Raw genomic sequence first — 62,500 nt, 5'->3', positions numbered from 1 at the left:
AACACTATCAAATTAACCGGTACGGACACTTGGGTCCATCTCAACAGCAACAAACTCGTCAGTATTGAAGTCAACGCGATCTCGGGTAAGTTCTACCAATTCCATATGGAGATCTCATATGGTTTAAAAATCTTAAATTCACAGACATAGCGCTCTCATCAATGAAGGCAGAACAAGGTCAGAATTATCCTCTACATGTCAGCATATACTATCAAGCAGAAGTCAACAACGTAGCAATTCTTTTTAATACTCTTAATCTTTATTTTTTTCTTAATTTACTTTTTAATTGGCAAATTTAAAAACTTGATAGTTTCTGGTCTGTTTAATTTCTTTGTCTTCTTTTCATGAACAAAATATGTTAAAGTTATGCATCAGGGTAGAAAATACGACATGGCATCGCTTGGCATGGCACGACATGACCCTTCACCTCAGGTAGAAGACAGCCTGACTGAAAACTTGTCAGGGTAATTTAAACTCTCCATCAGCATTTTTTTTTTTTCCATTCTTATTCTTTTATTGAGTATTTTTCAAATAGTCATGACTTCCCTTGAGAGACTTTCATGTGGCTACAGTGCCACCAGGATTTCTATTGTATTGAGTGTTGATACTGGTTGGTCTAGTGTAGATACACGTAACGTACTGAATGTTAAAGATTTTAAAAGCGATGAACTCAGCTTTCACAAGTATCGTCTGCCCTGGTGATAGCTAGAAACAAATGTAATATCAAGCTTTTCTAGACAACCACACGTGATACGCAAGTTAACTTAAAGAAACTACGTAGATGTCATAATGTTTGTATATGCGTTGTCCCTCAACCTTAACAGCGCAATCAAGGATTACGTAGGACTTCATCAATTATCTCTTGCACAGGTGTGATAAAAGAAGTGTGGATCAACGACAATCAACTGACAGAGCTGAATGAAGACGTCTGGCGCCAAATGTTTGATGACGATATACAACTGTATGCAAAAGGTGAATAAATCTGTTCACTTTTTTTTATGAGCAATTAGTGATTTTTTTTTTTTTATTTGTCTGTATTTTCAATGTACACCTGCTGTCTGTCTGCCTGTCTCTGTCTATCTGTCTCTTTGTCTGTCTGTCTCTGTCTATCTCTTTGTCTGTCTGTCTCTGTCTATCTGTCTCTTTGTCTGTCTGTCTCTGTCTATCTCTTTGTCTTTCTCTGTTTATCTATTTTTCTCCTTCTCTTTGTTCTCTTTCTCTATTACGTACTATGTCTATATATCAAATATTACTTGGTACGTGTATGAGAAAAAATTATATATTAACATCATAACTTTCTCACTGCAGATAATCCGTTCACCTGTGGCTGTGACATAGCCTGGATAGTTCTCAATGTCAACTACCTGAACAACCTGATAGATGACCCAACTTGCGAAAGTAAGACTCCTATTTCTGATCTTGACCCGGTTATCTTCAATGAACTCTGCACCTAGTAGCTTCAGTCTCGGCCAGGCGGCCACTACTCCACACATCTTGGAGCCTCAAAGCAGGCCAACTCCACGCACCATCTCCTCTTCATGTATTTGTTTGTTAACTTAAAAAGTTTTTCCCCCATCTATCTATCTATCTATCTGTTATTATTATTATTATTATTATTATTATTATTATTATTATTATTATTATTACTATTATTATTATTATTATTATTATTACTAATATTTTTTTTATTATCATTGTTTTGCTGCTGCTGCTGCTGTTATTATTATTATTATTATTATTATTATTATTATTATTATTATTATTATTATTATTATCATTATTTATTATTTTATCATTATTATTATTATTATTATTATTATTATTATTATTATTATCATTATTATTATTTTTATTATTATCATTATTATTATTATTATTATTATTATTATTATTATTATTATTATTATTATTATTAATATAGTTATCATTATTATTATCCTTATCATTATTATTGTTATTGTTATTACTATTATTTCTATTATTAACATTACTATTATTATTATTATTATTATTATTATTATTATTATTATTGTTGTTGCTATAATAATAATAATAATAATAATAATAATAATAATAATAATAATCATTACTATTATTATTATTATTATTGTTACTATTATTATTGTTATTGTTATTAGCATCACACACAACAAATACATGAATCAATTATGTTAATCAAACTTAGTATCTTATATCCTATATATAACACACACACACACACACACACACACACACACACACACACACACACACACACACACACACACACACACACACACACACACACACACACATTTATTTAGTTCACGAGTCAGTATTCATATGACACAGAATAAAAAAAAAATAATAATAATAATAAAAGCATGAATCCATTCGGTGTCTTCACATGGAAACGCTCCTGCTCTTTGTCGCATCTCGTCACACAGCCACTCACCATCGCTACTGCAATGACTTTCTGCGGTGCCTCTCTTTGCGCCGAGTAAAGCAGAATAAAAAATAATAATATCTGTTATCTCGATATTAGTGTTAAGTAGCTCACGATAATAAAGGCCTCCGAAGTGCACGCATATGGCAAGCTTTAGTAACATCAAAGGCTGCAGTGGTGAATCCAGAAGCTTGCTTTCTGAAGTCGAACTTAATTTGTCTACAAGAGACGAGACAGCAAAATCAGCCTAATTGCACGGTGCTTAAACACTGCCATCCGTATAGAAGATAAGGGAGACACGGCGTTGCCATATACATACACAAAACACTGATGAGGCTAGAAGTGACGTTGAATGCTTGGAGACAAGATTAGGGGAGAGGCTGTCGCTTAAACCGCTCTTCAGTAGAGGGTGAAGCAAGTGGGCGGAGGGAGTTATGCCAGGCAATCCAAAACATTAGGGAGAGTCATGTGGAAATCCTCCGTAAAAGTTTTTGTTTTTTCCCTTAATTCATCCATATATGTGATTAGTAAGTATTGATATAACAGAAAGGATATAGCATGAATTGCATTGATAGGTTTGAGAGAAAAAAACAAAAAATTCCCATCTTTTATCCATTAATATTGTGAAAAAGTAAATGTTTATTCACTCCTCCTTAATAAACCTAATCTGCAAATCACATTTATCATCTATACTGAGCACCTACTGAACTCTGACACCGATATAACATTATATGTAGTGTCTATGATTTACCAAGAAACTAAATTTACACAGAAGAGGTAGCTACTTTGCAGAAAAAAAGATAAAAAAAAAAAATATGTGGACGGCGAGAGACAGCTCGTAGTATGTTGTCTTAGGGAGGGTTTACATGTGCCAATTTGCGACTGAAATTTTACGTGAATAGAGTTTCCGACTCAAAATTGGTGCCTAGCGACTGGAGAAACTTTATTTACGTCGTGACATCACGGAGTAAGCTTTGAAAATGTGGTCTCCAGGTATAGAAGATGTTATAAGGGAGGCGGTGGCGTAGACCGCGTACGTAGTGAGCGTGGGATCGGGCAGACGAGACGTCCATGCGTAAAGGCGGCGTCACATTAGCACTTTTCCGTCTTCTTTTTCCGTCAATTTTCTGACGACTGTCAACTTTTGCAGACGGTGGCCGTAACACACAAGCTTGCTTCCGCCTTTGCCGCGCTTGTCTATTGTAAACAAACATGGCTCCTCATTCACCCCAGCAAGCCGCGGCTTTTTTGCACCTTATAATGTAATCGGCTGTTCTGTGATCCCAAAGGCAACGGTGACCTCTAATGCTCTCTATGAGAAATTCGTCAGTGTGTTTTGTCCACTGCTCATCTTGGCCAGCTACTTGGAAGTTGTCTTGGAAATATTCAAAAGCATCGCACATTCGCACTCCCCTGGAAATGTACACAAACAACTGAAGAACTTTTCATTGCTAGGCTAGAAGAAAAAAAAAAATATGTATACAAACATATATTCACCAACTCATTTAAATTTCATGCCATGATAATAGCATTCTTCCGTTTAACAAAAAATACTTTTTTTAATAAAAGTGTTGATTAGAAACCATAGTTCTTATTTTGACTAAAAATTGGCGCTAGACGAAAACGTCTGACTCAAGACGACGGAGAGTTGACGGAAGAGTAAAAAGACGACGGAAATCGCCTGAGACGACGGAAAAAGTGCTAGTGTGACGCCGCCTTAAGTTCGAATCCCACCACATACCGCTTTGAAACTATATCATAATGTCGAGTTACCTACGTTTCACCATGATACCCAGGTTCTAGGTGGTTACACCAAAGATGCGCTTGAGTGGTGATATGGGCCCTAATATGGGTACCACTGTAAATAAAATTGCCTGCGCCACTAATGGGTGAATGCTGAACAGCCTTTCTCATACTCTTTAAGGCGCTATATGCCAGAACAAAAAATAAATAAATAAATAGTTGGTGAGGGAAAAAGAACACATCTGGGACTCCAAAAATTAATTATGCATTAAAAAAAAAAAGTTTGTGCAAATCGTCGTTCTACGAAATAGCTGCCACTCTACAAGAACTGTTTCCCTCAATGCAGGGTGTTGTTGGAGGTGAGGAGTGAAGACTTGTCAGGATTTAATTTGATCGCAATTGTGCATAGTCCTCTTAAGATAGACAATTTTCTTTTGACAAATGTAGGCTAATTTAGAGTATGGTAGACACTCCTTTCTTTCCTTCTACTTAGCCAGGGACGTATCCACAGGCATTTTCTTCTCTGTTGACTCTTCCGGTACGCCAAAAGAAGAACAACCACCGCTTCAACATTGGTACTGGAGGAAGACATCTTGGCGGTTAGCTGTTTGTTTACATTCGCTTCCCGCCAAAGCGCCAACTAGTCGATACCTTCCAGTCACTAAGTGTGACACTCTCCGACTAGAAGGGATGAGTCGCAAATTGGCACACATGTAAATCCGCCTTTAACATACACAATAATTTCAGTTATGCAATATTACTATCATTAAGGCCCCCGACACACGAAGCGATTTTAGAAACGCGATTCTGGGTTGACCCCATACACACAGCGACTGGTGTAGCGACAGCATACCCCCTCCCCCGCCATACTGCAGAATATATCCACTAATTCCTCCCAGCATCTCTTTCTGACTACCCTATCCTTGTAATCAGCACATGCCATATCTCAAATGGCTGGACGTTTTTCTATTTCATCTATTTAATAATTCGGTATCAAAGCGGTCAGCAGATCCCTGGTCACTCATCTTGCTATGCGTGGTTGTGATGCACTCCTCCAAGCCGGATGTTACCAGTTACCCCGCACTCCCCCTCCCAACTGCCCCGCGGGCCCGCGGTCGGAGACTCCACGTGGAGGAAAACTGCTTGATCGCTCATTGGCTCTAATCTCACCCCGACCAGCCAATGAGATGCAAGTAGTGATGAAATCGCGGGAAGCTGTCGCCTCGTATGTGGGGCTTCATAGTAACATATGTTACTCGAGTCGCTCGGGAATCGCGCTTCACCAAGGGATATCTCGAGTCGCGCTTCCAACCCACCGAGTCGCGACCACGTCTGAAGGCTCCAGTAGACTTGCATTGACTTTGGAGTCGCGCTTCTCAAGTCGCGCTTCTAAAATCGCTTCGTGTGTGAGGGGCCTTGAAAAAGAGTTAGCACAGGCAGAAGAACAGAGCTCAAGAAACAGTTTTAAATTTCAAGTGGCACAAGTAGACAATGATATGCCTAACAAATACTTCAAATGGCCTCAAAATGTCTGAAATTAGCAAATTTCGCTCACTATGCTCACCCACTCGGAGTAAATTCCTCTAAGCTCGCCCCCTCCCTCATGTTTCTCCCATTATTATAAAAGAATCAACGCCTATGCAATAACCAAACAATCATGCAGATGCAAGCATCACAAATATCACTACCACAGGCAAACATTTTTTACAAACACAAACGATGGATACCACACAGTAAATCACAAAATGCTTATATAATATGTTAATATGCTACTATAGCAGCTAATAGTGTAATTCACCTCCTCGGTCGCCTGCTGGTCACACAGCCAGTCTTTCCCCATTACGGAGCGAGCTCAGAGCTCATAGACCGATCTTCGGGTAAGACTGAGACCACAACACACTCCACACACCGGGAAAGCGAGGCCACAGCCCCTCGAGTTACATCCCGTACCTATTTACTGTTAGGTGAACAGGGGCCACACATTAAGAGGCTTGCCCATTTGCCTCGTCGCGCCGGGACTCGAACCCGGGCCTCTCGATTGAGTCGAGCATATATATATATATATATATATATATATATATATATATATATATATATATATATATATATATATATATTTATTTATAGCAATGGTAGGACTGATTTCTTAGGGAGAAAATAGCAAATAAAGATGGCCAGCACGAGTGTGACGCATGGTGCCGCCCCTAGTGGTCGCCACTACCTCACTGCACTGCCTTAGTGATGCCATTACTGATTTATTGATGCCATCTCGTATAAGCTTTAAATTCATTGATTGGGTGTCTGAATTTTTCTATTTTGGTAGTAAGCATACGCTGCAATAGATGGAGAAGTATGCTGATGGGCTACCCTCTCCTGTGAGAAAACAAATATATAATACAGTCATCGGAAACTGTCCTGGAGTTTGTCCCTTCTTACCGACATTACTCCTTATCAGACTAGTACGTCTCTGGTCACTCTAGAGTTTGTGCTATTTGTTTTCAGAAGAGGGAGAATTTGATTGCCTAGCGCTTGAGGATGTTATTGAGAGGCATGAATATCCACTTATTTAAAGGAAATATACAGAACTGGATTTTGCTTCGAAATGCGTGTGTGCCGACGCAACGTAACAGGCTAATCAGGTGAGAAAGCCTATAAAGCAATTGCTACGCTGATGTTGATTCTCTTTAATAGACTATGTAGTATTTTGTTTAGATCTATGAAGAAGAACAACCATTAGCTGCATATATCTGTGAGTGAAGATATCATCACCGCCCGTCCGGCAAGCATTTACGTAATCATGAGATTACCAAAACTTTTCAGTATGTGTTGAAGGAAAGGTCAAAACTCAAGTGTATGTAGATATGTCACCGTTCCAGTTATTTTTTAAGCCTCGCATGTAATTAATGCCCTTCTCTTTGTTCTATGCACACATCTCTTTACAGGTAGTCTATACCTTTCCCCTATCTGGTAAAATCTAGAACTACCTGCCTGTTTTTTGTATTTTCATCTTCCTATGGCCTGAACCCATTTAAGAGGGAGGTTTCAAGACATTTATCCCACCCTTTTTTGGCTAACTCTCTCGAACCTGCTAGAGGATTGGCATATATATATATATATATATATATATATATATATATATATATATATATATATATATATATTTTTTTTTTTTTTTTTTTTTTTTTTACATTACAAGGGCACTGGCCAAGGGAAAACAAAGTGTTGGAAAAAAAAATCCCGCTGGTTGCCAGGCCCTGTTGAGAGGAAAGTAGGAGAAAGAAAAACAAAAAATCTAAAAGGAGGGTCCAGTTAACGTAAGAGGTGTCTTGACACTCCTCTTTTGAAAGAGTTTAAGTCATAGGCAGGTGGAAATACAGACACAGGTAGAGAGTTCCAGAGTTTACCAGTGTAGGGAATGAAGGAGTGAAGATACTGGTTAACTCTTGCATTAGGAAGATGGACAGAATAGGGATGAGAAGAAGTAGAGAGTCTTGTGCAGCGAGGCCGCAGGAGGGGAAGGCATGCAGTTAGCAAGTTCAGAAGAGCAGACAGCATGAAAACAGCGGTAGAAGACAGATAAAGATGCAACATTGCGGCGGTGACTTAAAGAATCAAGACAGTCAGTTAGAGGAGAAGAGTTGATAAGACGAAAAGCTTTAGATTCCACCTTGTTTAGTAAAGCTGTGTGTGGATCCCCAGACATGAGAGCCATACTCCATACACGGGCGGATAAGGCCCTGTACAGAGCAAGCAGCTGGGAGGAGAGAAAAATGGACGAAGACGCCACAGGACACCTAACTTCTTGGAAGCTGATTTAGCAAGAGTAGAGATGTGAAATTTCCAGTTTAGATTTTTAGTGAAGGATAGACCGAGTGTGTTTAATGTAGAGGAGAGGGAAGTTGAGTGTTATTGAAGAAGAGAGGATAGTTGTCTGGAAGGTTATGTCGAGTAGATAGTTGTAGAAATTGAGTTTTGAGGCATTGAACAAAACCAGGTTTTCTCTGCCCCAATCAGAAACAAGTGAAAGATCAGAAGTTAGGCGTCCTATAGCATCTCGCCTTGAGTCATTTAATTGTTGTTGGGTTGGGCGTCTGTTGAACGCTGTTGAATAATGCAAGGTGGTATCATCAGCATAGGAGTGGATAGGGCATTGAGTCAGATTTAGGAGATCATTGATGAATAATAGAAAGAGAGTGGGTGATAGGACAGAACCCTGTGGAACACCACTGTTGATAGTTTTAGGGAAGAACAGTGACCGTCTACTACAGCAGCAATAGAACGATCGGAAAGGAAACTGGAGATGAAGGTACAGAGAGAAGGATAGAATCCGTAGGAGGGTAGTTTAGAAATTAAAGATTTGTGCCAGACTCTATCGAAGGCTTTCGATATGTCAAGGCCGACAGCAAAGGTTTCACCGAAGTCCCTAAAGAGGATGACCAAGATTCAGTTAGGAAAGTAAGAAGATCACCAGTAGATCTGCCTTTACGGAAACCATACTGGCAATCAGAGAGAAGGTTGTGAGCTGATAGATGCCTCATTATCTTCCTATTAAGGATAGACTCAAAGGCTTTAGAAAGGCAGGAAATCAAAGCTATAGGGCGGTAGTTAGAAGGATTGGAGTGGTCACCTTTTTAGGGACAGGTTGAATGTGAGCAAACTTCCAGCAAGAAGGATAAATAGAAGTAGAGACACAGATGAAAGAGTTTGACCAGGCAGTGAGCGAGTTCGGAAGCACAGTTTTGAGAACAACAGGAGGGACTCCATCCGGACCGTAAGCCTTCCGAGAATCAAGGCCAGAGAGGGCCAGGAAAACGTCTTTATAAAGAATTTTAATTTTAGGGATGAAGTAGTCAGAGGGTGGAGGAGTAGGAGGAATATGCCCAGAATCATCCAAAGTTGAGTTGGTAGCAAAGGTTTGAGCGAAGAGTTCAGCTTTAGAAAAGAAGAGACAGCTGTAGAGCCATCTGGATGAAGTAAAGGAGGGAAAGACGAAGAAGTAAAGTTGTTAGAGATATTATTGGCTAGATGCCAGAAATCTCGAGAGGAGTTAGAATTGGAAAGACTTTGACATTTTCTATTGATGAAAGAGTTTTTAGTAAGTTGGAGAATAGATTTGGCATGATTACGGGCAGAAATATATAGGGCATGAGTTTCAGCAGTTGGATGGCTACGGAACCGTTTGTGAGCCGCCTCTCTATCATTGACAGCACGAGAACAAGCAGAGTTAAACCAAGGCTTTTTAGCTTTAGGGTTAGAGAAAGTATGAGGAATGTATAGCTCCATGCCAGAGATAATCACCTCTGTTATGCGCTCGGCACAAAGAGAAGGATCTCTGACATGAAAACAATAATCATCCCAAGGAAATCAGAATAGTACTGCCTTAGTTCCTCCCACTTAGCAGAGTTAAAATGCCAGAAGCACCTCCGCTTAGGCGGGTCCTGAGGCTGCACTGGAGTGATAGAACAGGTAACGGAAATTAGATTGTGGTCGGAGGAGCCCAACGGAGAGGAAAGTTTAACAGAGTAAGCAGAAGGGTTGGAGGTTAGGAAAAGATCAAGAATGTTGGGCGTGTCTCCAAGGCGGTCAGGAATACGGGTAGGGAACTGCACTAGCTGCTCTAGGTCATGAAGGATAGCAAAGTTGAAGGTTTGTTCACCAGGTTGGTCAGTGAAAGAAGATGAAAGCCAAAGCTGGTGGTGAACATTGAAATCCCTAAAATGGAGATCTCAGCAAAAGGAAAGTGAGATAAGATGTGCTCCACCTTGGAAGTCAAATAGTCAAAGAATTTTACATAGTCAGAGGAATTAGGTGAGAGGTATACAGCACAGATGAATTTAGTTAGAGAGTGACATTGAAGTCTTAGCCAGATGGTAGAAAATTCTGAAGATTCAAGATTGTGGGCACGAGAGCAAGTGGTGTCGTTACGCACGTATGCGCAACATCCAGCTTTGGATTGAAAATGAGGATAGAGCAAGTAGGAGGGAACAGAAAAGGGGCTGCTGTCAGTAGTCACAGACAACTGTGTTTCAGTTAGGAAGAGAAGATGAGGTTTAGTAGAGGAGAGGTGGTGTTCCACAGATTGAAAATTAGAACGAAGGCCACGAATGTTGCAGAAATTGATAGTGAAAGTATTAGATGAAGTGTCAAGACACCCAAGGTCGACAGCAGAGGGCAGTCCGACCTGGGGACATTTATGGTCCCCTCCCAGAGGGGACTCCGAGGCAGGGCGTGGTGAAGCCATTATTAAATTTTGATTTGAAGAGAGTGTAAAAGTGTAAGGTGTTGTAGTGTAGTGTAGGAAGTAGTAGAAGTTGTCTTTAGAGGGCAGGCTGCAGCTGCTCAATTGTATAAATGAGACCACAAAGGGAACCGGGAAGAGAGGACACGGGAATCACTCAGTCTGCAGCACTGCCTACATCCCCGTATATATATATATATATATATATATATATATATATATATATATATATATATATATATATATATATATATATATATATATATATATATTTATTTATTTATTTATTTATTTATATAAATTTTATTACATTTAAGCTGTGTGTGTGTATAACCAAACGTTATATATATATATATATATATATATATATATATATATATATATATATATATATATATATATATATATATATATATATATATATATATATATAACGTTTGGTTATACACACACACAGCTCAAAATGTAATGGAAATTTTAGTAGTAGTAGTAGTAGTAGTAGTAGTAGTAGTAGTAGTAGTAGTAGTAGTAGTAGTAGTAGTAGTAGTAGCAGCAGCAGCAGCAGCAGCAGCAGCAGCAGCAGCAGCAGCAGCAGCAGCAGCAGCAGCAGCAGCAGCAGCAACAAACAACTAGAACAGTTGCAACAACAACAACAAACAGTAGCCGCAGCAACAATAACAGAATTAACAATAATAGTAACAACAGTAACAACAACAACAACAACAGCAGTAGCAAGAACAACAATAACAACAGCAGCAAGAACAACAGTAGCAACAAAAACAGTAACAATAGCAACAGTAGTAGTAGCAGGAACAACAACAACAACAACAACAACAGTTCTATCAATAGTACAATAGCAGTAGTAGTGCGTAGTGGTTGTGGTGGTGGAGGTGGTGGTGGTGATGATATTGACGGTAAGATAAAAAGCGAAGCCAGTAGCCGATCATTGAACGTGGTGAGGATGATAGCCCCCCCCCCCTCTCTCTCTCTCTCTCTCTCTCTCTCTCTCTCTCTCTCTCTCTCTCTCTCTCTCTCTCTCTCTCTCTCAATGTTCTTATTTGACAGACTCTAAGCTTTAAGTCACTTACATTAGGTTCGGCCACAATGGATCTGATTCTGTTGGACACTTGCGCGCACGCACACACCGTGCACGTAGTATAGTGGTTAGCACGCTCGGCTCAGGGTGCGAATCCCGGGCGTGGCGAGGCACATGGGCGAGCCTCTTAATGAGTAGCCCCTGTTCACCTAGCAGCAGCAAGTAGGTACGGAATGTAATTCGAGGGGTTGTGGCCTCGCTGTCCTAGTGTGTGGAGCGTGTTGTGGTCTCAATCCTACCCGAAGATCGGTCTGTGAGGTCTGAGCTCGCTCAGTAATGGGGAAGGCTGGCTGGGTGACCTGTAAACGACTGCGAACACACACACACACACACACACACACACACACACACACACACACACACACGTCGATAACATCAGCAAATGGGTTAGTATCTCCCGTCAATTGATGATGACTATTCTTGGGTTATCTGTGAAGCTTGAGGATAGTGTACTGATAATCCTTACAACTCAACTTTGGATGATTCTGGGCATATTCCTCCTACTCCTCCACCCTCTGACTACTTCATCCCTAAAATTAAAATTCTTTATAAAGACGTTTTCCTGGCCCTCTCTGGCCTTGATTCTCGGAAGGCTTACGGTCCGGATGGAGTCCCTCCTGTTGTTCTCAAAAACTGTGCTTCCGAACTCGCTCACTGCCTGGTCAAACTCTTTCATCTGTGTCTCTCTACTTCTATTTATCCTTCTTGCTGGAAGTTTGCTCACATTCAACCTGTCCCTAAAAAAGGTGACCACTCCAATCCTTCTAACTACCGCCCTATAGCTTTGATTTCCTGCCTTTCTAAAGCCTTTGAGTCTATCCTTAATAGGAAGATAATGAGGCATCTATCAGCTCACAACCTTCTCTCTGATTGCCAGTATGGTTTCCGTAAAGGCAGATCTACTGGTGATCTTCTTACTTTCCTAACTGAATCTTGGTCATCCTCTTTAGGGACTTCGGTGAAACCTTTGCTGTCGGCCTTGACATATCGAAAGCCTTCGATAGAGTCTGGCACAAATCTTTAATTTCTAAACTACCCTCCTACGGATTCTATCCTTCTCTCTGTACCTTCATCTCCAGTTTCCTTTCCGATCGTTCTATTGCTGCTGTAGTAGACGGTCACTGTTCTTCCCTAAAACTATCAACAGTGGTGTTCCACAGGGTTCTGTCCTATCACCCACTCTCTTTCTATTATTCATCAATGATCTCCTAAATCTGACTCAATGCCCTATCCACTCCTATGCTGATGATACCACCCTGCATTATTCAACAGCGTTCAACAGACGCCCAACCCAACAACAATTAAATGACTCAAGGCGAGATGCTATAGGACGCCTAACTTCTGATCTTTCACTTGTTTCTGATTGGGGCAGAGAAAACCTGGTTTTGTTCAATGCCTCAAAAACTCAATTTCTACAACTATCTACTCGACATAACCTTCCAGACAACTATCCTCTCTTCTTCAATAACACTCAACTTCCCTCTCCTCTACATTAAACACACTCGGTCTATCCTTCACTAAAAATCTAAACTGGAAATTTCACATCTCTACTCTTGCTAAATCAGCTTCCAAGAAGTTAGGTGTCCTATGGCGTCTTCGTCCATTTTCTCTCCTCCCAGCTGCTTGCTCTGTACAAGGGCCTTATCCGCCCGTGTATGGAGTATGGCTCTCATGTCTGGGGGGGATCCACACACACAGCTTTACTAAACAAGGTGGAATCTAAAGCTTTTCGTCTTATCAACTCTTCTCCTCTAACTGACTGTCTTGATTCTTTAAGTCACCGCCGCAATGTTGCATCTTTATCTGTCTTCTACCGCTGTTTTCATGCTGTCTGCTCTTCTGAACTTGCTAACTGCATGCCTTCCCCCTCCTGCGGCCTCGCTGCACAAGACTCTCTACTTCTTCTCATCCCTATTCTGTCCATCTTCCTAATGCAAGAGTTAACCAGTATCTTCACTCCTTCATTCCCTACACTGGTAAACTCTGGAACTCTCTACCTGTGTCTGTATTTCCACCTGCCTATGACTTAAACTCTTTCAAAAGAGGAGTGTCAAGACACCTCTTACGTTAACTGGACCCTCCTTTTAGATTTTTTTGTTTTTTCTCTTTCTACTTTCCTTTTAACAGGGCCTGGCAACCAGCGGGATTTTTTTTTCCAACACTGTTTTCCCTTGGCCAGTGCCCTTGTAATGTAAAAAAAAAAAAAAAAAAAAAATATATAGGAATTAACATGATCATAAACAACAACCTCCAATGTACGATACTTCACTTAAAAGTGCTGGAAAAGAGAAGCGTCTGCACACGGAACTATCTCGTTCAAAGATAAAATGGAACGGATACTGAAATTATGTTTCGTATTATGACTCACAATAAAATGACGGAAAGCCGAGGAGCAATTATTGTGTTTTGTATCAAAATTCGATGTTCATTGCATGAAACATAAACTATAGAGCGGCAGTAATGCACTCACCGGGGTAATATTCTCCTTTTTTTCGTGTAAGAATGGAGAACTGGCCAAGGGCAACAGAAACGATCGAACAAAAAGGCCCACATGGGTGCAGATCTCGAACGGGATCGAGTTAGTCAAAAGAATGGGATGAATGTCTTGAAACCTCCCTCTTAAATAAGTTCGAGTCATAGATAGATGAAAATACAGAAGCAGGCAAGGAATTCTAGAGTTTACCACAGAAAAGGATGAATGATTGAATCTGGTTAACTCTTGCGTGTGGACAGAATAGGGATGAGAGAAAGAAGAAAGCCTTGTTCAGCGAGACTGCCGGAGGACGATCGAGAAGCAAGGAGTCAGCAAGATCAGAAAAGCAGTTGACATGAAGATATCGGCAGAAGATAGTAAGAGATGCAGCAATGTGGCGGTGAAAAAGAGGCTGAAGACAGTCAGAGGAAAGCATTTGATAAGACGAAAATCTTTTGATTTCTCCTTATCTACTCCATACAAGGACGGATTATGATCTACTCCATACAAGGACGGATTATGGCCTTGTACAGAGTTAGCAGTTGGAAGGGCGAGAAAAGCTGGCGGAGACGCCTCAGAACGCTTAACTTCATAGAAGCTGTTTTAGTAAGACATGAGATATGAAGTTTCCAGTTTAGATTATGAGTAAAGAACAGACCGAGGATATTCAGTGTAGAAGATGGTGGCAGCTGTCATTGAAGAAGAGTGGATAGTTGTCTGGAAGGTTGTGTCGAGTTGATTGGTGGAGGAATTGAGTTTTTGAGGCACTGAACACTACTAAGTTTTCTCTGCCCCAATCAGAAATCTTTGAAAGATCAGAAGTCCGGCGTACTGAGGCGTCTCTGCGTGATCTGTTGACAGTGCTTCAATTTTAGGGTAAAATACCCTAAACTAGGGTAATTGGACCCTTCTTAGGATAGTGTTTAGGGTAATGCATAAACTAGGGTAATCTGCCGTTCTTTTTATGAGGGGTCCACACTACTCCTGCATATTCCAATCTGGGTCTTATTATAGTATTTATCAATTTCTTTATCATTTCTTTGTCCATGTAGTGAAATGCTACTCCAATATTTCTTAGCAAATTATATGTTTCTCTAAAAATTCTATCAATATGGCTTACTGGTTGATTGTTTTCTTCCATCGTCACTCCTAAGTCCTTTTCCTTTTTGACTTTCTCCAGTTCTACTCCATCTCCCATCTTATAGATTCCCACAGGTCGTCTTTCACTCTTTCCCATTTCCATGACATGGCTTTTGTTCACATTGAATTCCATTTCCCACTTCTTACTCCATTCCCAGATCTTATTTAGGTCTTCTTGCAGTATTTCACAATCCTCCTTTTGCTTTATAACTCTGCACAGTTTCGTATCATCCGCAAACAAATTTATGTAGCTGTTCACTCCTTCTGGCATGTCGTTAATATAAATGAGGAAAAGTACTGGTGCCAATACTGACCCCTGTGGCATTCTGTGTGTGTGTGTGTGTGTGTGTGTGTGTGTGTGTGTGTGTGTGTGTGTGTGTGTGTGTGCGCGCGCGCGTGTGCGTGTGTGTAGCCATGCAGTCTCTTCCGTCAGCCTGCTCTGTTGTCTTAAGGCGGCTCTCCAGTTTCCCTGTAGTGTATCTTTATACCTCCTCTTCTTTCATTTCTCTTTCCATTTTCATCTCTGTTTATATTCAGATCACCGCTCTCTCTCTCTCTCTCTCTCTCTCTCTCTCTCTCTCTCTCTCTCTCTCTCTCTCTCTCTCTCTCTCTCAGGATAATCAAGAAAGCACAAACAGTTACGCAAATATTCCAATACATTCCAAAAATAAGAGTCAGAGTCAATACAAATAAAAATAATGAAGAAAACAAATTATTAAACACAAAAAGACATTGAGAGCCTGCACGCGCATACACAACAAAAAGAACAACAACTAAAACAATAGGAAACCAAGTGAAAAGGACCTTAAAAATCATCCGTATCCTTAAAATCTCATAGAATCTTAGTTAGGGGCTCCGTACAGCTGTGTGGAGGCCTGTAAACCACCAGCAACATCCCCTACATCCCTTTCAACCCCAGCAACACACCCAATCGTCTCATTTACGCTATAAAACCTCTCCGTCCGAAGCTTCGCAATCCACATCATACCAAAAACCAACAAATACTGTTGACTGAAAATTGCTACAATAGGGCATAGAAAACTGACCCCGCTGTATACATGACTCAGCACTGATGAGTCATGTATACAGCAAGTTGACGTGATAGAGGCGCAAAGCTAGAGGGGTAGAATCAACGACTCACAAATTTGTAACTGTAGCAAACATAGATATGGCGATTTGACATCATAAAAGACGGGTTATAATACTGTCTGGAATCACCTGCTGAAGTATGGGTGTGTGGGTTGGTTAGATATAGTACATCACAGTGCACAGCCTGACTGCCTGAGACTAATAATATTGGGTGTACTTAACTGGGATGTACACGAAAAGGGGAGAGTGAGTAGTGATGAGCGTGCACGCGTCTGTCTTGAAGTGCCATCTGCAGTCACTAGTGTTACGTGAAGAGTCGAAGACTGACATTCCGAACACCTCGAGGATCTTGCTCGAACTATCTTTGCTCACTAAACTCATTTAAATAAATAAATTAGTTAAATTAAATTAAATTAAATTAAATAAATAAATAAATAAATAAACTTTTCTCGGCTTATCAGTTATATTTATTGTGATCTACAATATCTTTAGATTTTAGTAGCAATAATAGTAAGTGATTGTGGTACGCAGTAGTTCTGACTGACTAGCCGATGTGAAGAATGTAACAGATTGGTTCGAGAATTATAGTAATAATAGTAGTAATAGTAATAGTGGTAGTAGTAGTAGTAGTAGTAGTAGTAGTAGTAGTAGTAGTAGTAGTAATAGGAGTAATCTCAATAAATTATCTGTACATATTAGGTATCCATCTGCAGCAGACGTGGGCAAACTACTGCCCACAAGCTGCATGCGACCCGCCAAAGGAATTCGTGTGGCCTGAGAAAAGTTAGTAGATTTAATTAAAAGAGAAACTTTAAAAAATTTTCAAATAATATTGTAAGCATTTCGTTTTCTTCTCGCAGGTGTGCATATACGTGGGAGAGTGGCTTTTCTCTAAAAGCCTTTTTATTTTGTATTTTGAATATTAATAATTTTGGGTTAATATAGTGTGCAGCCCAAAAAGATTATGGGTCTTTTTAACGTAGCCCTAGCACTGAAAAGTTTGCCCATCCCTGATCTACAGTATCTTCAAGCTTTAATAATTGTAATAGTAGTAGTAATTCTGAATGACTAGCTGATCTGAGGGAATGAAACAGAGTGCTTCGAGAATACTACTACTACTACTACTACTACTACTACTGTAGTAGTAGTAGTAGTAGTAGTAGTAGTAGTAACCTAGTAGTAGTAGTAGTAGTAGTAGTAATAGTAGTAGTAGTAGTAGTAGTAGTAGTAGTATATAGTACCTATCACCATTATATCATCACAGCAATAGTAATAGTAGTAGTAGCAGTGGTAACAACAGTAGTGTCAAGAAGACCAAGAGATGTAGAAATTCGTAAGAAAATATACTTAGAGAAATAGTGAAAGGAAAGTCAAATATTGTAATTTAACCTAATTTAATGTTTGTTTATATATATATATATATATATATATATATATATATATATATATATATATATATATATATATATATATATATATATATATATATATATGAGGAAATGTAGAAATAGGTAAGGAGAAATTAACTTAAAGAAATGATAAGGCAAGTTGTATATTGAATGTTAATCTGAACTAATGAACTTTTAGAGGCAAAAATATGAAAAAAACAAGTAGAGTTATATATTGTCATAGGGCGAAAGTTACTGTTTATCACGCAGTCTGTGTCTCAACTCTTATGTGCATGTGAAAGCGTCTCCATACAGGAGTCAAGTCAAAGCACTGGAGACTTTCCACATACGCTGCCTTCAGAGAATCTTGAGGATCACATGGCAAGATAAGAAAACACACAATGATCCTGGAAAGAACATGTGAGAGCATTGAGGCACAAAGTATCTAAAAGATCCTTAAGATGAGTAGGTCACGTTATTAGGATGCAAAACAACCAGCTCCCTAAAAAACTCCTCCTTGCTGAACTTGCTCAAGGCACACGTGCAGCAGAACAGAAAAAAAACAAAGGATTCTCTGTAAATTCCTTTGAAAAAACGGTACAAGGAGTCAAGGACCACCTCAAAACGAAATTTTAGGTATGCAACATTGACCCAGGCCAGCTTGAAACCCTGACAGAGGACAGACCAGCTTGGTGCATGTCTGTCAAAACAGGCATTCAAAACTTTGAGACTGCTAGGCGTAACCATCGAGAGCAAATCCGTGCAGCAAGACACTGCAGGCGCCAAAACCAAATAGAAAATAGAGATACACCTTACATCTGCAACATCTGCCACAGGGGATTCATGACACGAACTGGACTGCTCAGCCACGTCAAAGCACATGAGAGGCGTCATGGGAGAGGTCGTCGTCGTGTCCTCGACGCAAGTAAGCAATCAAGCATAGGGTAGGGTTGCCAAACGTCCGGATTTTCCCGGACATGTCCGGAATTCAGCAGATAACGAAATCTGCGTCCAAGGGGATTTTTTAAAATCCCTCAAATGTCCGGAATTTCACCTTCCATCAGTGACTGGTAAAAAATCACATTTATTAAATTTCCTTGGGTTGAAATGAAGAGAGAGAGAGAGAGAGAGGAGGATTCACCGAGTGGCAGCTGCTTTGGTTTGGTTTCGGTCAAGACTCTGACGTGTATGGGTCCTGTATGAAGTAGATGTTTCCCAACGCCGCCTCATGTTTTCCAGTATCATATCAGGACTATAATCAGGTGTTAGTGAAAGTGTCCGGAATTTTGATAGTTCTTATATGGCAACCCTAGCATAGGGCGAAACTTGGTCTTACTTAATCCAACTTAAAGAAAGATGAGAAAACCGTGGGTATTAATAGAAAAATTAAGAGAGAGTTATGTATTGTCTTGAAGTGCGACTTAACCTAACCTAACTTGGAAGAAGGAGAGGAGTGAGGCTTAGAGGCATAATAGAAAAATAAATAGATAATAGAAGAGAAAGCGGAGAAAATGAAGAAAAAAAAGATTTCCAACACAGCTAAACTAAAACTTTCTTCCAGCCAGCAGCCCACAGCCCTCGGCCACCATCTTTTCTTACATGACAATTAATGGGCTTCCCAATCTAAGACAATTTCCTAAAAAAGTGAGAGCTCTGTTCACCAGATTCCCCTCACTGTACTGAGTGTTGTGTGTATATGTTTATGTGAGCAGCTGAATATTACAGAGCCTTCTTTGCCCTTCCTTCAAGTGTTATTATTCATTTGCACCTTCTTCATGATTATATTCTGATAGTTTATATTAATTAGCCTATGTGGTGTTTCTATCATTTTTAGCATATGCATTGTTACAATTGGAGGACTGAATTTAAAATTATAATGATAAAGTAAAGAGCACTTGTTAGTAAAAAGCAGCACATGCTCATAGCTTTGGGTTTCCTCTGCTTGTATTCACCCAGCTTTTTCTAATATTCCAGATCTTACAGCAACACAAGCAACAACAATAGTAACACACTTACCACAAGCTATGTGTCCAACCCTGGCAAGTGGCCTCTCATGGGAATCACTCTTGGTCAGGTGGTGGACAGGGCTGAGCGGCTGTATGGGGAGCGGGAGGCTGTGGTATCAGTGTTCCAGGGCATCAGGAAAAATTATGCACAGCTGAAAGAAGAAGTGAGTGATGCCATGACAATTACCTCAACAGTCCCCTCAGGCTGACTTCACATGGCTGGTGTGCCTTGTCGTGCATAACATTCACTTGACTACGGAAAATATGAAATAGCGTAGTACATACAATAAGGCCTCGCACTTGGCAAATCTCAGCTTGAGGAAATTCACTTTTGGCGGTACGGTGGCGACGGACCACCTAGTGCATGCTTGGTGATTTGAATTCAAACTTGGTAGCCACACGGCGAACCGCGCAGCTCCCCGCAGTATGAAAGTCCCCTTCAGCCAATTTGTTTGTGCTACCCTCTGTTCTACTAGCGTGGGAATGAATTCTGGCAATGTACCACCAACATATGGCCTCTATCAGCGCAACAGATGGTACTGGTGGGGGTAAGGACAATGGTGGTGGTGGCAAGGATGAAACTGGGAGAGGGAAACGGGTGGAGAAACGGGAGTTACAGCCTTTATATCATGTCTTATTAACTTTATTTATTGTTTTTTGGTCTGTTTTGTACATGTGTTCTAATATGTGAAGACAAAAGATTTTATTTCAGCTCGAAAGATGGTATTTTAGGGGTTAAAAGAGGGACTTTGGCAATGACCAAAGACTGATTGAGGCATTTTTTTTGGCAGTAGTTTTGCCAGACTAATTAATTTGCCAAGTGTAGGGCTTACGGTACTTGTATCTTCCAACAAGTATATGTAACAAAAATTCTGCACATGCACAGTCAGAGACCATAAAAGGCCTCTCACAAATCTTTCACCTTGATTGTGCTTTTATTATTGTTGTTGAGTGATTATGTTAGCCTTTTATTAATTTGTGATGTCTTTTTTACTCTTTTTTTTCATCAATTTTTAATCTGGTATATTAAATTTTTTTTTTTTTATACATTTTAAGTCTTGTAGTTGGCACATGCCAAGTTTCTACTATGCTTTCTGAGCCAAATCCGTAATCTATAACTTTTCATTGTTGCTTTCATATATTTACCATGAAACTGTAGGTGAATATTCATCATTGTTTTTGTTTTTGTTTTTCTTTATTAGATGTTTATTCTCTTCTTTATAGATTTCATAGAATTTCAAATACATTGGTTATTGGCAATATCATAGTTAAGTCCATAAAGTTGCATTTTACTTAAATGTAGCTTTCTTTGGATATTTATTGGTTCACTTGATTTGCAAAATATAGTTTACTGCAGGCAAACTGATCATAACTGTACCAACTAGATGCTTCACAAACATACATTACAAAAAGAAATATTTAACATGGTCTAGAGTTATATCATACTAATCTAATATCCAGACTCTATTGCAGTATATAAAAAGTTCAAAATGCTTCTTATTTTTATGTAAGAAGACCACTGGCTCAGGGAAAAGAAAACTCACTGAAGTCCTTATCCCTAAAGAAAAATCATTGCCAAGTTGCTGCTGAAGGTCACTTTATTACAAATTTGGTTTCTTAAGTGCCAAAACATTATGTTTGGATGCCTTGTTAATCAGAGGGACTTGCCAAAACTTTAATAACATTCAAAATTGTTCATTATTTATGCAAGCATGCTATTGCTCTAGGATCCTCCTAGAGTCTAGGAGGATCAAACAAAGAAAAGAATTAGGAGCTACAGCTAGCTGATCTGTCTGAGAAAATGTTTAGAGGCCAGAAATAAAGCAAGTCAGTCATTAAGATTAAAAATAGAAATCTCAAGTGGTATTAATTAAAGTTATATTTGGCGCTAGATTATGCTATGCATTTCTGATCATTATAGTGCAAGAAAGATATATAAGCCTAAATCCATTAGAAGAGAGGTTAAAATTTCCCAGTATCAACACTTCCTTTGAAGGACAAAAATTAAGAAGAAATTGGACAAGCTTGACATTGTTAGTTTGGGTGTAGGAAGGAGGACTGTAAATCATGACTACATACAGGTTGAAATCAAGCAGATGTGGAATTCAAACATTACTGCAATTACCTAAAACATGAAATTCATGTGTGGTTTTTTTTACATACGTGCAAACATGCTTGTGAATGCCTCCTGGAGAGTCAGATCGAACTCCATCTACATTGTTGGGACAAATGAATCTGGTGTTTTTAGTAATAACCAGTTCTCTTGCTACTCCAAACTTAACCAACTTGGCTCAGTTAAAGATCTGATAAGATATTTCCACTACAGTAAATACTGTATGAAGCTGCATTATCCCACATCTCTATTTAGCAGTAATAACTTAATATTCACCCCCCATGTCATTTTGAGCACATTAGCTGAGAAATTCTGTACCATCAAAATATTGAAATAGGGTGACAGCAATTAGTTAATTACCAAAAATTGCCAGATAAGCTAAGAAACTTGCAAGAAATAAGTAAAGCTGTGATCTCTGCCATTGGCATGCACTTTTGTTCTTGATGCAACATTTTATATTTTACAAGAAGCTATGATGATTATTTGTTGCTACATTTGTAGTAGTAATTTTTTACTTGAAAAAAATTGCATAAGCTTTTCAGATCATATTACAGCTAATAGGATTGATTTAATGCAGTTTATTATGGACTGAGCAGATCCATATGATGGCTACAGTGTTATTGTTGGCTTGTTAGCAGGTGAAAAATGGTGACTGTGGAATTGGTCCTCAGTATTTATGTCTTTTATTGTACCTTTAACTTTGTTATTATTTTTCACTGCACGTTTGCTAAGTGAAAGGACCCCGATTAGGTCTATATTAGCCCTAAGATTTTCTCCTGATACTCTTACATGGATTTTCATCATCATCATCATCATCATCATTATCATAATAATAATAGTAATAATGATAGTGATAATGGTAGTAGTAATGATGGCAATAATTACATATGGCTTGTCCTTAATGTTAGCTCCCATAACCTATCAAATACAAAATTCCAAGTGTCACTTATCTTGTATATAAACACATTCAATGTATAGTACCTTATTTCACTTATTCCATGATCCAGTATTCTTACACCAATAGTTGCATTCTCTGCCATAATTGATTTCTTACTTATATTAGGTTCTGTTTAATTAATATACCAGAGTGACCGTATTGCCGCTGGTCTCCTAGCCTTGGGTCTGGAGCCTGGGGACCGTCTGGGGATATGGGGACCCAACAGTTACGAATGGGTCCTCACACAGTTTGCAGCAGCCAAAGCAGGACTCATATTGGTTAGTTGCTTCTTTGACAAAGTATTTACATAATTAAATTAAAAAATTAAATGAAATGATGATTATGTTAATACATAATAATAATGGGGAGGCACTGCAATAAACTCTTCTTTTTTTATTCTTCATTTCTTGTTTTTTTTTTTTTTTTTTTTTTTTTTTCTCTCCCCAACAGTTTATCAGAACAGTTACTTCCTTCCTCTTACCAAAAGAAGTTTGCTTTAGCTGCCTCTGTGAGAGTTTATTTGTTTCTAGTGGTTAAAGATGGGATTTCTGTTCATCCTGAAATATAACTATATAAGAACAAGCAAAGAAAATTATTCTATTACATGGGCTCTAAAAGTGTCTTACTCAACAAGATTTCATGTAGACAAACCTTTCCAAATTAGTATAACAAAGAAGAGTGAAGTTAGATACTGTATGTAACACTATATTTTGTGTGTGTATGTAGGTGCATGTCAATCCTGCATACAGGCCAAGAGAGTTGGAGTACTGCCTCAACAAGGTCTCAATCAAGGCCCTGATTTGTGACAAGATGTTTAAGACATCAGAGTAAGTATGATACCCTGTGCAGCTTGAATTTTACAAGCATACACACTTCTAGTACAGACTGTCCTCACTTAATAAGTAAAAGGGTTAGGTTCCTGACACCATGTTTTTTTTTTTTTTTTTTTTTTTTTTTAAGAGAAGACCAGATAAAAAAAAAAAGCCCATTGAGGTGCTGGTCTCCACACAAATTGAATAGAAAGTAATAACAAGGGGCTTCCAAAAGATGAAAAAGGACTCATGTTTTTTTTCATCATTATTTTTTCAATTTTCAATTTTGCATGAAGAATTCTTGTGTAGTTAGATGCATGTAGTTTTGTGTGAAGAAAGAGAGTTGTCTATAGAGGACAGGCTGTGATTGCCCCCCTTGTGTTGTGAGACACAAAGGGAAACATTTAGTGAGGTCACAGCTGCCTTTAATGATAAGTTCATAGCACTCCCTGAACCAGTGCTATTAGACCTCATGGGGAGTAATTAGTGTTTCAGCAGGTGTCTACTGCCTCCTCCTGGAAGTTAGTTGGTAAGCAAAATTTTTGTTAAGTGAATTCCACCTTCACCAACTGTCTCTTACTGAAGGTACTAGTATTAGGTTAGGCCACAGTTAAAACTGCATCAATAACATAAACTAATAAAGATAATAATGATACTGTTGATCATACATAGATGTATTTTTTCCCATGTGAAATATCTACTCTAATTTACTGTTGCTTCCCAACAGTTATTATAAAATGCTCTGTGAACTGGCACCTGAGCTGCCATCTTCATCTTTAGGGATCTTAAAGAGTGCCAGATTACCTCATCTCCAGAGAGTTATAATGATGTCAGAGGAAGCAGTAAGGTAAGGAAATGTTACTTTCAACTTCAAAACTTTGTGTTGTGGTGAGACAATTATCATGGAAACATCAATGTCCAGGTTCAGATTGTAAATGACAGTAGAGAAAGTAGGAGAGAATAGTAAAGAAGTTATAGTTAGTTTGTTCACATATCTGTGTTTCAGTAAGGAAAAGTAAAGAAGGTTTAGTGCAGAAGTTAATCTGCAAATTGAAAATCAGATCAGAGCCCACAAATGTTGCGGAAGTTAATAAAGAAAAATTGAGTTGAGTGTCAGTACCAGAAAAGTAGTGTGACCTGGGGACATTTGTGATCCCTCCTCCAGACAAGGACTCTGAGTTTCGTGTAAGAGTTGTCATATTTCATTTTGCATTTTGAATGAAGGCTGTGTGTGTAGCCAGGTGCATATAGTTTTGTGCAAAGGAAGATCGTTGTCTTTAGAGGACAGGCTGTGATTAATCCCTTGTAATGTGATACATATTGGGAAACCTTCAGTAAGGACACAACTGATTTTAATTGTATGCCTACAGCATGTGCCATTAATCAGATGCTGAGGCCTTCTTGTAAGGAGACAAGCAGATTTTATTGATCACATGTAAGATAATAACAGATAATTAATTGACAGCTTGTAATGCAAAACTCAATCAACACTTAGAATTTAATATTGATCAGGCTTCATTAAATAATAGATTCTCAAATTTGTATAAGTAAAAAGAAATATTATAAGAGGATCCACAATTTCTAGTCCATTTTCTTACTCTTTTTTTTTTTTTTAATAACTTTGAATATTTACAGTGGAACAATAAAATTTACTGACTTGTTTGAGGCAGCAGACAGTTCAGAGATGAAGAATTTTGAACAGCTCACGAACACAAGAATAAGATTTGATGACCCTTGCAGCATACAGTTCACATCGGTAAGTGTTGTATGTTGAAATCAATACATATTACTGACTTTTCTTGTGAACTTGGTGTATAAATTATTTCCCTGATGTTTGAGTAGCTTTTCACTATTACTAGGTAACGGTACTGCCTGCATTTATATCACTCACATATTTACAGTAATTTTGCCATTAATTACTCATTGTAGTTTGTTGATGTGAGACTTGTGGATTACAAGTGTATAGTACAAATGCAGATGTGAGGCTGTCACCTCCACCATGTTGATCTTTGAGTCAGTGGTAGGTGACGGCCATCACTCCTGGACATGTGGCCATTGTAACATCCCAGTTTGCCGGGTGCCCATATGTTAACCAACTGAAAGAAGAATTAGCAGGAGGGTGGAAGATATGAATACTCCAGTCCAGATTTGAATCAAAGTCTACAGATTGGTAGCCAACTACATTAAGCACTAAACTATGGATTTTTAATAATATACCCAATACATTAATATTCTGAAGAGTATTTCACCTCATTGCTTCACTTTTTTCTCAGTAATTTCTTAACAAACCAGCAAAGTGTTCTACAGATGTTAGCACATTAGGGAGGCATAGTGGATAAGGTGGTGAGCGTGGGATTGGGCAGATATCCACGCGTCGGTTTGAATCCCACCTTATACAGTCTTAAAAATCTTTGCCATTGTTAAGTGGTTTAAAGTTACCTACATGTCACCATGATACCCAGGTTCTAGGTGGTTACACCAAAGATGCACTTAGGTGGTGATATGGGCCCTAATATGAGTACCACTATAAATAAGATTACCTGCACAACTAATGGGTGGAAACTAAACAGTACATACTTTCTATACGTACTCTTCAAGCACATCTACAGGCACTATAGGCCATAACTTAAAAAAAAATAATAATAATAATAAATATAAATAAATAAAAAAAAGATAATTATGTTTTAGAATTTTGTATACACACATTGTGTATCTACATGAATTAATCACTTATTTGTCTTTTGACCCTTGTAATATAAGTAAATATGAGTTCCTGTAAAGCTATATGCATTGTTAGCTATATCCATATAAAAAGTAGACAAACAATACTTTTGGAATGGAGGAAAAATGTCCCAACGGAAAAGCAACCTATGAAGAATCCTGCAATAGCAGTGCTGCACACACCCTATTTATTGTTCAATTTATTTGTTTATTTATTTATTTGTTATTAGGACTTAGCAATAAGGCATTGCAGTGTCCTAAGTGTCATGCACTAATATACATTTAGAACTTTTAAAATATATGTTTTATGACACTGAGAGAGACGTTGGCATTACGACTATTCTTATATGTAACTCTGCATTTGTTAATTAACATAATTTGATTCTCTGTAACACATACAAGCTTTGTATACTATTCATAGGAATAGATTTACATTTTGCGATTACAACAAAAGGCCTTTTGCTGCAGGGAACAACAGGATTTCCAAAAGCAGCTATTCTCTCCCACCACATGATAGCTAATAATGCTTATGGAATTGGCCTAAGAGCAGAATATCATAAAATGGTAAGTTGTATATCTATTAGTGTGATGAACGTTCATTGGACTCACTCCTTATCTATTTTGAGTTTTATTCTATTTATTTATTTAGTTAGTTATATATTTAATTATTTCTATTTATTATTTTTTTATTTTATTTATTTTTTTTTTTCCATCACAATCTTTATCTTTTGTTAGTATTTGATCAAATTATTCTTATCACTTGACTTCATAAATTTCACTAATGTTAATGATTGAATGATTTGGATTAGCATGAAACATACTATTATTTCTTCATGTAAATATTTAGATAGACTTAAAGATCTGTGTTTAAGGAATAATTATAATGAATTGCAGAGCTATTTCATTTATTCATCTTTTTTTTTCAAATGGAATCATGTTAGGCCAAACAATATTGAGGAGCTCAAGAATATTATACATACTGAGATCAAGATGTAATAAAAAATAATTCTGTTTTCTTTGAAGCACAGGATGTAGTTTGCATTAAATGTGTAATAAGACATATACCAGTAGGCAACGTTGTGGATATATTTTGCATTACACTTTGTTTTTATAAGGATCTCAAAATAAGACTGTCTCCGCTCTCATAATATACACGCAAAAAATAAATAAATTATAATAATAATAATGATAATAAAATAAATTAAGAGCTCATTCATACCCCAAAACTAAATTCAATTGCTTCTAGCACTACAGTTCATAATTCACATTATATGTTATTGTAATATCATGTCACATGTCATAATAATTACTTAAGCTTTAATGTATTGTTGTAATACCTAGACTATATTCATCTTCAGTTACCTCTCTACTTTATATGAATGTTTCTTTTGTAAATGCCTCATGTTTGGAACTGTGTGCAAAAAATGTTTAGCTTGTAAAACACTAATAACAATACTATTATACATTAGTCAGCTTATTGTTTGATTTATTTATCTATACAGCACCACCGCATCTGCTTGACAGTGCCTCTCTACCACTGCTTTGGGAGTGTGACAGGGAGTGTGCTGGGAATGCTGTTTGGGGCCACTTGTGTCCTGCCTTCTCGAGGCTTTGAACCAGAGGCAGCAGTTCTGTCTGTAGAGAATGAGAGGTGAGTACATGACCAGCAGTCACATTTCCAAAGTGTCTGACCATAAATGAGGCACAGTATGCGAGAGGGGGACAACCCCACACTTTTGAGATAATTGTGCTTAAAGTTTATCACTGATTACTACTATGAAAACAGTCAAAATGTATTACTATTTTGCATCAAATGAAAGGTAGTTCTGTCATGCCATTTTGTTTTCAATAATTCTCTCTCTCTCTCTCTCTCTCTCTCTCTCTCTCTCTCTCTCTCTCTCTCTCTCTCTCTCTCTCTCTCTCTCTCTCTCTCTCTCTCTCTTTTTTTTTTTTTTTATTCCATAAATTTGTCCAATCTCTTTTAAGGCCTCAGCCTTTTTAGCTATATTCTCTGTCTTTATGGTAAACTTCAGTTGTCCAAATGTATTTGTGATATCTGTCAAAGAAAAAGAAAAATATTGGAAAAATCACTAATTTAGTCAATCATATAAAGTAAAAAGTAATTATATTCACTCCTACTCCATATTCTTGTAAAGTGTGTATGGTATAAGAGGTATTATGTTAAAAAGAAATTATGTGTTAGGTTTTACTTTCATCCTTTATATTAGCTTGAAACATTTCATTATCAGGAATAATGCCTTTATGTTCCTGACAATGCTCTTTGCTGATTTATCAACCTGATAAATCCCCATCCAACCCAATAATAAGGGTTGGCTGGGGATTTATTTCCCATCCTTCCACTCATGAACAAGGTTGGTGGTAACAGTGGTTATGGAATATAGTTTGACTCTTACTGACAGGCACTACCTAGTAGTCTTCTTTCCTTTTTTACTGGGACTCAGCATGCCAGATTGAGGCACCACAGGAGCAGGGAAGTCAACACTTTATCGCTGAATGAAGACATGTTTTATAAACAATGAAAAAGTGCTGAGAATCAGGAGAGTAGCATGTGTGATGAAAGCAGAGGCTGGTATGGTGGTGATGCGTCACATGTGGTGGGAGAATGACAACAGTAACACATCACACTGGGCTGTGATTGGCAAAGCATGAAGAGTGGCTAAATCTTCCATTTTCATCGGGCCACACGTGTCCTAGCATGTGTGGGGCTAATATCTCTCATGAGTACAGGAGAGTGAGTTAGGTAGTACATCTGATCCACACTACAACACAAATCAGGTTACTTTAGGTCTCTTGGTTTAGCCATCAGGATGGTCAGATTTCCTCTGCCTGACCCTTCCACATGATAATCACACTCTTTAACAACAAGTTCTCATCTATAACTCAAAACTTCCAGATTGGAGTTATTTCCTCTGGCATACCATGCCTCAAATGTCCCTAGGTTGGACATTTGGTATCAACCCTTAACTTTTTCTGCATTGACTTCTGCAACATTCTCAGTCTTAGATCTAATTTTCAGTCTGTAGAATACTACCTTTGTTTCACTAAACCTCGTAATCTTTTCCTCACTGAAACACAGGTGTCTGAGATAACTGAAAGTAGCCTGGACAATGATAATACTACACATAAAAACATAAGAAGGGAATCTGCAAGAACCCATTCAGCCTACCCAAGGCAGTCCTTGCATGAAGTGTACCAACTTACTTCCATCTATCATCCCCTTCCATAAATTTGTCCAATCTCTTTTAAGGCCTCAGCCTTTTTAGCTATTTTCTCTATGGCTTTATGGTAAACTTCAGTTGTCCAAATGTATTTGTGATATCTGTCAAAGAAAAAGAAAAATATTGGAAAAATCACTAATTTAGTCTATATATAAAGTAAAAAGTAATTATGACTTTCCTAAATTGCTTTAATTTAAGTTGATTGAAGCTAGAATGAATGCTTTAAGAGTTTTTTATATCTTTTTTCATTTATATGTTTGCAATTTTTAGTAATGCATATTGTAAATTTGCATATGTTTGATTTTGTCAAAAGTGAGAAATTAGGGTAAATTTTGGCTGGAAGATTTGACAAAATAGAATTTCAAATCTGACTACAATGTATAATATTTAATAATGATCACTTTAAAGAAAAGTAACAATTATTGATTGAGCATTAGCTGAGTTATTATTATGCAGTTTTGAAAAATGTTCTCTGGAGAAAATGGGGTGCAAAGAAGTGTGCCGTGCTTCAATCCTTTAAAAGTGAATAGAAGAGTTCTTTCTGGTGATGTTTGCAATCCTCATTTATTTATTTTTTTCATTAGTGCCTGTCCATCTTGTTGTCTTTCTTGAGGCCTTTATGAATAATGGAGTTGTATGGCAGGCCAAGACAGCAACAAAGGTTGATGGTGATGTAAGCAATCTTTTCTGTCATCTTGATCTTTTTCCAAATTTTCTTCCTTCTAGCTGAATGTTTTTGCCATGGCAGGAGCCTCCTTCTTCATATCCATGACACTATTTACAGATTAACCACCTGCTATGGGACACCAACAATGTTTGTTGATATTCTAAATGCTCAAAGGAAAGTACACAGAGATCTGAGTTCCTTGTCTACTGGAATAATGGCCGGCGCACCCTGCCCTCCAGAACTGGTGATGTCTCTTATAAATGAACTCAACATGAAGGACTTCCTGGTAAGAACAGCTATTACAAGTATCATTATTTAGTGGGTATATGATTGCAGTGTATACAATTGCATTAAAATTAGCCAATCTTTGACTAGTTATAAGCATTAGATGTGCTACCCACCATAAAGAAAGAAACTAGTAACCTTCATTCTTTTCAGATCAGAAATTTTTGCATTACTGACCAGTATTTCATTACACTATAGGACTAAAAACTGAATTATAAATTGTAGTGTTATAAACATTACCAACTTCAACTTGCAGTTTGTATTGTTTATATTTTGCTTCTGTTTTTTTTTTTTTTTTTTTTTTTTAATCTCTCAGCACATTCATGATTCAACAATTTTATTGCCCATTTGTGAAAGGATGCCATATAAATGTTTCCTCTGCCATACAAAGAGCACTGCTACTGGATGAATGTACAAATAAAGTCTCAGAAACCATTGTGTCAATGATTTGAATGCTTATAGCATTGAGGTAAATTTATGCATTATAGTTATTTTTTTTTTTTTTTTTTTTATGTTGGCTTATGGACTTGAAAATAGTGACAACAAATAAAGTTTACTGTAAACATTCAGGAACTCTCATGCAAATTCAACTTGTCATATTTTCCCACATTTTCTTTATATCTTGTTTAATTGGGTTTAGACAACCATTTTTAAGTTGTCTGATTACTGCAGAGCCTATCAATTCAATCGTAAATAATCTGGTTTCAAGTAAATCAGAGATTAGTTAAGATAAATGTAGAAACCTGTAGTGCCAAAGCAAGCATGATTGCCAGGAAATTGTGGATGATTGAAGACTCAGAATGTGCTCCACTTTGAAAGTTTAGTAGTCAAAGATTTTTTTTCATAATCAGAAGTTAGGTGAGACGCATTATACAGCACAGATGAATTTAGTTTGAGAGTGACTGTAGTCATAACCAGATGATAGAAAATTCAAGAGCATGGCCAAGTTTTAGTTGTTGCACACATAGTCACAATATCCAGATTTGAATTGAAAATAAGGATAGAGAAGGTAGGAGGAATAGAAAAAGGGGTACTACAGTCAGTTGCCTTGGACACTTGTGTTTTTAGTGAGAAAAAGATGAAGTTTAATAGAGGAGAGGTTGTGTTCTACAGGTGGGGAATTAGATCTAAGATGAAAAATGTTTCAGATGTTATTGAAGAAAAGTTGCTGGGGTGTCCAAGACACTTATATTTATTGCATTGAAATCACCCTTCCCCTTCCCTTGACCATGTATGATTGTAATAATGTCCTGATCCTTACTGGTGTGTTTAAAATTGCTGTGACGGCGGTGGAAAGGGGTAGAGAAAGTGTTGACTCGATGAGGTAAGGCACAGACACAGTCATTGTATTAAATTCTCCCTACCCCATCCCAACCCCAATCTCACTTTCTGGGCTGGAATAGGTAAGATGACGTAGTGGATAAGGTGGTGACTGTGGGATTAGGCAGACATCCACACATAGGTTTGAATCCCACCACATACTGCCTTGAAACTCTGCTATTTGTAGAGTGGTTTAAAGTTACCTATATGTCACCATGATGCCCAGGTTCTAGGTGGTTACACCAAAGATGTGCTTGAGTGGTGATATGGGTCTAATATGGGTACCACTATAAATAAAATTACCTACACCATTAATGGGTGAAAGCTGAACAGTGCTTCCTATACATACTCTTCAAGTATACCCACAGGCACTATAGGCCATAGCGTAAAAAAAAAAAAAAAAAAATCTTGTGCCTGGGGTTCATGGTGGCCAAGATTAATGTTGGTATCCCTTCCAAACCAATCTAATGAGGGAAAAATGTACTAAATTCCCAGAACTTAACTCCTGATTGTAGTAGTTTTAATAGGTTCATACTTATAAAAATTTTCACTCTAAGATTGATTTTTATGTGGTTTAAACAAAACTAGTTACTTTGCTATTTGATTATCCACATAAACTTTCCACACCTAAATCCAGTTATGACATCTAAAAGATCTTTGCATTAAAGTTATTCCATCAAATGTATCATCATCTCATGCTTGTTATATAATAGAATGGTACATGCATCACCTATTATGTAATGTGGAAGTAAATGATAATAAGTGAGGCTGTTTATAGGAAAACTTCTTGAAACTCTTATGCATTAATCATCCAGTATGTGCCTATTCCCTAGGCTTAAATAAATTTTCCTAATATATCTTGTCATCAGAAGGTGTGCACCAGCATGACCAGAAACTGTAGTCCTGAACTGAGGATATCAGGATCAGTGTAGTTTCATTGAATTGTTATCATTTAAGTTCTGCTACCAAGTCAAAAGCTGAAGGAAACTGTCCTGTCATGTCTGTCTGTCTTTGTACCTGTATCTGTATTTGTATCTGTATCCGTTTAAAGTTGCATAAATAAGACTAAATAGCAAGTAAAACAAAAAAAAAAAAATTTTCTTGATCCCATGCTGGCAACTATGAAAGTTGCAGAACTTGTAAAGTAATAATTTGATGTTACTCTAAATGTATATTAACAAACCCTTATGTTTTGACATAGGCAGAGAGAAATCATGAATAAGCTAAAGGCCTAATAAATCCAAATTAAATAAAAAAAAAATTTCTATAAGCAACCAAATAGATCAAATCCATTCAAATTCATGTAACATGAACAATGATTCCTGCCTGAATGTAAATTTTACTTCACTATAAATATGATACTACTGTGGAATACAAATATAGTAACTACTATGGAATACAAATATAGTAACTGCATTCATCAGGTGATGTATGGCATGACAGAGACAAGCCCTGTCACCTTTGAATGCTTCCCCTCTGATCCCCCTGAAGTGAGATCTTCCACCATTGGATACCCTGCTGACCATATTGAGGTATCAAGTAAATTCTTTGTTTTTTTTTATTATAATGTTTTCACATCTATATCATGTACCTTGTTCCCACTAAAAAAAAAAAAAAAAAAAAAAAACATTTGTAATGAATTATCCTTGACATGTGGTGTATCTGTACTACTAATTCTCAAATCCATATGTTCTACCATTCCTTTTTCATATTCATACTACTTTAGGATTCTCTAAGCTCAGTCATTAAGATAATGTTTCCCACATCTCTGAACATTGACTTATTTTAATTTGACAGGTGAAGATTGCTGATCAAAATGGACAGGTTGTTCCAGTAGGAGTCGCTGGGGAAGTTTGCATAAGAGGTTATGTTAACTTCTTGGGGTACTGGGGAGATCCGGAGAAAACTGAGGAAACAGTCAGCCAGGACCGATGGCTCAAGACAGGGTAGGTGTTCATAAGTTTGGTATCTATAGAAAAGAATCTTAGTCACTAATCTCTTATGATATGAAGTAGATAACTGCTGTGCCTTTGAAATGATTAGTGAGAATGTTTTTTTCTGTCTTTATCACAAAGTGCTGTGTACATGGAGAGGTTTTATTCAGATCATTTAATATTCTTTTCACTCCAAATCTTTTAGCCCTAAATAAAAATGTGATGTATAAGAACATGTATGCATGTATATCCAATGTGTAATACTAACATGTGACATGTAGGTATATTTTTCTCCCTTTTATAACCCCACAGAGACCTTGGAATTTTGCGGCCTGATGGATATGCGCAGATTATTGGTCGCATTAAGGATATGATTATTCGAGGTGGTGAAAATATTTATCCAACAGAAGTAGAAAACTTTTTGATGGAACTACCAGGAGTTCTGGAAGCACAAGTAAGATGAAATACTCTCTTGTTTTAATCTTTATAAGACATCCCATGATTGCAGCATAAGACATCAGTTACAAAGCAACAATCCTGTTAGGCAAAAACCAATAAGTTCATACCATAACTAAGAGAACTAAAGTTTAAGCTTCATCTTAACAACTTGGTTTTTGTCTGACATCATGCTATAGACCAATGTTGTGTGATATCTGGCATTAATTACTATACTATCACATCCCCTCCACATTAATCCCTGTGCTGCAGCAGACATGATGATGATGATGATGATGATGCTGATACCATCATGAAGATGTTAATTCTTAACTCTTTATTTTGCATTTTTTAGGTTTCAATCTACTGTGAGAGACACATGATATGAAATTCCTCATATCATTTCAATGGAACACTGAACAACTGCCTCTTTCATGAATACTCTTTTCCCTACTCACTGAAATATTAGATTTCCATCTTTTTCAGCATTTAAAGTACAATGGCTAAAGTTATCATGGAAAATCATCTTGATGAATATAATACTGAATTACTTCAACAAGGAGTCTTATACCTACATCAATATTGTTCACTGTGCTGCAGGTTTTTGGTGTTCCTGATAGCAGGATGGGGGAAGAAGTCGCTGCTTGGATACGGCTGGTTGATAACGCTGCCATAGACGAGCATAGTATCAGGCAACTATGCAAAGGCAAGGTGAGATCTTTTGCTTTACTTTTTTTAAAGGAAAGTCTTAATCGTTATTTATCTATCCATTCGTGAATCTAAGCATCTTTTTGTCAGTTTGTGAAATGTATTATTTATCTGACTAATAGTATTTTTCTTAATTGTTACCTAAATTGACTCTGTTTTCTGTTCGGCGTGCCTCATTTAACATTCCCATGCTACTGTATGTATAGTGTATATTCAGCCACTGTTTATATTCTGTGTGTGTGTGTGTGTGTGTGTGTGTGTGTGTGTGTGTGTGTGTGTGTGTTTCACTGTTTCATCTGCTGCAGTCTCTGACGAGACAGTCAGACCTCAGAGCTCATTATTTCCAATCTTCGGATAGGCCTGAGACCAGGCACACACCATACACCGGGACAACAAGATCACAACTCCTCGATTTACATCCCGTACCTACTCACTGCCAGGTGAACAGGGGCTACACGTGAAAGGAGACACACCCAAATATTTCCACCCGGCCGGGGAATCGAACCCCGGTCCTCTGGCTTGTGAAGCCAGTGCTCTAACCACTGAGCTACTGGGTGTGTGTGTGTGTGTGTGTGTGTGTGTGTGTGTGTGTGTGTGTGTGTGTGTGTGTGTGTGTGTGTGTGGAACGCTTTGGGTCATCTTTCACTCTTTCCCATTTCCATGACATGGCTTTTGTTTACATTGAATTCCATTTCCTACTTCTTACTCCATTCCCAGATCTTATTTAGGTCTTCTTGTAATATTTCACAATCCTCCTTTTGCTTTATAACTCTGCACAGTTTCGTATCATCTGCAAACAGATTTATGTAGCTGTTCACTCCTTCTGGCATGTCGTTAATATAAATGAGGAAAAGTATTGGTGCCAATACTGACCCCTGTGGCACTCCGCTTTCTACTGCTTTCCACTTGGACTTCATATCTTTAACTACCGTCCTTATTTCTCTACCCCTCAAATAATTTTCTATCCATCTCAATGTGCTTCCTTTTAAGCCACCCTTCCCATCTAACTTCCAAAGTAATCTTGCATTTGGCACTTTGTCAAATACCTTTTTTAAATCCAAATAAATACAGTCAACCCATCCCTCTCTCTCTTGTACTCTATCAACTATTCTAGAATAGAAACTCAATAAATTAGTTACACAAGACCATCTTTTTCCAAAACCAAATTGGCTATTTGATATTAATTTGTTGTCTTCAAGGAATTTGATCCATTGTTTCTTTATTATTCTTTCACACATCTTGCATATTACACTAGTTAGTGATACCGGTCTGTAATTTAAAGGTTCTTCCTTCCTTCCGCTCTTATATATAGGAACCACCTCAGCTCTTTTCCATTCTACTGGTACTGTTCCATTTTCTATTGAGCATTTTATGATGTTGTATATAGGAATTGCTAGTTCTTCCCTACATTCTTTCAGTATTCTGCCTGAGACTTCATCCGGTCCCATTGCCTTGTCTTCATCCAGTTCCTTCATTAACTCTTTTATTTCAAGCTTGGTTACTTTAATCTCTTTCATATAGATTGTCTCTCTATTACTCTGTGGCCTCTCAAATTTGGATTCCTTAGTAAAGATCTCTTGGAATTTTTTATTCAATAGTTCTGCCATACTTTTTGGGTCTTCCACCATCCTGTTCTCTCCTTTTAACCTTTCTATTGTTTCTTTTTGCCTAATTTTTCCATTTATCAATCTATAGAACAATTTTGGTTGCTCCTTACATTTTTCGACAATGTCTTTTTCGAAGTTCTTTTCCTCTTCCTTCCTCACCTTAGCATATTCATTTCTTGCTGTTTTGAAGTTTTCCTTATTTTCTGGATTTCTGTTTCTTCTCCACCTTTTCCATGCTCCATCTCGTTTCTCCTTTGCCCTAGCACATCTTGCATTAAACCAATCTTTCTTTCCTTTTTCTTTAGGTGTATATTTCGGGACATATTCCTGACTCCTGTTTTTTATATTTCCAAAAATAAGTTATATTTGTCTTGCATTGTCTCTGAGTTTTCCATCTCCTCCCAGTCTACGTTTTTAAAATAGTTCTTGAGATTCTCAATATCAGCCTTTCTGTAATTTAATCGGTCTCCTTTGTATGAATCGTCTCTATCTTCCTTTCCCTTTTCTAATATCTATTTCTAATATTGCATGGTCACTCTTTCCCAATGGGCACTTATATCTTATATCATCATTCATTTGTATTCCCTTGTAAAAACTAGGTGTGTGTGTGTGTGTATTTACCTAGTTGTATTTACCTAGTTGTAGTTTTACAGGGCCTGGGCTTTATGCTCATGTGGCCCCATCTCCATATCTACACTTATCCAATCTTACTTTAAAAGTATGCACACTCGTTGCAGACACTACTTCTTCATTTGAACTGTTCCACGTCTCAATACATCTTTGCGGGAAACTATATTTTTTAACATCTCCCAGACATCTTCCTTTTCTCAGCTTTTTACTATGCGATCTTGTGCTTTGAATGTCATATTCTTCTCTCAGGATCAGTTTCTCATTATCCACTTGGTCCATTCCGTTGATCAATTTAAAAACTTGTATCAGGTCTCCTCTCCCTTCTTTGTTCCAGGGTTGGTAGATCCATAGCCTTTAGTCTCTCCTCATATGTCATCCCTTCAAATTCTGGAACCATTCTTGTAGCCATTTTTTGTAGTCTCTCCAATTTCCTTATGTGTTTCTTTTTATGAGGGGTCCACACTACTCCTGCATATTCCAATCTGGGTGTTATTAAAGTACTTATCAATTTCTTCATCATTTCTTTGTCCATGTGGTGAAATGCTACTCCAATATTCCTTAGCAAATTATATATTTCTCTAAAAATTCTATCAATATGCTGGCTTACTGATTGACTGTTTTCTTCCATCGGCACTCCTAAGTCCTTTCCCTTTTTTACTTTCTCCAGTTCTACTCCATCTCCCATCTTATAGATTCCCACTGGTCGTCTTTCACTCTTTCCCATTTTCATGACATGGCTTTTGTTCACATTGAATTCCATTTCCCACTTTTTGCTCCATTCCCATATCTTATTTAGGTCTTCTTGCAGTATTTCACAATCCTCTTTTTGCTTTCTACTGCTCTCCACTTGGACTTCATATCTTTAACTACCATCCTTATTTCTCTCCCCCTCAAATAATTTTCTATCCATCTCAATGTGCTTACTTTTAAGCCACCCTTCTCCTCTAACTTCCATAGTAATCTTGCATGTGGCACTTTGTCAAATGCCTTTTTTAAATCCAAATAAATACAGTCAACCCATCCCTCTCTCTCTTTTACTCTATCAACTATTCTAGAATAGAAACTCAGTAAATTAGTTACACAAGCCCGTCTTTTCCTTAAACCAAATTGGCTATTTGATATTAATTTGTTGTCTTCAAGGAACTCGATCCATTGTTTCTTTATTATTCTTTCACACATCTTGCATATTACACTAGTTAGTGATACCGGTCTGTAATTTAAAGGTTCTTCCTTCCTTCCACTCTTATATATGGGAACCACCTCAGCTCTGTTCCATTTTCTATTGAGCATTTTATGATGTTGTATATAGGACTTGCGAGTTCTTCCCTACATTCTTTCAGTATTCTGCCTGAGACTTCATGTGGTCCCATTGCCTTGTCTTCATCCAGTTCCTTCATTAATTCTTTTGTTTCAAGCTTGGTTACTTTAATCTCTTTCATATAGACTGTCTCTCTATTACCCTGTGTGTGTATTTACCTAGTTGTAGTTTTACAGGGCCTGGGCTTTATGCTCATGTGGTCCCGTCTCCATATCTACACTTATCCAATTTTTCTTTAAAACTATGCACACTCTTTGCTAAGACCACTTCCTCACTCAAACTGTTCCAAGTCTCAACACATCTTTGCAGGAAACTAAATTTTTTAACATCTCTCAGACATCGTCCCTTCCTTAGTTTCTTACCATGCGATCTTGTGCTTCTAAAGTCATATTCTTCTCTCAGGATCAGTTTCTCATTATCCACTTCATCCATTCCATTAATCAATTTATAAACTTGTATCAGATCCCCTCTCTCTCTTCTCTGCTCCAAGGTTGGTAGATCCATTGCCTTTAGTCTCTCCTCATATGCCATCCCTTTAAATTCTGGAACCATTCTTGTAGCCATTTTTTGTAGTCTCTCTAATTTTCTTGTGTGTTTCTTTTTATGGGGAGTCCACACAACTCCTGCATATTCCAATCTAGGTCTTATTTTAGTACTTATCAATTTCTTCATCATTTCTTTGTCCATATAGTGAAATGCTACTCCAATATTCCTTAGCAAATTATACGTCTCTGAAAATTCTATCAATATGGCTTACCGGTTGATTATTTTCTTCCATTGTCACTCCCAAGTCATTTTCCTTTTTTGCTTTTTCTAGTTCTACTCCATCTCCCATCTTATAGATTCCCACTGGTCGTCTTTCACTTTTTCCCATTTCCATGACATGGCTTTTGTCCACATTGAATTCCATCTCCCAATTTTTGCTCCATTTCCAGATCTTGTATAAGTCTTCCTGTAGTATTTCACAATCCTCTTTTTGTTTAATGACTCTGCACAGTTTTGCATCGTCAGCAAACAGATTTATGTAGCTGTTCACTCCCTCTGGCATGTCATTTATATATATGAGAAAAAGTATTGGTGCCAATACTAACCCCTGTGGCACTCCGCTGTCTACTGTTCTCCACTTGGATTTCATATCTTTAACTATCGTCCTTATTTCTCTCCCCCTTAAGTAATTCTTCATCCATCTCAATGTGCTTCCTTTTAAGCCACCCTTCTCTAACTTCCATAGTAATCTTTCATGTGGCACTTTATCAAACGCCTTTTTTTAAATCTAAGTAAATACAGTCAACCCATCCCTCTCTCTCTTGTACTTTATCAACTATTCTAGAGTAGAAACTCAATAAATTTGTCACACATGACCGACCTTTTCTAAAACCAAATTGGCTATTTGATAATATTTTGTTGTCTTCAAGAAACTCAATCCATTGCTTCTTTATTACTTTTTCACACATCTTGCATATTACACTAGTTAGTGATACCGGTCTGTAATTTAAAGGTTCTTCCTTCCTTCCGCTCTTATATATGGCAACCACCTCAGCTCTTTTCCACTCCACTGGCACTGTTCCATTTTCAATTGAGCATTTTATGATGTTGTATATTGGACTTGCTAGTTCTTCCCTACATTCTTTCAGTATTCTGCCTGAGACTTCATCCAGTCCCATTGCCTTTTCCTCATCCAATTCCGTCATCAACTTTTTTATTTCAAGCTTGGTTACTTTAATCTCTTTCATATAGACAGTCTCTATTACCCTGTGGTCTTTCAAATTTGGATTCCTTAGTAAAGACCTCATGAAATTTACTATTTAACAGTTCTGCCATACTTTTTGGGTCTTCCACCATTCCGTTTTCTCCTTTTAACCTTTCTATTGTTTCTTTTTGTCTTATTTTTCCATTTATGAATCTGTAGAACAATTTTGGTTGTTCCTTACATTTTTCGACAATGTCCTTTTCATAGTTCTTTTCTTCTTCCTTTCTCACCTTAGCATATTAATTTCTTGCTGTTTTGAAGTTTTCCTTATTTTCTGGATTTCTGTTTCTTCTCCACCTTTTCCATGCTCCATCTCGTTTCTCCTTTGCCCTAGCACATCTTGCATTAAACCAATCTTTCTTTCCTTCTTCTTTAGGTCTATATTTCGGAACATATTCCCTGACCCCAGTTTTGTATATTTCCAAAAATAAGTTACATTTCTCTTGAACCGTTAATGAGTTTTCCATCTCCTCCCAGTTTACGTTTTTAAAATAGTTCTTGAGATTCTCAATATCAGCCTTTCTGTAATTTAATCGGTCTCCTTTGTATGATTCATCTCTATCTTCCTTTCCTTCTTCTATATCCATTTCTAATATTACATGGTCACTCTTTCCCAATGGGCACTTGTATCTTATATCATCGTTAATTGGTATATCCCTTGTAAAAACTAGGTCTAATCTTGCCGGCTCATCGTTTTCTCTGAATCTCGTGTTTTCCTTTACTCTTTGGACCATCAAATTATCTATCATTAGGTTCAGGAATCTATCTCTGCAGGCATCTTCCCCCATACCACTTTCATAATTTTCCCAGTCTACCTCCTTACAGTTGAAATCTCCTACCAATATCACTTTTCTCCTTTCCTTAATGATTCTTGTAAGACTCATCATTGTGTCATCTATCATGTCTCTATATTCTTGGTTAGTCCATGAGTTTGTTTTTGGTGGCACATATGTTCCAATGATTGTTAACTCCTTTTTGTTGATATGCATCTTAACATACAGTATTTCTGATTTTCCTTCCCCAAACTCCACTTGATTTACCACTATCTCCTTCCTTAACATCATCATGACTCCTCCTCCTCCTTTACTCACTCTGTCTCTCCTCCATATATTATACCTTTTATCTATGTCTATTTTTATTGCTTCATTTAACTTTGTTTCCTCCAGGCATACAATATCTGGTGTGTGTGTGTGTGTGTGTGTGTGTGTGTGTGTGTGTGTGTGTATTTACCTAATTGTAACATACGGGAAAAGAGCTATGCTCGTACTGTCCCGTCTCCATATCTACTAATGTCCAGCTTTTTCTTAAAATCATGAATATTCCTTGCGTTGACCACTTCCACGTCTAAACTATTCCATGCTTCCACCCTTCTATGAGGGAAGCTATATTTTTTCACATCTCTCCTATAAGTGGCCATTTTTAGTTTTTTCCCATGCCCTCTCGACATTCTTTCATTCCACATACACAGATCTTCCCTATCCATTTTTCCATGCCAATCATCACTCTGTATATTGCTATCAGGTCTCCCTTTCTCTTCTGTTTTCCAGGGTCGGAAGTTGCATTCTGTTCAGTCTGTCTTCATAAGTCAAATCTCTTAAGTCAGGCACCATTTTTGTTGCAGCCCTCTGTACTTTCTCTAGTTTCCTTATGTGTTTCTTTAAGTTCGAGCCCACTGTATTGTTGCATATTCAAGCCTTGGTCTTATCATTGCAGTAATTATTTTCTTCATCATTTCTTCATCTAAATATACGAACGCCACTCTTATGTTCCTCAATAAGTTCAATACTTCTCCAATTATTTTGTTTATATGTCTCTCTGGCGATAGGTCATTGGTAATTGTCACCCCAAGGTCTTTTTCTTCATGACTGGTTTTATGTCTTCATTTCCTATCTTGTACATACTCCTGATTCTTCTTTCACTCTTGCCAAACTCTAATTTCTTGCATTTTGTCGTGTTGAACTCCATTTGCCATGTACAGCTCCATTTCCATATTCTGTCCAAGTCTTCCTGGAGTAGTTCGCAATCTTTGTCACATCTCACTTTTCTTAACAATTTTGCATCGTCTGCAAATAGGCTCACATAACTGGACACCCCATCCACCATGTCATTTATGTAGACCGCAAACATTACTGGTGCCAACACTGATCCCTGTGGAACTCCACTCTCCACCAAGCCCCATTCTGATGGTCTGTCCTTAATTATTGTTCTCATTTCTCTTCCTACCAAAAGTCTTCCATCCATTTTAGTAAACTGCCATGCACTCCTCCTACCATTTCAAGTTTCCAGATCAGTCTCCGGTGTGGTACCTTATCAAAGGCCTTTTTTAAATCCAGATATATTCCATCAGCCCAACCATCTCTTTCCTGTATTACATCTATCACCCTCGAATAGTAACATATCAGGTTTGTCGTGCATGAACGCCCTTTTCTAAAACCAAATTGACACTCACAAAGTATGTCATTTTTCTCCAAGAAGTCTGTCCATCTATTCTTCACCACCCTCTCACACATCTTAGCTACCACACTTGTAAGTGACACTGGTCTATAGTTCAATGGGTCTCTTGTTACCTGATTTATAAATTGGGACAATGTTAGCTCTTTTCCAGTCTTGGGGCACTACACCTTCCCTTAATGAGGCATCAATTACTTCACAAACTTTTTCTGCCAGTTGCTCCTGCATTCTCTTAAAATCCATCCTGATACCCCATCAGGTCCCACAGCTTTTCTCACTTCTAAACTCCCCATCATATTCTTGATCTCCTCCACAGTTACTTGAAACTCCTTCATAATCCCTTTCTGTTCCATTACCAGTGGTTTGTCAAAAGCAGTCTCCTTTGTGAATACCTTCCGAAAGCATCCATTCATAGCCTCTGCCATTTCCTGGGATCCTCACTGCATACTCCATTTACTTCTAAACTTTCAATACTTTCTATTTTTGATGTTGTTGTTCACATGTCTGTAAAAAGCCTTGGTTGGTCTTTACATTTATCAATTATATCCTTTTCTTGTTTCTTTCTTTCTTCTCTTCTAATCAACACATATTCATTTCTTGCTCTTTTGTAACTTTCCCACTGCTTAATCCGTCTTTTCCTTCTCCACCTCTTCCATGCATCCTCTTTTCTTGTTCTAGCCTTTTCACATCTATCGTTAAACCAGTCCTGCTTTCCAACTTCTCTATGTTGTCTTATTGGTACAAATTTTTCTCACCTTCTTTGTATATTTTTATAAATTCCTTCCACTTTTCATTTGCTCCTTAGCACTCTTGAATTTCATCCAATTTGTCTCTTGAAAGAATTTCTTTAGGTTTCCAAAATCTGTCTTGGCATAATTCCATCTTCCCACTTTATATTCTTCATTTCTTCTAGATTTCTCTTCATCTATCACCTTGAACTCCAAAACTGCATGATCACTCTTTGCTAAAGGGCACTCCACCCTCATCTCCTCAATGACCATTGGCTCTGTACTAAAGACCAAGTCCAGTCTTGACGATGCTCCCTCTCCTCCAAACCTAGTATCTTCTTTGACCCACTGAGTTAACACATTTTCCATTGCCAGTGTCAATAGTGTATTTCCCATGTTGTCTCTGATCCTTCCATTGACCAGTCCTCCCAACACACCTCTTTACAATTAAAATCTCCCATCATTATAGTTCGTTCACAGCCACCCAACATTTCTTCCAGACATGTTCCTGTATCACTTATCATTTCTTCATATTCCTGTACTGACCATGCATTTGTCTTAGGTGGTACGTACACCACTATGTAGTGCCTCTTTTTCCTTCATTAGTTTCTGCTCTGATCTTTAGCACTTCTGCCTTTCCCATACCTTCTTTCACTTGATCCACCTTTATATCTTTTTAACCAGCAACATCACTCCTCCTCCCATCTTACCTACTCTATTTCTTTTCCAAACATTATATTTCCTTCTCCAACCATCATCAGGTCTTCTCCTCTCTCAGTTTTGTTTCAGTAAGACCCACAATATCTGGGTTCTTGTCCTCAAGTAATCGTTGAGTTCTAAAATCCCGATATCACTCCATTTATGTTGGAATACATTACATTCCGCTCATACGTAAGTTTCTTTAGTCCTTTCTTGCTGTACTTTTCTGGGTTATGAACCACTTCCTCAGTCTCATATCCAAGATTCTCCAGAAAACTCTTTCTTCTCCTCTTCTGTCCTCTCTTCATTTTTTTCAAAGCCTCCTTTCTCAACTCATTTAACATTTCTCTTTCCTTTTCACCGAGATCTCTTCTCAACCAAATCTTCCTTGTTGTTTCCTGCTGGGCTAGCCTCCATGACTTCTCCACCAATTCATCTACATCCTTTTGTGACTTAAGTTTGATTCTTATTGGCCTCATACCTTCTCCTGTGAACTTTCCAATTCTATGGAAGTCCTCTATTTCTTGTACTAGGTCTTTTCCTCCTCCTGCACCACATTAATGATATTATTTATCACCTTTTTATGTTTTTCTCTCTCCATTTTACTCGGTGTCTTATCCTCCTCCACACCAAATATCACCACACATCTCTTTTTGTCTACAGTTTCCTCACCAATGTCTCATTTGACTTAATAACCTTCACCACTTTCTCAGCAATCTTCTCTTCTATGATCTGTTGATCTATAATTTCAGCAAGGCCCAAAGTTTTCTCCCAGACTCTTTGATTTCCTTTTCCAGACTTGCAACTTTGTAATTTACCTCCTTTCTTTCCACTTCCTGACTTTTTTTCCATTCAGCCTGCTTCTCCATCACTTTTCCTAAAGATTCTCCACATTTGTCGCAATTCACTTTAATTAACTTAACTTCCTCTTTCAGTACTGCATTTTCTTTCTTCATTTCAGCGCACTCTTTCATTACATTGTCATAACTCGTTTCCAGGCCCCCATACTTTTCAAACAGTTTTTCAATTTTACCTTCCAACTCCAGAATTTTCTTCACATAAACGCTCTTCTCCATTATTCCTTGAAATCCTGTGAAGTCTGATTCATCTTTCGAGTTCACGGCCGCCATGTTGCGCAGATGTAAACAAACCAGCTGATGGCTCAAACGCAGGCTACAGTTTATATTCACCTTCCCTGGACATTATTTTGCTAATCAACAGTTAACATGACTATATGGAGACGGGACAAACATTACAAGCTCCTTTCCCACCTTGGTTACTCTTAGGCAATGGCAACTGTAGAATTAGAGATGATTGCTCTGGAGCTCAGCGACCACATCCGCCATCGACGGTGTGTGTGTGTGTGTGTGTGTGTATTTACCTAATTGTATTTACCTAATTGTAACATACGGGAAAAGAGCTATGCTCGTGTTGTCCCGTCTCCATATCTATTAATGTCCAGCTTTTTCTTAAAATCATGAATATTCCTTGCGCTGACCACTTCCACGTCTAAACTATTCCATGCTTCCACCCTTCTATGAGGGAAGCTATATTTTTCACATCTCTCCTATAAGTGGCCATTTTAGTTTTTTCCCATGCCCTCTCGACATTCTTTCATTCCACATACACAGATCTTCCCTATCCATTTTTCCATGCCAATCATCACTCTGTATATTGCTATCAGGTCTCCCTTTCTCTTCTGTTTTCCAGGGTCGGAAGTTGCATTCTTTTCAGTCTGTCTTCATAAGTCAAATCTCTTAAGTCAGGCACCATTTTTGTTGCAGCCCTCTGTACTTTCTCTAGTTTCCTTATGTGTTTCTTTAAGTTCGAGCCCACTGTATTGTTGCATATTCAAGCCTCGGTCTTATCATTGCAGTAATTATTTTCTTCATCATTTCTTCATCTAAATATACGAACGCCACTCTTATGTTCCTCAATAAGTTCAATACTTCTCCAATTATTTTGTTTATATGTCTCTCTGGCGATAGGTCATTGGTAATTGTCACCCCAAGGTCTTTTTCTTCATGACTGGTTTTATGTCTTCATTTCCTATCTTGTACATACTCCTGATTCTTCTTTCACTCTTGCCAAACTCTATTTTCTTGCATTTTGTCGTGTTGAACTCCATTTGCCATGTACAGCTCCATTTCCATATTCTGTCCAAGTCTTCCTGGAGTAGTTCGCAATCTTTGTCACATCTCACTTTTCTTAACAATTTTGCATCGTCTGCAAATAGGCTCACATAACTGGACACCCCATCCACCATGTCATTTATGTAGACCGCGAACATTACTGGTGCCAACACTGATCCCTGTGGAACTCCACTCTCCACCAAGCCCCATTCTGATGGTCTGTCCTTAATTATTGTTCTCATTTCTCTTCCTACCAAAAGTCTTCCATCCATTTTAGTAAACTGCCATGCACTCCTCCTACCATTTCAAGTTTCCAGATCAGTCTCCGTGTGGTACCTTATCAAAGGCCTTTTTTAAATCCAGATATATTCCATCAGCCCAACCATCTCTTTCCTGTATTACATCTATCACCCTCGAATAGTAACATATCAGGTTTGTCGTGCATGAACGCCCTTTTCTAAAACCAAATTGACACTCACAAAGTATGTCATTTTTCTCCAAGAAGTCTGTCCATCTATTCTTCACCACCCTCTCACACATCTTAGCTACCACACTTGTAAGTGACACTGGTCTATAGTTCAATGGGTCTCTCTTGTTACCTGATGTGTGTGTGTGTGTGTGTGTGTGTGTGGGAAAACAGAAGGTCACGATCTCTTGCCCTTAAAATATATGATGTTAAGCCAGGAATAATTGAACTAGCCCTTTTGGAAAGGAAAACAATGCAAAACAGAATGAGTGTATTAATGCTGGACTTACACATACATGATCGTGGTGCCCCGACAGGCACGATGGCTGAAATTTGGCATCGGGGGACGAAAAAACTCTGTCGGGGCATCAATCGTGCGTGATTGGGGTGTTTCAGGGGTCATCAGGCAACATATGACGCAAGCGGGCAATGCGGGGGATGTCCGGGCATCGGGGCAAAAATTTTGAACCCGTTGAAAATTTTCAGCCGACTGGCCGACAAATGTCAAATAGCATACCTATCGGGGAATATCGGGGCAAAATGGGCGACAGGAGCGAATAGTATGGGGCTATCTTTGCACCATCGCCTTTCCGGCCGCGCGACGGCAGGAACTGTGATGACGTATGTAGAGGGCAGCACCGGCGCTCCCGCCAACCGTCACAGGCAACATGTTCACGCCAGTTGGCTCTCTCACCCCTCTCTACCACCCGTATATGTACGAAATCCTTGGAGACCTGTATCTACTCTTCAGGTGTGGCGGGGAGACGGAGGAGTGTGGGTGCAAAGGCCGAAACAATGGCGTTGCAGGTTTCAGGAACAATGCCACATATGGTGTTATGTGCCACACGAAATGCATACTGTAGGGATTTGTAGGAGTCCCCTGTGGCAAGGTAACGCAGGGTGATGGCAACCCGTGTGCTAGGGTCGATGGGTTTCCGCCATCTACTAGTCTTCCTCTCGATGATTGGGGTCACGGCCTCAACAATGCCATCAAAGAGCTCCCTGTCCATCCTCGTGTAATTCTTGTACAGGTCTGGGTTCTCCTTTTACAATTTGTCCATGAGGGTGTCGTCGTGTCCATACCTTCTCTTCCCTTTTGGTTTGGGCTCTGGTAGTAGAAACTGGTCGACGACAAGAGCCCTCAGTAAGTGGTATCTCATACCACATACCCCCAGCATAATTAGTTCCTTCGTGGAACTCTCCATGCTTGTGATGGTGTTGAGTCACTGGTGATGTGGCACTGTTGAGGACTGGTGCTGGAGTGTTTACCTGGTGTTGTGGTGGGCTGCCTATATATATGTCGTGGCATGCATCGGGGCTGTCGCTCCGACATACCCGTACCATCGCTTCTTTCGTCCCGAATGCAACGACGATATGCCCCTGCCAGGCCGTATGGGGCGATATTGGGGCAATGCAATTTGCAAATGAGGGTGTTGTCGGGGGTTCATTGGGGGTTCATTGCCCGTCACGCCAAAACGAGCGTATCATCATTTCATGTCGGGGCGACAGTGCCACGTTAGGTGCAACACCACCCCGATCACTCCCCCGATATGCCCGATAATCGTGTCTTTCCCAGCTCTTGGCCCTGTCCTGTATTTTAGCCCCGATTCCAATTGTGCCTGTCGGGGCACCACAATCGTGTATGTGTGAGTCCAGCATAACACTAAAGAGACAATATGATAAACAACTGAACCACCGGTGTCGTGTGCGAAGAGGCGGTGTGCTGAGTCACCGGGGTTGGGTGCACCAGTGAAGATCCACTCAGCACTAAGCCGGGAGGTGAAGGCCAGAAGCTGGAGTGCGGCAGGGAGACAACAGCGGTAGCAGGTGGAGGTATGGAGAGAAGCAGCAGGAGCCCAGGCTGGCTGCTTTTCCGGTGAGACAAGGAACCAGCTTGAAGAGAGGTGAGGTGTTCACCAAAGGACGGTGTGCTGGCATCTGTCCTGGCTTCAAAACCCAGATCCAATTGTAGCCTCGGAAAGGGAGGAGCCAAGGCCAGTAGCAAAGCCTCGTGGTACCGGAGATCCAAAACTTAACAGGGGCCGGCCTGGGGGTATAATGAAGCCGGCAGAGCGTATAGTAACTACCAAGGCAAGGTAGTTTAGAAGGGAGGAAAAGTCGGCACGGCGTATCTCCCTCACACGACCCCCCAAACAAGTTACTATACGCTCTGCCGGCTTCATTATACCCCCAGGCCTGCCCTTGTTAAGTTTTGGATCTCCGGCACCATGAGGCTTCGGTATCACGAGGCTTTGCTACTGGCCTTGGCTCCTCCCTTTCCGAGGCTACAATTGGATCCAGGTTTTGAAGCCAGGACAGACACCAGCACACTGTCCCTTGGTGAATACCTCGCCTCTCTTCAAGCTGGTTCCTTGTCTCACCGGTAAAGCAGCCAGCCTGGGCTCTTGCTGCTTCTCTCCATACCTCCATCTGCTACCACTGTTGTCTCCCTGCCGCACTCCAGCTTCTGGACTTCACCTCCCGGCTTAGTGCTGAGTGGATGTTCACCGGTGCACCCAACCCCGGTGACTCAGCACGCCGCCTCTTTACATGACAGCGGTGGTTTGGTTGTTTATAATATTGTCTCTTTAGTGTTAATACACTCATTCTGTTTTGCACTGTTTTCCTTTCCAAAAGGGCTAGTTCAATTATTCCTGGCTTAACATCATATATTTTGAGGGCGAGAGATCTTGGCCAGCTCTTTTCTATTCTATTGGTACTGTTCCATTTTCTATTGAGCATTTTATGATGTTGTATATAGGATTTGCTAGTTCTTCCCTACATTCTTTTAATATTCTGCCTGAGACTTCATCCGGTCCCATTGCCTTCTTTTCATCTAATTCCGTCATCAACTCTTTTATTTCAAGCTTGGTTACTTTAATCTCTTTCATATGGACAGTCTCTCTATTACCCTGTGGTCTTTCAAATTTGGATTCCTTAGTAAAGATCTCCTGAAATTATTATTTAACAGTTCTGCCATACTTTTTGGGTCTTCCACCATCCTGTTCTCTCCTTTTAACCTTTCTATTGTATCTTTTTGCCTTTTTTCCATTTATGAATCTGTAGAACAATTTTGGTTGCTCCTTACATTTTTTGACAATGTCCTTTTCATAGTTCCTTTCTTCTTCCTTTCTCACCTTAGTATATTCATTTCTTGCTGTTATCAAAAGTTTGAGAGAAGAATTTTGCTTTAGAGACAGATGTGATGCCAGTGATGCCATCAGGATGAAATAAAGAAGAGGAAAGATGAAGAAGTAAAGTTATTGGTGATGTTTTTGGCCAGATGATAAAAGTCTCAAGGAGAGTTGGATTTCTAAAGATTTTGACATTTTCTGTTAACGAAGCAGTGTTTTGCAAGTTGAAGAACAGACTTAGCATGATTCCATGCAGAAACATAAAGTGCATGAGATTTAGGTGATGGAAGACTCAAGCATCTTTTGTGGGTATCTTCTTTATCATGTATAGCACAAGAACAGGTTGTGTTAAACCAAGGTTTGGAAGGTTTAGGTTGAGAAAAACAGTGAGGAATGTATGCCTCTATGCCAGACATTATCACTTCTGCTATACACTCAGCACACAGAGATGAGTCTCTGACATAGAAACGGTAAGCATTCTAGGAAAATGAACATAGTATCTCATCAGGTCCCCTCAACAGGCAAAGGTGAAATGCCAGAGGCACCTCTGCTTTGGGGGATCATGAGGATGGATTGGAGAAATAGGACAAAATACAGATATGAGATTGTGATCTTTACCTTTCAGATTTCCCACTACAAAGTGCCTCGCTACATACTGTTTAAGGAAGAGTTCCCAACTACTATAACTGGCAAGACTCAGAAGTATGTAATGAAAGAAATTACTATGAAGGAACTAAATTTGAGCAAATGAACTGCTTTGAAAGCTCATATAATTCAAGGTAATAATTGTTATGCTTACTTTTCAAATTGAGATCTTTACTAATTTCAGTCTGAGAAAAAACTTTTTAACTACATTTTGGCCAGTAATCACAGCTATGGGAGCAGGATTGAGAAGCCTTATGATTTTATAGAAATATTTTTAAATCTATTTATTTGACATGAATTGGATACATATTTTATTGATTTATTTTTTCATTTAAATATTTTTATATACTATTTATTTATTTATTTATTTAATTTTTTTTATTTATTTATTTATTTATTTTTTTTCATGAATTTGTTTGTTTGCACTGATCATATGTTTCAGTCATGTCTTGTGCTAAACTTGGACAATAGTAAATAAAATCATAGTTTAATATGTGTTCATTACCCAACACAAGTTTTTACATTAAAATCATAATAGTTTGATCAGATCTTTTACTTTAATTAAAGTAACTTACTTAATTTTATTATAAAAATAGACTGTTAAAAATTTTGTATTTGTATTTCCTGCTAATATAAACAAAAATATATCTTACTTTAATTTTTTATGCATTTGAATATTTTTTTCCTTGTAAGAGATGGCAATCATTCACTGGTGCCTGACTTTTTTTTTTTTTTTTTTCTTTTAAAATTCCTTATGTAGGTAATATACTTCAATAATTTCTAATACTGCATATATATATATATATATATATATATATATATATATATATATATATATATATATATATATATATATATATATATATATATATATATACACAGGTAACTCTCGATTTACGCGTGTTTGATTTACACGTTTTTGTTATAACACGACCAAAAAAATATGATTAATTTAATTTGTGCGATCAGTTTGCTTAACCCCTTCACTATGGTGACGTCTATGTGGGCGTCATGAAGCCCCAGTAGCAAATACGGTGACGCCTATGTAGACGTCATATTTCTTTTCTGAGCTTTCTTCAGTTCAGTTGTCCCGTATAGTGTGTTGGATACCAACTACACACACCGTATGCTGTCCTTGAAATCCTAGTGCTCCTCCCACCATCCTTGTCTCCACCAATCACTAAAGATAAGCTACATGCGTCCCACCTTGTGTCTAAAATTACCACCCGTATATTATACAAGAAAGGATTGTTTTGTAATGCATAAAGTGAAATCTTACATGAAATACCAAAAAATAAAGCAGAGATGATGAGATCGGCCACAGATGGTGGAGACTCTGGCGACTTGGCCGCTTCTTCTTCTTGTGACCTATTTAGCTTGGCATGTTCTTTCACTACGATATTAAATTTGTTTTCACTCCTCTATTGCCTCCTATAATGGATATCATATCTTAGCATTCATATACGCTCATGCCATGAGGAAAACCTGGACTCCGTGGCAGTGAGTGATAGTGAATTACTAATGAATTACTAATGAAATACCGCAGTATTTCATTAGTAATTCACTATCACTCACTGCCATGGAGTCGAGGTTATCCTCATGGCACGAGCATATATGAATACTAAGATATGATATCCATTATAGCAGGCAATAGAGGAGTGGAAACAAATTTAATATCGTGGTGAAAGACAACACGCCAAGCTAAAAAGGTCACAAGAAGAAGAAACGGCCAAGTCGCCAGAGTCTCCGCTGTCTGTGGCCAAACTCATCATCTGTGCTTTATTTTTTTATATTCCATGTAAGATTTCACTTTATGCATTACAAAAGCTAATAGAAATGTTGTTTTGTTAACATATATGCATATATAAGACAATAACACCACCTCTGGAGGTGGTGTTCCCAGCAACCTCAGAGCAACCTCGTCACTGTCCCTCCAAGCGTTCATGGAAGCCATTTCGCGGCAGGAGGTTGCCCTGAGGTTGTTAAAGAATCTCGGATCTAGCTCCAGGAGCGCTAGAGACAGGCAGGGAGTCAGACAATCACAGCGAAGCTGCCGTGTTTGGTCCCTCACCTGGCAAATTTAAACCCAGAAAATTCGCTAAAACAGATGTTGTACGTTATGCGGACTTTTTGGTCTAACTTTATATAGTACGTTAAACCGGAAATTCATTAGACAAACGTTCGTTAAGTGGAGTATTACTGTACTAATGAAATACCACGGTATTTCATTAGTAATTCACTATCACTCAGTGCCACAGAGTCGAGGTTATCCTCATGGCATGAGAGTATATGAATACTAAGATATGACATCCATTATAGCAGGCAATAGAGGAGTGGAAACAAATATCGTGATGAAAGCAACACGCAAGTTAATAGGGTCACAAGAAGAAACAGCCTAGTCGCCGCAAGTCTCCACCTCATCTGTGGCCCATCTCATCTCTGCTTTATTTTTTAGTATTCCATGTAAGATTTCACTTTATGCATTATAAAACAATCCTTTCTTGGGGGCAAGGTGTGTAAAAAGCTAATAGAAATGTTGTTTTGTGAACATATAAATGCATATATAAGACAGTAACACCCCAGCAACCTGAGAGCAATCTGATAGCAACCTCGTTACCATCCCTCCAAGCGTTCATGGATGCCATTTCGCAGCAGGAGGTTGCTGTGATGTTGTTAAAAAATCTTGGATCCAGCTCCCGCTCTTCTCATGCCTCATTTGCAGTCTGCCAGCACTGAGTGCAGACACAATCTCTTCAATCAAAAACAAAACTCCAGAGTGATAGCAATGATGCTAAGAAAAGGAAAACCATTACGCCACAAGAAAAAGTGGACATAATTAAAAGACATGAGAAGGGAGGCAGCAGCTGTGTGTGAGGGAGTGAAGAAGAAAATGGGAAGCCCGTTACCATGACAACAGGGAGGTTGACGACCTTGAGGGCTCGCGCACCTATCACTTCAATAACAACTCCGGAGCCTTCGCCTGGGCCACACGACACTTGCAGCTGACTTGCACTGTCCGCACCTGTCTGCTGATCCCTATTGCCCTTTCCTATTGCATTTCCTGCTCCGCTGCCCACGCTTCTACTCCCACCGCACTGCACTACGCTCCCAGCTGTCCGCCCTGGGCATCACAACATTCGACCTGCCTACCCTCCTGGCAGCCTCAGGCGTCCACCCCTCTGGCAACATGCAGTCCTTCACGTTCGCGGCCCTAATCAAAAACAAGCTTGTGTTTCATATTCCTACATACTTGTAAATAATATAACAATATAACCTTTTACTTATATAACGCTTCTACTCCTACCGCACTCCACAAAGCTCCCAGCTGTCCGCCCTGAGCATCACAACATTCGACCTGCCCAACCTCCTGGCGGCCTCAGGCCGCCCCTCTCGGCAACTTGCAGTCCTTCGCGTTCGCGGCCCTAATCAATATATTCCTACATAGTTGTAAATAATATACCAATATAACAATATAACCTTTTACTTACCTGAATAACCATAAAAAATTATTGGTTGAAAACTTGATAATATGCTTTGAAAGTACAAAAACTCAAGTTACGTACAAAATCAACTTACGTCATGTTTCAGGAACGTAACTCTGACGTAACTCGGGACCTTACTGTACAGTGGTATCTCGACATACAAATTGAATTCATTCCATGATGATCGTTATCTGTAAAAATAATTGTAAATCAAATCAATTTTTCCCATAGAAATTAATGGAAATAGAATTAATTCATTCTAGTGATATGACTTTAACCCCTGCAAAAAAATTAACATGCTTTAAATACCAACCAAATATAGATTTGATATAAGATAAATACAATGTTTATTGTATGCATGATATAAATGAACTATATTGCCCAAAACAACAACTTAACCCACAAAACTCGGGACACATCAATAGATGTTCACCACGCAAGACTCAGGGCACGTCGATAGACGTTCAGGCTGTTTACGGCTATATTATGGCTACTTTCTTCCTGTTTTCTTTGCTTGTGAGCTGGCAGCACTCATCAGGAGTAAACATATGCTCTTCATCACTGTGTCACCAACGATGGATGGTTGGAGCAACAGTGATTTCACCGTGTCTGATTCCGCCACTTCTCCCGCATGCCTTACTTCTATACCTCAGGTCTCTCGCCATGTTATAGGGAGACAACTTTTGAATGAGAGTGGTATCAAAACAGGTGACAGGAGAGAGAGAGAGAGAGAGAGAGAGAGAGAGAGAGAGAGATACAAGGGGTCCATTTTCTATCGCTCTAGGCAAGGCCACTGAACCCGATCAGATGCAACACCATGTAAACCAATGATACTACTTTATTCAACCTGTGATATTTTGGTAACCATGACATCAAGAGACTTCTAGTTTTATGCATTGCAAAAAGGAAGAGTTGCTTATGGGCAGAACACCACTTATACTCACTCGTTTATTGAATTTCTAAATAGCCTGTATGTGAATACAGACTATTTTGTGTGTTTCTCACCAAAACTTTTACTTTTGGGACCCATGATCATGGGGTCTTGAGTTCACAAAACTTAGAAAAAATGCACACTGCCAAGGAGCACTGACACATACATGCACAAAGGATGAACAACGATACACAACGCGGGCTGAATGTTCAGGTGGACGTGGGTAGCTGAGTGATCGCTGTGCCATCTACCGATGGCTATTCGTATCTTAAAAATAGCTCTGTATTTCAAGGCGTAAATTATGAAATTTTTCGTCGTATATCAAAAAAATTGTATGTTGGGGCGATCGTATCTTGAGGTATTACTGTACATGGAGGCTTGATGTACATAAGGAAATGCAAAAGGAAGTACAGTAAGCCTTCGTTATATGGTACATATGCATTCCTGAAAACCTTACCACAAATCAAAATTATCGTATACTATACCCATTATAACATGTAATAATAGGGAATGTGTTCCAGCACATCAAAAGTCACCCCTACAGAAATTAAAATACATGAAAATAGTCATATATAAACAAAAAATGTAAAGTACTGCACAAAAGAAATAAACAAAATTTTTTATTTACCTTTCACTCGCCATGTATTCTATCAAATGATGTCTCTCCCAAGGCTAAGAGACAGTAGGGATTTCAGCCCTTACTCATTTTCCGCTGAGTGGGCAGACAAGGATAAGATGTCATCATCTGCACTGTCAGAAGCAGATGTGGAAGGACCAGCTGTAGCAGGGTTGGCATGCTTCACTGATTTGAAGAAAGAGTATATGGAGGAAGGGCCAGCTGTAGCAGGGTTAGCAGGTGTGACAGGGACAGCATGTTTGACTGGCCTGAAGAACAATTAGATGGAGGACTGTTTGGTTTTTCTTGTTTTTTTATCATAGATTTCTTGATAAATCTTGACACTTTTCTCTACGTCATGAGCCACTTTGCTACTCCTGGTAGGATTTGGGTCACATTCCTTCAGGGTTTCTAAAGCTTTTTCGATACCACCGAGACATTCTCTAAGAGTTTTGATGTCCAGGCCACGCACAGGTTCTTCTTCCTGTCTCCCTCTTTTTCTGCTTCCTGTGATGCCTTGTCTAGCTCTATAAATTCATCATTTGAGAGAGGTTCAGCATGGTTTTCCAAAAGATCTTGAACATCATCATCGTTACCAACTTCATTGAAGCCAGCACTATGGCACAGATTTACTATGTCATTTCTGATCGCACCTATGTCGTCTTCAGCGAAGCCTGGGAAATCATGTGCGCATTCTGGCCATACTTTATTCCACGCCAAGTTCATGGTAGACGTCTTCACTTCGTCTCAAGATGACTTGATGTTACCTAAGGTGTGCTTGATGTTATACAACTTCCACCATTCTTTGATAGTAGGCTTCCCAGGCCCATCTGTGCCCTTTATCAGTTGCTGCATAGTTCACTGCTGGTAGTAGGCTTTAAATGTTTGCCATAATCATTATGAATATATTTGTGCTTACAATAGACCCTTTAATATTCAATTTATTCATTTAATTAGTAATGCATGTAAGTAATATGTTACCTTTACTGAAGTGCCTATCATGTGATGTCAGCGACCATGGAATGCCATCCTCCTCTGTTTTCAGCCAGTCTAACCAGATCCACAGTTGTCCAGCCATCATTGACGTGTTCCAGCAATGTGTCCATAAACTTGACACTCTGTCTTCCTCTCGCTCTGGTTCCTTCTACTTTCCCCAACAAGCATTCTCTCTCCAGTCCATGTCCTCTCAGTATATGGCCTACAAAATTTAGCTGTCTCCTCCTGATACTATTCACCAGTGTTCTTTCCATTCCTGCTCTTCTCAATACTTCTTTATTAGTGATCTGCGCAGTCCAAGAGATTCTCAGTATTCTTCGCATGAACCACATTTCTTCTGCTTCTAACCTTTTGATCATGTTCTTCTTTATCATCCATGTCTCACAGCCATACGTTAATGTGGACCATACATAACACTTGAGTATATGTTGTCTCAGAGTTATATTCATGCTAATATTGGTCAATATCTTTCTTAAGTGTCTGAAAGTAATATGTGATGCAGTTAAAAAAAAAAAGGAGGGAGGGGAAGAGATAACAGGCTCCAAGGGTGGTCAAGTTAAAGTCAGTACTGTGAGTGGCAGGGAGGTGTGGCGTGGATGACATCATCACCTCTGCTCCCCCGCACTGGGTCCTCTCGGATGACATGAGCGGATACCGTATCTGTGAATTTTTTTTACCGTATATTGAATCGAGGGTATAATTTCCAAATACTGTAATTGAATTTTCCGGATAAAGAAGTACCATATAACGAGGATTTACTGTACTAAATTGCCTGGATAACATGCTAAGGAAGGATAAAAGAGTGTTGCTCGTGGAAGATCTAAACTGCAAACACGTCAGTTGGAAAGAAATGGATGTAAGCAGTCACGCTGGATGTTGGGGGGATGATGTGCTACAACTGGCAATGTTAAACACATTGGATCAATGGATGAAAGATTATACAAGATATAGAGGGGAAGATGATCCATCAATGCTGGATTTGGTAGTATTTACAAAAAAAAACAGAGCCATGTCCAGACATCAAATATCATACTCCAATAGGAAAAAGTGATCATGTGGTCCTAGAAATTGAATTAGAGGATTGGCAAATTTTGGAATATAATGAGGAACACAAACACAAGAGACAGAACCATGCTAAATCAAATTTGGGGGGATTAAAGAGTTATTTTGGTAGTATTGATTGGAAAGAAATTATGCATGGAAAGACAATTCAAGGAAAGTATGATATATTTCTAGCCAAGTAAAGAGATGTTCCTGAATATAGAGTAAAATAAAGCAAACACACCTGGTATAATGCTATATGTGCAAAAGCTAAAAAGTGCAAGGATGCAGCATGGAAAAAATTAAGAAGGCAACGTAGTGAAATAAATAGGAAGCAGTATAAAGAGGCACGAATTGAATACATTAGGATAAGAAGGGAGGAGGAGAGAAACTTTGAAAAGGATGTAGTGAAGAGATGTGAAAAGGAACCCAAGCTTTTTTATAAGTATATAAATGGTAAAATGACAAACAGAGAAACCATTACTAAGTTGATTAAGGGGAATATGATATACGAAACATCAGAAGAAATGACTGAACTTATGAATGAGAGCTTTAAATCAGTATTTAATGATGAGGAGAGTTTATAAAGTCAATCAACCCAGCAGCATAGGGAGGATTAAGAGACATCGTGGTAAGAAAACAGAAAATTAGAGAATTGCTAGAAAAGGTGGATGTGAGGAAGGCAATGGGACCAGATGGAGTGTCAAAATGGACACTAAGGGAATGTAGTGAGCAACCGGTAGAACCAATTTGGGATGTAATTAACAACTCTTTAAGGGAAGGGAAGGTACCAAAGGAATGAAAAAGACCTAATATAGTCCCATTATACAAAGGATGAAAAATGACTGAACCCCTAAATTATAGACCAGTGTCACTAACTAGTGTGGTGGGTAAGATCTGTGTAATTGTTATAAAAAAAAAAATGGTTGGAATATCTGGAGAGAAATGAAATCATTAATAACTCCCAATTTGGATTTAGAAAAGGAAGATCATGTATAACAAACTTATTAAGCTTTTATACAAGAGTAATAGATGAAGTACAAGGAAGAGATGGATGGGTGGATGCAGTGTATGTAGACATTAAAAAGGCTTTTGACAGAGTACCACACAGAAGACTCATATGGAAAATAAAACACATGGGTGGAATCAAGGGAAATATCTTAAATTGGATGACAGATTACTTAAGAGATAGGGTAATGAGGATAGTGATAAGAGATACACCATCAAGTTGGAGTGCTGTAACCAGTGGTGTACCATAGTGTTCAGTGTTAGCACCAATAATGTTCCAAATATATGTCAACGATATACAAGAGAGTTTGAGTAGCTACAGAAATTTGTATGCAGATGATGCCAAGCTTTTGAGTTATAAAAAAACAAAATGATTGTAGAGAATTACAGAAAGATATTGATAAGATTTGGAGATGAAGCCAGAAGTAGAAATTAGAATTTAATACTAAGAAATGCCATATAATGAAATGAGTAAAAGTAATAGAAGACCTACATGGGAATATAAAAATGAGAGAAGAGATTATAATGAAAAGAAGAGAAGAGAAAGACCTGGGAGTTATTATACAAGACACTCTGACTACAGAAAGACATATAAATGGATTACTTGCTTCAACATACAAGACACTAACGAACATCAGGGTAGCATTCAATTACATGGATAAAAGTGTGATGAAAAAGATATTAACCACTATGATAAGACCAAGACTAGAATATGCATCAGTGGTACGGTTGCCATATAGGCAGAAAGATATCAAGAAACTAGAAAGGATACAAAGGGCTGCTACAAAGATGGTCCTTGAAATAAAAGATCTTCCCTATGAAGAAAGACTGAAGGAGATGGAGCTACCAACTTTGAAGGATAGGCGGGAAAGAGGAGACTTAATAACGATGTATAAGTTAGTAAACCATATGGAGAAGATACATAGACAAGACCTGGTAACATTAATGGAGCAGGGAGACAGACAAACAAGAGGACATTCCAAGAAGTAAATATGATGTAGTATAAAGATGCACGAAACAAATATATTAGAATAAGAAGAGAGGAGGAAAGAAATTTTGAAAAGGATGTAATGAAGAGATGTGAAAAGGAACCCAAGCATATTTTTTATAAGTATATAAATTAAAAAATGACAAACAGAGAGACCATCACCAAGTTAATTAAGGGAAATAGGATATATGAAACAATGGAAGGAATGAGTGAACTTATGAATGAGAGCTTTTAAATCAGTATTTAATGAAGAGGGTGATTTTATAGAACCAAACAACCAAGCAACACAGGAAGGATTAAGAAATGTTGTGGTGCATAAACAGAAAATTAGCAAATTACTAGAAAAGTGTATGTAAGAATAACAATGGGGCCAGATGGAGTATCAGGATGCACACTGAGAGAATGTAGAGAACTGGTGGAACCAATTTTGGATATGATCAACAGCTCTACAGTGGAAGGGAAAGTATCAAGGGAATGGAAAAGAGAAAATATAGTCCTAATATACAAAGGAGAAAAAAAGACTGTGTCCCTAAGTTATAGACCAGTGTCACTAACTAGTGTTGTGGGAAAGACCTGCGAAATTGTAATTTAAAGAAAAATGGTTAGAATATCTGGAGGAAAATGAAATAATAAATGACTCCCAATTTGGTTTTAGAAAAGGAAGATCATGCATAACAAATTTACTAAGCTTTTATACAAGAGTAATATATAGAGTACAAGGGAGAGATGGATGGATTGACAAGGTATATTTAGATATTAAAAAGATTTTCAACAGAGTACCACATAAAAGACTTCTATGGAAAATAGAACACATTAGAGGAATACAGGGAAATATCTTAAACTGGATGACAGATTACTTAAGAGATAGGAAAATGAGGACAATGATAAGAGACACTCCATCAAGTTGGAGCAGTTACTAGTGACATACCACAGGATTCAGTGCTGGCACCAATTGTCCTCCAAGTAAACAGTATGCACAAAAATCCTGACGCCACGCAGCAAATGTAATTTTCTTTTGCGGTAAGTGGAAAAAGCTCACAAGTACCTTCCCAAGATCACAATATGTTTGACACTTTTGCATTACTAACTGGCAACCTATGCTCCCCTAGATACAGTCACCAGTGTCTGAGTCACCTCAGTAGCTGTTCAGCTGCTTATGAGAGGAGGTGAATTGCCTGTCTGATGTGTCAGACGTAGGCTGATTGCACTATTATTTTGCTTTCTCTCCCCCTCTCAACATACCCAAATTAACTACAAATAGGGACAAACAGAAGGGGGTGTTTACTTTATACAAGGCTGGTCATGATCTCCCATTTATTTCCACTCAAACAGGTGTTCAGCTGAGAACAATGCAGCACCTGGTAAAACGTTTCAAGGAAGCAGGGGGGAACCTTCTGCACTTGTTCCACTTCCGAAGTCTGGTAGGTCTCATAAGACCAATTTGAAAACCCATTGCTAAAGAACCAAGGCTGACAGCATGGGAAATTAAAGAAAAAAAACCATAGTTACTGGAACATGTGTCTGTGAAGAATGTATAGGACATTCTGCACAATGACTTGGGCTACAAATGTTACCATGCCCAAAAGAAACGTCTGTTAACTGCACTGCAGAAGGAGAAGAGAGTTGAAATTACACCTAACCCTCCATTATTGCACAAAATTGGTGCTTAAAAACTGTGTAATAGCGGAAAATGCAATAATGGAAATGAAGAATAAAAAGGAAATAAATAAATTGGTGCCTCAACCCAAAAATTTTCCTAAAAAATTTTCCTGTTACCCTAAATTTACTATGATTATTATTAACATTTGACAATCTGAAATGAATGAAAACCAGCTCTAAACAATAGAATACCACATGTGAGACTGAGGGGTGGTGGTGGTGAGCAGAGTGACCGGAACCAATCAGTTCCCTTATTCAAATCACGTGACGTGAATACATATCTATGATTGACTGCTGGCTCCTTCTCCTCCTCCTCCTCCTCATGATCATCTTTCTTCCCCTCCACCTCTTCCTCCTCCACCTCCCCGTATCTAAACATGTGTCAGTGTGTGGTTGGGATATTCGTAGTACTACTACTACTACTACTACGGGTGTTCAATAATGACTTTCCAGATGCGCTAAAACTATATCTAACTTTTTTTTATTAAACACATTAGGGTGCTGTACAGTATATTTTTGGAAAAAAAACACTTGCAGCGGTCTCACGGTACTTGTCCCTGTTCTTCCAAATTGTTGATACTGTTGATCAAGGGACATCCATTTGCATTGCAACAAAACTGTGAGTTATACCTGCCTCACACTTTCTTATAAGCTCAAGCTTATCTTTGAAAGGCAGGCAATTGTGCTTCTTAGGGCTGGGGCTAGAGGTGGCTTTCCGTCGTCTTGAGTCATATAAAACGCACGTTTTCCTCTAGCGTCAATTTTTAGTCAAATTAAGATCTATGGTTTCTAATTAACACTTTTATAATAAAATTAATTTTCTTGTTAATTGGAATGATGCTATAATCTCAAATCAATAGAATCTTGATAAGTAGATGTAAACATATTTGTATACATATATTTTTTGTCCTAGCTTAGCAGTGAAAAGTAGTTCAGTTGCTGTTTACATTTCTCTGGCACTGCGACACTCCAAGGCAGAACTTCAAAGGAACAACTGGCCAAGATGAGCAGCTCTGTTGTTTATGAGTGTACAAAGCTGTGTGAAGAGTTTCTCATAAAGAGAATTAAAGGCCAAAAATAGCAACGAAAAATAACAACGGCTTGCTGGGGGTGAAGGGGCCGCCATGTGTGTTTACAGCTGACAAACGTGAGAAAGGCGGAAGCGAACTAGTGTGTTGACAGTCTTTAGAAAGTTGACAGAAAAAGTTGAAGGAAAAGTGCTAGTGTGGCATCGCCTTAAGCGATGCACAGGATAGCATTGGTTTAAACTTCCACCTGGCGGGTTTGCAGCAAATTTGGGGTGGCAGCGGATTTTGACCAGGTGGGTAGAGCGCAAGATAAGAATGTTGAATTGGCGAGTCAGTCGGTCGAACCTTCAGGATTGGGTATTAATTAGCTGAATTCAAATTGGCGATAATTTAACCCCTTCGCGCCGGATGTTAAAAAAGCC

At 38.4% G+C, this 62,500-nt stretch overlaps 2 protein-coding genes and 1 long non-coding RNA gene across 6 annotated transcripts in view; 2 read left to right on the top strand and 1 right to left on the bottom strand.

Moving 5' to 3' along the window:
- The window catches only part of LOC123505130 (oplophorus-luciferin 2-monooxygenase non-catalytic subunit-like), a 12,112-nt gene extending 10,427 nt beyond the window's left edge, over positions 1 to 1,685 (top strand). For both annotated transcript variants that reach the window (XM_045256219.1, XM_045256220.1), the window contains exons 2-4: positions 1 to 85; positions 871 to 972; positions 1,309 to 1,685. The exon at positions 1 to 85 is cut by the window's left edge and continues 71 nt beyond it. In XM_045256219.1, coding sequence (XP_045112154.1) covers positions 1 to 85; positions 871 to 972; positions 1,309 to 1,454 — 333 coding nt within the window. In that variant the 3' untranslated portion in view covers positions 1,455 to 1,685. The remainder of the gene's footprint in view (positions 86 to 870; positions 973 to 1,308) is intronic.
- Positions 1,686 to 6,617: 4,932 nt separating this feature from the next.
- Positions 6,618 to 50,990, top strand: LOC123505127 (medium-chain acyl-CoA ligase ACSF2, mitochondrial-like). Of its 3 annotated transcripts, XM_045256209.1 has the most exons (15): positions 6,618 to 6,807; positions 19,154 to 19,236; positions 19,567 to 19,762; positions 22,798 to 22,926; positions 23,375 to 23,475; positions 24,188 to 24,307; positions 25,096 to 25,216; positions 26,650 to 26,745; positions 27,684 to 27,832; positions 30,205 to 30,373; positions 33,117 to 33,224; positions 33,490 to 33,638; positions 33,939 to 34,080; positions 34,662 to 34,772; positions 50,310 to 50,990. In XM_045256209.1, the coding sequence occupies exons 3-15, from the start codon at positions 19,646 to 19,648 to the stop codon at positions 50,433 to 50,435; spliced, it is 1,638 nt and encodes a 545-aa protein (XP_045112144.1). In that variant the 5' UTR covers positions 6,618 to 6,807; positions 19,154 to 19,236; positions 19,567 to 19,645; the 3' UTR covers positions 50,436 to 50,990. The 3 variants fall into 3 exon arrangements, with proteins under 3 accessions (XP_045112144.1, XP_045112143.1, XP_045112145.1); XM_045256208.1 differs by lacking the exon at positions 19,154 to 19,236; XM_045256210.1 differs by lacking the exons at positions 6,618 to 6,807; positions 19,154 to 19,236 and adding an exon at positions 18,281 to 18,517.
- LOC123505128 lies at positions 27,070 to 54,335 on the bottom strand. Its single transcript, XR_006675058.1, has 3 exons — positions 53,906 to 54,335; positions 29,404 to 29,521; positions 27,070 to 27,816 (listed from the first exon to the last, which is right to left on the bottom strand). It is a non-coding gene; the product is annotated as an uncharacterized LOC123505128 (long non-coding RNA).
- Positions 54,336 to 62,500: the final 8,165 nt, after the last annotated feature.

The sequence above is a fragment of the Portunus trituberculatus genome, chromosome 17, assembly GCF_017591435.1.
Source record: "Portunus trituberculatus isolate SZX2019 chromosome 17, ASM1759143v1, whole genome shotgun sequence".
Classification (NCBI taxonomy): domain Eukaryota; kingdom Metazoa; phylum Arthropoda; class Malacostraca; order Decapoda; family Portunidae; genus Portunus; species Portunus trituberculatus.
Note: the sequence above shows the minus strand (reverse complement) of the source record. Positions and strands in the feature narration are given on the sequence as shown.

Coding starts and splice junctions, on each gene's coding strand:
- LOC123505127 (XM_045256208.1), top strand. CDS start 6,704: ATGTTATTGAGAGGCATGAATATCCACTTATTTAAAGGAAATATACAG. Junction 23,476..24,187: donor AAGATGTTTAAGACATCAGA/GTAAGTATGATA, acceptor GCTTCCCAACAG/TTATTATAAAATGCTCTGTG. Junction 34,081..34,661: donor CAGGAGTTCTGGAAGCACAA/GTAAGATGAAAT, acceptor ACTGTGCTGCAG/GTTTTTGGTGTTCCTGATAG.